At 38.7% G+C, this 72,089-nt stretch overlaps 3 long non-coding RNA genes across 3 annotated transcripts; all 3 read right to left on the reverse strand.

Annotated features, from left to right (window-relative positions):
• On the reverse strand, positions 22,826-23,240 carry LOC110265675. The gene is made up of 2 exons (XR_002351868.1): positions 23,100-23,240; positions 22,826-23,019 (listed from the first exon to the last, which is right to left on the reverse strand). It is a non-coding gene; the product is annotated as an uncharacterized LOC110265675 (long non-coding RNA).
• LOC110265677 lies at positions 23,959-25,218 on the reverse strand. Its single transcript, XR_002351870.1, has 3 exons — positions 25,158-25,218; positions 24,201-25,012; positions 23,959-24,070 (listed from the first exon to the last, which is right to left on the reverse strand). It is a non-coding gene; the product is annotated as an uncharacterized LOC110265677 (long non-coding RNA).
• LOC110265676 lies at positions 25,369-25,996 on the reverse strand. The gene is made up of 3 exons (XR_002351869.1): positions 25,796-25,996; positions 25,639-25,722; positions 25,369-25,542 (listed from the first exon to the last, which is right to left on the reverse strand). It is a non-coding gene; the product is annotated as an uncharacterized LOC110265676 (long non-coding RNA).

Genomic DNA, 72,089 nt, shown 5'->3' on the forward strand with positions numbered 1-72,089 from the left:
GTGATAACAAATGATCTTGCTGAAGTCCCACTTGTGTTTTTTGAACTTGAGCCTTTACTCCTTTCTTTGCTTCTCATGAGTCTTCTCAACCTCCTAGAAAACAAAAACACAATTTTGTCATCTAAAAAATTATCATTGGAATCTTCTTCCAAATGAATCAACATTGGATTTCAAGGTCACTCCTTTCTTTTTTGTGTCTCAGTTTATATGGGTGGTTTCATATGCAAGTAGTTTTTCTCTCAACTCATCATATGACATTTTGTTTAGATTGCTACTTTCAGAGATGTCAGTTGCGTTTGTTTCCCACTCTTTAGTGAGACTTTTAAGTATTTTTCTCACTAGCACTTCTTCGACGTGAGTCATCCCCATAGCATCCAAGCTATTGATGATGATCGAAAAACTTTCAGACATCTCATCGATGGTTTTTCCTTCCTTCATCGTGAACATCTCATATTCCTTTCTTAGCATATCAATCCTTGTTTCCTTGACTTGATCGGTGCCTTTATGAGTGACTTAGAGTTTATCCCAAATTATTTTTGCTATTTTGCACCTTGATACCTCCTGATATTCTTCAAAGTTAATTGAGCAATGCATCATGTTTATTGCCTTTGTGTTTTGCTCCACTTTCTTCTTGTCTTTATCGTTCCATTCAACTTCTTCTTTGGGAGTCACCACTCCTTCAGTGCTTGTTTTTGTTGGGACTTGTGGACCATTCATAATGATCTTCCAAATGTTATAATCAACAGACTACACAAATATCTACATTTTCTCTTTCCAGTAGGTGTAGTTTTTGTCATTGAAGAAGGGAGATTTATTGTTGGACTGACCCACAGTGAGTGTGTAAGCCATGATATTTGCACCCATGTTGTTAGCTATTGGATCTTTGATCCAAGATGTGAAGCTTGATTCCTTAAGACCTGGCTCTTGAAACCAATTGAAGGTTATCAAAGGCCTAGAGAAAGGGGGTTTAATCTATGGATTCTTTTAAACATGTACTCTTTTTTTAACCTCAAAATGGACCTAGATCAGAGTTGTTGTTGAGTTTGCAAAGTGATAATACAGGAGCCAATTTACTTTTGTCTCTATATGATTGATCAGGAACAGAGCAAGCAAATTACTTTAGAATCCTCTAAGCTACTGTGTCTTCTGTGAGATAGATTAAGCAGGAGACAATTTCATTTTGTCTCTTATCGAATGAAAAATAGAAACAGAACAGAGAAGAGAAAATGATATAGCCATATATCCTGGTTCAACTGTAACACCCTAATATTTAAATCCTTATGCTCGAGTCATAATTCAATGATAATAAGGTGGTACGACTCTCAAGGGGGATTTTTAATACATAAATATAAGTAAAATTGAAAGGAGTACTAATCGAGAAGCCTGAAAACTGTTTAAAAATAAAATCGCAAAATCGTATCGCTCACGCATCGACAACTAAAAAATAAAGCGTGAAGTCGAAGCGATATACAAATAAAGACATTAAGGAGAATAAGAGAAGGGCAGTATGTAGATATATAACATAAGTAAATAGCCACTAGCCGCGACCGCGAAGTTTAGGCCGGCTAGGGTACAGTATAACAGTAGTTGATAATAGTATCTCCTAATCTCTCCTAAAAGAAACATAAAAAACCTCTATAGGTAAGTTCAAAAGAGTTTAATACATAATATAGGTTTTTTAAAATAAAGGTGGAGAGGTTCTAAGCAAAATATAAAGTAGAGAATATAAAGATCTTCGTCGTCTCTCAGATGAACCACAGCTCACTACTGAGCACCTGAACTTGCATCTGAAAAACAAGAGATATATACGGAATGAGAACCCCCAACCCATGGATTCCCAGTACGATAAAAGTGCCAAATAAATACAATGAATTGTAATAAAAACTCTCTAAGCATCCTAAACTTCCTTTCACCAAATATTCGTCCTATGTTCTCGCTAATCCATAAATAGGTAACTGTCATAAGGGAATGCTAAATCTAATTCATATTCCCATGCTTCCCAACTTTCTAACTCTCTGACAATTCACAATCAGAATTATAAACAAAACCATTTCCAGCTATTCTGTCTCAACAATTTTATATCATTATCTCATACTCTACCTGGAGCAAGTGAAATCACTTCACTGCGTCTATCCAGGGAGCTCAAATTATCTCATTTTCTACCTGGAGCGGTGAAATCACTCCACTACGTCTACCCAGGGAACTCAAATTACCTTATTCAATAATCATCAGTTTAAATTAATCATATCATTACTCCATCTCAACAAGAACAACCCTCAGCGTCAACCGACTCTAGCATGAGTGACCTCTCAGTTGTACAAACACAAGCAATACAGACAAGAAATACATAATAAGGTACAAGTAGAACAAGTAGCACATAATCAGGTAACATAGCATATATGATATAGCAATCCAAAACAAATAGGCAAACCTAAACAATTCAAACATATGCAAATGATGTATGCCTGCCCTATGGCTGATGATATCATCTGTCGGTTATATAGCCAACCCGACACGTCCTGGTCACTAACCATGGATAGAAATACCCATGTGGAGCAAGAGGGCTTGAGCTACAACCCCTTTGCTACTACCCGCTTAACCTAGAGCCAGTGGAACAACCACTACTGCGGCTACTACCCAGGCGGGTGTTTAAAAGCTCAACCTGGAGCGAGTGGAATCACCACTACTACCGCTACTACCCAGGCGTCACAATCTCTGACCTGGAGCAAGTGGGACGAACCACAACCCTTGCTACTGCTCAGGCATCACAATCTCTATCATGGAGCAAGTGGGAGGAACCACAACCCTTGCTACTACCCAGGTATCACAAATACACATTCATCCATAATCACTCTTCATTATTGCCAATTCTCAAACAATGACGTGGAGCAAGTGGGACGAGCCACAACCCTTACTACAACCCAAGTATCACAGACATACATTCATTCAAAACTCCATAATTAAACTCATTTATCATAATTCTCCTTCCCCATCTCATACTCGGAGCAAGTGGACAACGCCACTGGCTACTACTTGAGGTCACACGTCACATTCATTTTCAAACCATCATTTCTGTACTTCCCCAATCACAAATCATTACTCCAAGTCTTTCTTCATCAACAAGTTATCACATTTTCTAGCTTCATTACTAGGCATACTATAAAAATTTAGGACTTATAGAATGAAAATAGAGGCTTAAAAGTCTGACATTCAGCTTTAAAAACTCAAAATCAATTTTTGCTGAAAACGGGGTCACGCGTGCGCGTCGCCTACGTGCACGCATGGGAAGCGGAGAAAAGCGGGTGACGCGTAAGCGTCGCCCATGCACACGCGTGGAAAGTAGAGAGGTAGGGTGATGCGTGTGCGTTAGCCACGCGTACGCGTGTGCGTTAACCACGCGTACGCGTGGATGTGTTTTGTGCTCCTCGCACAAAACCGGCACGCTACCATCACAACTCTCTGGAATTTATACCACGCACCTGCATCAATACAGTGATGTGTACGTGTTGGCCAGGCGCACGCGTGACAGAGTAAAAATCGTGAGTGACGCGTGCGCGTCGGCTATGTGTGTGCGTCGGAGTACGTTTTACCAAAAGTTTTACCAAGTTTAAAAAGCTGCAGGATTACATTTTCAAACCTCAAACTTCCGCCACACATAACTTCTGCTACAAAATTTCTTTTTCAACCATTTTTGAACCGTTGAAAAGATCGTTGAATGAACTTTCATAAAAATCCAATTTTGAAGAATTCTTAACTTCGAGGACCGAGTTAAAAACCGCCGAAGTTGGTCAAAAATCAGTTTTTTCCCAAAAACAGAAATCACCAATTATTCCAATGTTCACAAGCCAAATTCATTTCCACTCATCCAAATGACTACAACCCAACCATATTCACATAATTACACTCAACCAACACCAAACCTACCTCATCTACATAATTCAATTCAATTTCGTCACCTTCCACTCTTAAATTCCTAATTTCTTATTATTCCACATTCCTCTCATTTATTCACACACTCAATATTCAATATCCATTCAATCTCATATGATATCACACAATACATATATCACTTACCTTCCTTACCTCTTTTCGGCCTCCGGCCCAAGCTTGATGGCCTCCGGCCTAAATTCACAATTTAAATGCATATTCGACAAACCAATATTCATTATCCAATTCATCAAATTCTCAACACACCAAACATACAAATTCACACAATTCTCAATACAATCATTAATTTACATTACTTATTAACTATACATATTAGTACCAACCATTTACACAATCCAAACTTAATCCTAGGGGCATCTAGCCTAGGAATTCTCATCACACCACACGGTACTTAAATGAAACTTAAATCGTACCTCTTGGAGCCAAACTAATTGAGTCATTTCTTTGAAAGTCTCCACCAACCTTAGCTCCAAGCCTCACCAAAGCTCCTTAAGCAACACTAACCTCCCAATTGTGCACCAAAATCACCCAATACTCTAACATAATCAATTTTCACACTTATAATCAACCTAGGGTTCATGAAATTAATAAATCACAAGGATTAGAGGGTTCTTTACCTTAACCCACGAAATTGATTGATGGAACTTACCAATGGCTCATACTAGAGCACTCTTAAACAACCAAAATCATAAGATTTCCTCAAAATCCAAACCAAATTCGAATTTAAAGAGAAAAACGAAAATTGGACAGAGAAAAGTAGAATACGCACCACAAAACTTAGATAGAATTGTAGAGAATGAGAAGAGAGACACGTGACCGCAAACGGCTCGTCAATCGGAGTTCCAGATCAAAAGTTATGGTGATTTGAAGTTTGATGAAGTTAGGATTTTCTCTCTTCTTCCTCTCTTCTCCATTTCAGCGCCCCACACCCTTTCTTTAGGGCTAATGAGCTGAAATACTCATAACTAAAGTTTATATATGTTGGGTCTTGGGCCCACTTGGGCCCGGTTCACTTGGTTTAACCCGTTGGCCCAATTTTGGGCCCAAAGCTTTAAGATTAGAGTTTTAAATCGTATTTTAAATATTTCTATCTTCCCAAATTATAAATTATTTTTTCTTAAAATTATTCACTTCTAATTAATTTTCTCAGCCACAGTACTGGACAGATCGCAGCCGGTACTGCCGGTCAAATTTCCAGTGTGCATTTTTATTCAGAAACTATATTTTCTAATTCAGAAAAATTCACTGAGTCCAAATATCATATTTAAATTATCAAATTCCGATTGCTAAATTTTTTAACCCTATTCGCTCCTATTTAATTTATTATTTAATTAAGGTTAAATTACATAGTTAGTCCCTATATTTTTACTGAAATTGCAAATTGGTCCCTACACTTTAAAAGTTTGTAATTGAGTCCCTAAACAAAATTAAATTTTGTAATTAGATCCTTAATAACGTTTACCATAAAAAAATGCTCATTTACCATAATGTCCTCTTCTTCCTCTTTTTCCCTTTTTTCCTCTTCCTCTCTTCAGAATTTCTGTTCTTCTTTTTAACAATAACAATACGGCTTCAACAACAACAATTCCAGAATCGTTGAATCATGAATCATGAATCATGTCTAAACTCAATTCAACTCAACACAATTATATTTAAATTAGCAATAATCAAGGACTTCACCTCATCACAAGCAAAATCCTTCTCTATTGTATTATTATTCAAATTTGTTACTTGATAAAATATATATTATATAGTTGATCATTTTCTCTTCAATAGTAACCATTTTAGAGTTAACAGTGAGATCAATCGAGGATGGTGGCATCAGAGGCATTTGTGGAGATCCAAGTTCCACAGCAGAAGGTTTACGATGGAGTCAGGTTTCCAGCAGTGGTGGCTCCTCCTGCAGCAATGATTTGTCACTTACGGAGTCTATCAGGGGCAATAGAGAGTACCTGGATTCTCTAATTTGGGAAAGAGGTCGTGGTGTTCAGGGGATTCCCGATCCAAAACCCCTCTGACTTCAACAACATCGTAGAAGCCTTCGGCTGGGAGAAGTTCCCTTACCACAGTGGCGCCGCTCCCTACAGCAACGTTATTTGCCATGTGTTCACTGCCAATGAGTTCCCACCGAAGCCGTTCCCGAAGTAGCCTTCATAGGAGCGGGTTATGGCGTTGGCCTTGGAGTCTTTGGCGTCGGTCCAAGGAAGGTAAGACGGGAGAATTGGCCATGGCTTTGAAGAGTGATGGTGTGATTGTTGTTGCTGCTGTGATCTTAAGAGAGGAACTTGATTGTGAAGGTTGGCATTGGAGCGTGAAGAATTGGAAGAGTATGTGAGGAAGTAGAGGAAGAGAGAAATGGAGTTGAGGATGATGAAGAAGAAGAGAGTGTTGAGGAGCAACATGTTTCTTCAATTCATGATGCTCTTTCCTCTTTTTCCTCTGTTTTGGAAAATGGAGAAGTGATCGTGAGAGGGTTGGGGAGGGGGTGGGGTGGGTTAGGGATTTTTTGGTTATTTTTAAATAGTTAAATTATAGTATTAGTCCCTATACTTTTACTAAAATTACAAATTAGTCCTTACTGTTAAACACGTGCAACTCACATGTTTAAAATAGCGAATATGCTAAGGAATATTCTGTTAAATCAAACGTTGTTTGAACGACAGGGACTAAATTACAAAATTTAATTTTGTTTAGGAACCCAATTACAAACTTATAAATTGTAGGGACCAATTTGCAATTTCAGTAAAAGTATAAGGGCCAACTGTGTAATTTAACCTTTAATTAATTACGGTTTGACCGAGTTTTACATCAACCACCTTGTGAAATGTGGCCTACATCCAGTCTCCACCATAACTGTGGTGGAATTTCTATTATCGCTCTCAAAAATTACATATACTAATTTTCAAGGATTCTACCCAATCATATTAGAGACAAACCAAACTTCTACCCAAGCTTAATTTGACTAGATTCACTCCCTAGACTTTTAACCACTAAGTGCTTACCCAACTTAGCAAGAAATTCTTCTTAGGATCATGTATAGGGAACAGAAATACATACAAAAGAGTTTGAAATAATTTCTGGCTTCTCTCCAAGATTACTCTCTTTATTTTTTCTCTCAATGATTTTTACTGATATCTCACATAATGCCTTTTTTCATTGATAAGAAACAAAGAAAGATAAAACTGAACAACAAAAAATTCAATATAAAACCATGAAGGAGAAGACGGTTTAGCTCGAAAGCTATGAAGACCCAAATAGTGTGCTCACTCTCCTTGCTTCAATTTCTGACCGTTTACCTTTTTAAATAAGAGCCAAGCTTCCAAAACTTGGGCTTGGTTTAATATCTTTGACTTTATTTTCTTCCCCAAAATTCAAATCAGAGACGTAGAGAAGAGATGTGACAGCAACAATGATTAGATTTGGGTTGAATGCTTACCTAGTTGCTTCTCCTTTTTCCTTTTTCTTTGGTTTCAAAAATCTAAACCGTTGATCCATTGTTTGACCCCAAGTTGTAATTGTGACTTTTGATTTACAACAGAAATATACCACCTACATTTTCTTCTTCTTACCCAAATGGTGCATGTAGGAAGAAGGCAGTTTCAACAAGCTAGAATGGTAGCACAAAGATAGAATATTGATGAGCGGATAATTTATACGCTTTTTGGCATTGTTTTTAGTATGTTTTTAGTATGTTTTAGTTAATTTTTATTATATTTTTATTAGTTTTTAAATAAAAATCACATTTCTGGACTTTACTATGAGTTTGTGTATTTTTCTGTGATTTCAGGTATTTTCTGGCTGAAATTGAGGGACTTGAGCAAACATCTGATTCAGAGGCTGAAAAAGGACTGCAGATGCTGTTGGATTCTGACATCCCTGCACTCGAAATGAATTTTCTGGAGCTACAGAAACTAAATTGGTGCACTCTCAATTGCGTTGGAAAGTAGACATCCAGGGCTTTTCAGGAATATATAATAGTCCATACTTTGCTCGAGTTTTAATGACGCAAACTGGCGTTCAAACGCCAACTTCCTGTCCTATTCTGAAGTTAAACGCCAGAAACAGGTTACAAACCAGAGTTAAATGCTACAAACAGGCTGCAACCTGGCGTTTAACTCCAAGAGAAGTCTCTACACGTGTAAAGCTCAATGCTTAGCCCAAGCACACACCAAGTGGGCCCCAAAAGTGGATTTCTGCATCATTTACTTATCTCTGTAAACCCTAGTAACTAGTTCATTATAAATAGGACCTTTGACTATTGTAATCGACATCTGTGGAACGTTTAGTTCTTAGACATTGGAGGCTGGCCTCATGACCATGCCTAGACTCTTTTCACTTATGTATTTTCAACGGTGGAGTTTTTACACCCCATAGATTCAGGTGTGGAGCTCTGCTGTTCCTCAAGAATTAATGCAAAGTACTATTGTCTTTCTATTCAATTCAAGCTTATTCTTATTCTAAGATATTCATTTGCACCCAAGAACATGATGAATGTGATGATTATGTGACACTCATCACCATTCTCACCTATGAACGCGTGCTTGACAACCACTCCCGTTCTACATGCAATAGCTTGAGTGTTTATCTCTTAGCCTCCATTCCGAAAGATCAGAGTCTTCGTGGTATAAGCTAGAATTATTGGCAGCATTCTTGAGATCCGGAAATTCTAAACCTTGTCTGTGGTGTTCCGAGTACGATCTGGGATGGGATGACTGTGACAAGCTTCAAACTCGCGAGTGTTGGGCGTAGTGACAGACGCAAAAGGATCAATGGATCCTATTCCAACATGAGTGAGAACTGACAGATGATTAGCTGTGCGGTGACAGCGTATTTGGACCATTTTCACTGAGAGGACGGACGGTAGCCATCGACAACGGTGATCCCCAACATACAGCTTGCCATGGAAAGGAGTATGAATTATTGGATGAAGGCAGTAGGAAAGCAGATGTTCAGAAGGAACAAAGCATCTCCATACGCTTATCTGAAATTCTCACCAATGAATTACATAAGTATCTCTATCTTATTTTCTGTTATTTATATTTTAATTATAAAAATCCCATAACCATTTGAATCTGCCTGACTGAGATTTGCAAGATGACCATAGCTTGCTTCAAGCCGACAATCTCCGTGGGATCGACCCTTACTCACGTAAGGTTTATTACTTGGACGACCCAGTGCACTTGCTGGTTAGTTGTGAAAGTTATGAAGAAGAATTGAGATTATGATAGTGCGTACCAACTTTTTGCGCCATTGAGATCACAATTTCGTGCACCAAGTTTTTGGCGCCGTTGCCGGGGATTGTTCGAGTTTGGACAACTGACGGTTCATCTTGTTGCTCAAATTAGGTAATTTTATTTTATTTTTAAGCTTATTATTTTCGAAAAAAAAATTAATAAAATCATAAAACCAAAAATAATTTTGTGTTTATTGTTTGAGTCTAGTGTCAAATTTTAAGTTTGGTGTCAATTTCATGTTCTAATTTTTCACAAAAATTTTCAAAAATTCATGCATGTGTTCTTCATGATCTTCAAGTTGTTCTTGATGATATTCTTTGTTTGATCTTTGAATTTTTCATGTGTTGTGTCTTTTTCTTATTTTTCATATGTATTTTTAATTTGTTAGTGTCTAAGCATTGAAAATTCCTAAGTTTGGTGTCTTGCATGTGTATCTTTTCTTAAAATTTTTCAAAAATAAGTTCTTGGTGTTCATCTTGACATTCAAAGTGTTCTTGGTGTTCATCTTGACATTCAAAGTGGTCTTGCATGTTTTCCTTGTTTTGATTCATAATTTTTATGTTAAGTGTCATTTTGATATTTTTCTCTCTCTTCATTAAAAATTCAAAAATAAAAAATATCTTTCCCTTATTTCACTCATAAATTTTGAAAATTTGATTTGATTTAGTCATAAAGTTTTAAAATTTAATTGTTTCTTATTAGTCAAGTCAAATTTTCAATTTAAAAATTCTATCTTTTTCAAATCTTTTTCAAAAATCAAATCTTTTTCATTTTTTCTTTCATATTTTCGAAATTTTCAAAATTTATTTTCAAAATCTTTTTCTTATTTTTATTTCATATTTTCGAAATTAATGCTAACAATTAATGTGATTGATTCGAAAAAAATTTTTCAAGTTGTTACTTGCCTATTAAGAAAGGTTCAATCTTTAAATTCTAGAATCATATCTTTTAGTTTCTTGTCAAGTAATCAACTTTAATTTCAAAAATCAATTCTTTTTAAATTTCCTTTTTAAATATTTTTTCAAAATGATTTTCAATCATATCTTTTTTCAAAACTTAATTTCAAAATCTTTTCTAACTTCTTATCTTTTCAAATTTGATTTTCAAATCTTTTTCAATTAACTACTTGACTTTTTGTTTGATTTTAAAAGTTTTCTATTTCAATCATATCTTTTTTAAAACCACCTAACTACTTTTCTCTCTCTAATTTTCGAAAACTACTAACCTCTTTTTTAAAATTCCTTTTAATTAACTAATTATTTTAAATTTTAATTTTAATTTTATTCCTTTTTATAATTTTCGAATACTAACTAATAATTAAAACAAAAACAAAAAATATTTTCCTTTTATTTTAATTTAAATTTTGAATTTTTCTCTTCTCCTTCTTCTATTCTTCTCTTCTTCTACTCACATAAAGGAATCTCTATACTGTGACATAGAGGATTCCTCTTCTTTTCTGTTCTCTTCTTTTTCATATGAGTAAGAACAGGGATAAAGACATTCTTATTGAAGCTGATCCTGAACCTGAAAGGACTCTTAAGAGGAAACTAAGAGAAGCTAATGCACAACCCTCTGGAGAAGACCTGACAGAAATTTTCGAAAAAAAAGAGACATGGCCGAACCTAATAACAATGGTGGAGATGCAAGGAAGATGCTTGGTGACTTTATTGCACCCTCTTCCAACTTCTATGGAAGAAGCATCTCAATTTCTTCAATTGGAGCAAACAACTTTGAGCTTAAGCCTCAATTAGTTTCTCTAATGCAGCAAAATTGCAAGTTTCATGGAATTCCAATGGAAGATCCTCATCAGTTTTTAGCTGAATTCTTGCAAATCTATGACACTGTCAAGACCAATGGAGTTGATCCTGAGGTCTACAGGCTTATGCTTTTCCCTTTTGCTGTAAGAGAACCTGGTTGGATTCACAACCTAAGGAAAGCCTGAACTCTTGGGATAAGCTGGTCAGTGCTTTCCTGGCCAAATTCTTTCCACCTCAAAAGATGAGCAAGCTTAGAGTGGAAATCCAAACCTTCAGACAGAAGAAAGGAGAGTCCCTCTATGAAGCTTGGGAAAGATATAAGTAACTGATCAAAAGGTGTCCTACTGATATGCTTCCAGAATGGAGCATCATATGTGGTGCGCAGAAATTGTGATTACACTTTAATTATGTAAAATTCATCGCTCTTTCTTTCCCTGGTAATGGCGCCAAAAACATGATGCCAATACCATGATTCACAACTTCGCACAACTAACCAGCAAGTGCACTGGGTCGTCCAAGTAATACCTTACGTGAGTAAGGGTCGAATCCCACGGAGATTGTTGGTATGAAGCAAGCTATGGTCACCTTGTAAATCTCAGTCAGGTGGATATAAGACAATAATGGGTTTTCGAAAATAAATAATAGAATAGGGATAGAGGTACTTATGTAAATCATTGGTAGGAATTTCAGATAAGCGAATGGAGATCTTTCCATCTCCTATGACTCGGATGTGGAAGCTTTTGTCTTCCCTTTCCCCTTTCTAGAGGATTCTCTGGTCTTAGGTGCCATCAATGGTAATGGAAAAACAAAAAGCTTATGCTTTTACCACACCAAACTTAGAATATTGCTCACCCTCGAGCAATAAAAGAAAGAATAGATGAAGAAGAAGAAGAAATTGAGGAGAGGGAGAGTGGGAAGTGTTTCGGCCAAGAAGGGTGTAGAGGGGTGTGTTGTGTGAATTTGATGAAGAATGGAGGGCTTTATATAGGGAAGGGAGGGGGGTTAAGGTTCGGCCATATGGGTGGTTTGGGTGGGAAATTGGTTTTGAATTTTGAAGGTAGGTGGAGTTTATGAGGTAGGTTTATGGGGAAGAGTGGATGATGGATGTGAGTGGTGAAGAGGTGATGGGGTAGAGAGATTGAGGTGATTGGTGAAGGATTTTTGGGGAAGAGTGTTTATGGGATTGTGTGAAAGAGAGTGGTGAGAAGAAGTGAGTGGAGGTAGGTGGGGATCCTGTGGGGTCCACAGATCATGAGATGATCCTGTGGGGTCCACAGATCCTGAGGTGTCAAGGATTTGCATCCCTGCACCAATTAGGCATGTAAAATGCCTTTGTACACAACTCTGGGCGTTCAGCGCCAGGTTGGTGCCCATTTTGGGCGTTCAACGCCCATTTGTTGCCATTTCTGGCGTCCCTTGGGATTCACGTCCTCCTCTCCCTCTTTGGGTTTGGCCATTTTGCTTATGTCAATGGCCATGCACTCTCCTTTTGAATTTTCTTCTGTATTGCTTGGGAGAGTACTAGGAGGGATTTTAGTGATCCTTTTACTCAGCTGGCCCACTTGTGCTTCCAGATTTCTAATGGAAGACCTTGTTTCATTCATCAAACTTACAATGGCCTTAGATAGATCAGAGACTAAGTTTGCTAAATTAGAAGTGTTTTGTTCAGAGTTCTCTATCTGTTGCTGAGTGGATGATGGAAAGGGTTTATTATTGTTAAACCTGTTTCTTCCACCATTATTGAAGCCTTGTTGAGGCTTTTGATCCTTCCATGAGAAATTTGGATGATTTCTCCATGATGAGTTATAGGTGTTTCCATAAGGTTCACCTAAGTAATTCACCTCTGCTATTGCAGGGCTCTCAGGATCATAAGCTTCTTCTTCAGAAGATGCCTCTTGAGTACTGTTGGATGCAGCTTGCATTCCATTCAGACTATGAGAAATCATATTGACTTGCTGAGTCAATATTTTGTTCTGAGCCAATATGGCATTCAGAGTATCAACCTCAAGAACTCCCTTCTTCATAGGCGTCCCATTACCTTGTAAATCTCAGTCAGGTGGATATAAAATAGTAATGGGTTTTCGAAAATAAATAATAGAATAGGGATAGAGGAACTTATGTAAATCATTGGTAGGAATTTCAGATAAGCGAATGGAGATGTTTTTCGTTCCTCTGAACCTCTGCTTTCCTGCTATCTTCATCCAATCAGTCTTACTCCTTTCCATGGCTGGCTTTATGTGATACATCACCACTGTCAATGGCTACTTTCGGTCTTCTCTCGGGAAAATGATCCAAATGCCCTGTCACGGAACGGCTAATCGTCTGGAGGCATCACCCTTGTCAATGGTTTCATCTTATCCTCTCAGTGAAAATGGTCAACGCACCCTGTCATGGCACGGCTATTCATCTGTCGGTTCTCGATCATGCTGGAATAGGATTTACTATCCTTTTGCGTCTGTCACTACGCACAGCAATCGCGAGTTTGGAGCTCGTCACAGTCATTCAATCATTGAATCCTACTCGAAATACCACAGACAAGGTTTAGACCTTCCAGATTCTCTTGAATGCCGCCATCATTCTAGCTTACACCACGAAGATTCTGATTAAGAAAGCTAAGAGATACTCATTCAATTCTAATGTAGAACGGAAGTGGTTGTCAGGCACGCATTCATAGGGAATGATGATGATTGTCACGTTCATCACATTCAGGTTGAAGTGCGAATGAATATCTTAGAAGCGAAATAAGATGAATTGAATAGAAAATAGTAGTACTTTGCATTAATCTTTGAGGAACAGCAGAACTCCACACCTTAATCTATGGAGTGTAGAAACTCTACCGTTAAAAATACATAAGTGAAAGGTCCAGGCATGGCCGAATGGCCAGCCCCTCTGATCTAAATCACAGGATCAAAATACAATCCAGGATGTCATGTCCTATTTATAATAAACTAGCTACTAGGGTTTACATGAGTAAGTAATTGATGTATAAATCCACTTCCGGGGCCCACTTGGTGTGTGCATGGGCTGAGCTTTAACTTTTCACGTGTAGAGGCCATTTGTGGAGTTGAACGCCAGTTTTTGTGCCAGTTTGGGCGTTCAACTCTGGTTTTGGATCCTTTTCTGGCGCTGGACGCCAGATTTGGGCAGAGAGCTGGCGTTGAACGCCAGTTTTCGTCATCTAAACTTAGCCAAAGTATGGACTATTATATATTTCTGGAAAGGCCTGGATGTCTACTTTCCAACGCAATTGGAAGCACGCCATTTCGAGTTCTGTAGCTCCAGAAAATCCACTTTGAGTGCAGGGAGGTCAGAATCCAACAGCATTAGCAGTCCTTCTTCAACCTCTGAATCTGATTTTTTCTCAAGTCCCTCAATTTCAGCCATAAAATACCTGAAATCACAGAAAAACACACAAACTCATAGTAAAGTCCAGAAATGTGAATTTAACATAAAAACTAATGAAAACATCCCTAAAAGTAACTAGATCCTACTAAAAACATACTAAAAGCAATGCCAAAAAGCGTATAAATTATCCGCTCATCAATATGTATATTCTATGATGGTCTGTCTGAGTTGTCAAAAATGTCATTGGACCATTCTGCAGGAGGATCTCTTCATCTAAAAACCCCTGCAGAAGCTCAGGAACTCATTGAAATGGTTGTAAATAACCAATTCATGTACACCTCTGAAAGGAGTCCTGTGAACAATGGGATGCCTTAGAAAAAGGGAGTTCTTGAAATTTATACTCTGAATGCCATATTGGCTCAGAACAAAATATTGACTCAGCAAGTCAATATGATTTCTCAGAATCTGAATGGATTGCAGGCTGCATCCAACAGTACTAAAGAAACATCTTTTGAAGAAGAAGCTTATGATCCTAAGAACCTTGCAATGGCAAAGGTGAATTACATGGGAGAACCCTGTGGAAACACCTATAATCATTCATGGAGAAATCATTCAAATTTCTCATGGAAGGACCAACAGAAGCCTCAACAAGGCTTCAACAATAATGGTGGAAGAAATAAGTTTAGCAATAGCAAGCCTTTTCCATCATCTTCTCAGCAACAGACAGAGAATTCTGAACAGAGCCATTCTGGCCTGGCAACCATAGTCTCTGATCTATCCAAGACCACACTAAGTTTCACGAATGAAACAAGGTCCTCCATTAGAAATTTGGAGGCACAGGTGGGTCAGCTGAGTAAGAAGATTACTGAAACTCCTCCCAGTACTCTCCCAAGCAATACAGAAGAAAATCCAAAGAGAGAGTGCAATGCCATAACCATGACCAACATGGCTGAACCTGGAGAGAGTGAGGAGGATGTGAGTCCCAGTGAGAAAAGCCTCATGGGACATCCTCTGGACAGAAAGGAGTTTCCCTTTGAGGAACCAAAGGAATCTGAGGCTCATGCAGAGACCATAGAGATTCCATTGAACTTCCTTCTGCCATTCATGAGCTCTGATGAATATTCCTCCTCTGAAGAGGATGAAGACATCACTGAAGAGCAAGTTGCTAAGTATCTAGGAGCAATCATGAAGCTGAATGCCAAGTTATTTGGTAATAAGACTTGGGAGGATGAACCCCCCTTGTTCACCAATGAACTGAGTGCATTAATGAGGCAGACATTACCTCAGAAGAAACCGGATCCGGGAAAATTCTTCATACCTTGTACCATAGGCACCATGACCTTTGAGAAGGCTCTGTGTGACCTGGGATCAGGGATAAACCTCATGCCACTCTCTGTAATGGAGAAACTAGGAATCTTTGAGGTACAAGCTGTAAGAATCTCACCGGAGATGGCAGACAAATCAATGAAACAGGCTTAGGGACTAGTAGAGGACGTGTTAGTAAAGGTTGAAGGCCTTTACATCCCTACTGATTTCATAATCCTAGACACTGGGAAGGATGAGGATGAATCCATCATCCTTGGCAGACCCTTCCTAGCCACAGCAAAAGCTGTGATTGATGTTAACAGAGGAGAGCTGGTCCTTCAGTTGAATGAGGACTACCTTGTGTTTAAGACTCAAAGTTCTCCTTCTGTAACTATGGAGAGGAAGCATAAAAAGCTTCTCTCAGTACAGAGTCAAACAAAACCCGCACATTCAAACTCTAAGTTTGGTGTTGGGAGGCCACAACCAAACTCTAAGTTTGGTGTTGCGAGGCCACATCCAAACTCTAAGTTTGGTGTTGAGGGGATCCAACCCTGCTCTGATTATCTGTGAGGCTCTATGAGAGCTCACTGTCAAGCTATTGACATTAAAGAAGCGCTTATTGGGAGGAAACCCAATATTATTTAATTATCTCTATTTATTTTCCATTATTTTATGTTTTCTTTAGATTGATGATCATGTGAAGTCACAAAAACAACTGAAAAATAAAAAACAGAAGGAAAAACAGCATGAAAAATAGCACACCCTAGAGGATAAGCTTACTAGCATTTAAACGCCAGTAAGAAGCATCAGACTGGCATTTAACGCCAGAAAGAAGCATCAAGCTGGTGTTTAACGCCAGAAACAGGCACCAGATTGGCGTTTAACGCCAGAACAGAGCATCAAGTTGGCGTTTAACGCCAAGAAAGGGAGAAAAGCTGGCGTTAAACGCCAAAAACAAGCAGCAATCTGGCATTTAACGCCAGAATTGCACTCTAAGGGCGTTTTGGACGCCTAAATGGAGTAAGGATGCTAAGTCCTTGACCCCTCAGGATCTGTGGATCCCACAGGATCTCTACATACCCCTCCTCTTCTTCTCCCCTCTTCACACCTTTTCATAACACTCTTCCACAAATATCATTCACCAATCACCTCATTCTCTCTTCCTCATCACCTCTTCACCACTATTTCCCTCCCAAACCCACCCACACATGGCTGAACCACTCACCTCCCTCCATCTCCTCCATTTTCTTCTTCTTCTACTCCCTTCTTCCTTATTTTGCTCGAGAACGAGAAAACCTTTTAAGTTTGGTGTGGTAAAAGCATTGCTTTTTGTTTTTCCATAACCACTAATGGCACCTAAGGCCGGAGAAACCTCTAGAAAGAGGAAAGGGAAGGCAATTGCTTCCACCTCTGAGTTATGGGAGATGGAGAGATTCATCTCAAAAGCCCATCACTAAGAAAAGGATGGAGCAAATAAGAGAACCCACTCATGGACCTCAACAAGAGCATGAGGAAATTCCTCATCATGAAATCCCTGAGATGCCTTAAGGGATGTACTTTCCTCCACAAAACTATTGGGAGCAAATCAACACCTCCCTAGGAGAATTAAGTTCCAACATGGGAAAACTAAGGGTGGAGCACCAAGAGCACTCCATCATTCTCCATGAGATTTGAGAAGACCAAAGAGCCATGAGGGAGGAGCAACAAAGGCAAGGAAGAGACATTGAGGAGCTAAAGCACTCCATAAGATCTTCAAGAGGAAGAACTAGCCACCATCACTAAGGTGGACCCGTTCCTTAATCTCCTTGTCTATTTATTTTTTCTGTTTTCATTCTCTATGCTTTATTTTTATTTATGTTTGTGTCTTATTACATGATCATTAGTATCTAGTGTCTATGCCTTAAAGCTATGAATGTCCTATGAATCCATCACCTTTCTTAAATGAAAAATGTTCTAAAAATAAAAGAACAAGAAGTACATAGATTTCGAATTCATCCTTGAGATTAGTTTAATTATTTTGATGTGGTGGCAATACTTTTTGTTTTCTGAATGAATGCTTGAACAGTGCATATTTTTGAATTTGTTGTTTATGACTGTTAAAATTGTTGGCTCTTGAAAGAATGATGAAAAAGGAGAAATGTTATTGATAATCTAAAAAATCATAAATTGATTCTTGAAGCAAGAAAAAGCAGTGAAAAAGCAAAAGCTTGCAAAAAAAAAGAGAAAGAAAAAGAAAAAGCAAGCAGAAAAAGCCAATAGCTCTTCAAACCAAAAGACAAGAGCAAAAAGCCAGTAACCCTTTAAACCAAAAGGCAAGGGTAAAAAGGATCCAAGGCTTTGAGCATCAGTGGATAGGAGGGCCCAAAGGAATAAAATCATGGTCTAAGTGGCTAAACCAAGCTGTCCTTAACCATGTGCTTGTGGCGTGAAGGTGTCAAGTGAAAAGCTTGAGACTGAGCAGTTAAAGTCGTGATCCAAAGCAAAAAGAGTGTGCTTAAGAACCCTAGACACCTCTAATTGCGGACTCTAGCAAAGCTGAGTCACAATCTGAAAAAGGTTCACCCAGTTATGTGTCTGTGGCATTTATGTATCCGGTGGTAATACTGGAAAATAAAGTGCTTAGGGCCACGGTGAAAACTCATAAAGTAGCTGTGTTCAAGAATTAACATACTGAACTAGGAGAATCAATAACACTATCTAAATTCTGAGTTCCTATAGATGCCAATCATTCTGAACTTCAAAGGATAAAGTGAGATGCCAAAACTGTTCAGAGGCAAAAAGCTACTAGTCCCGCCCCTATATTTCTATTTGTTTTTAAATAAAAATCACATTTCTGGACTTTACTATGAGTTTTCATGTTTTTCTGTGATTTCAGGTATTTTCTGGCTGAAATTGAGGGACCTGAGCAAACATCTGATTCAGAGGCTGAAAAAGGACTGCAGATGCTGTTGGATTCTGATCTCCCTACACTCGAAATGAATTTTCTGGAGCTACAGAAACCCAATTGGCGCGCTCTCAATTGCGTTAGAAAGTAGACATCCAGGGCTTTCCCGAAATAGATAATAGTCCATACTTTGCTCGAGTTTTGATGACGCAAACTAGCGTTCAAACGCCAACTTCCTGCCCTATTCTGAAGTTAAATGCCAGAAACAGGTTACAAACCAGAGTTAAACGCCACAAACAGGCTGCAACCTGGCGTTTAACTCCAAGAGAAGTCTCTACACATGTAAAGCTGAATGCTCAGCCTAAGCACACACCAAGTGGGCCCCAGAAGTGGATTTCTGCATCATTTACTTATCTCTATAAATCCTAGTAACTAGTTCATTATAAATAGGACCATAGATTAAGGTGTGGAGCTCTGCTGTTCCTCAAGAATTAATGCAAAGTACTATTGCCTTTCTATTCAATTCAAGCTTATTCTTATTCTAAGATATTCATTCGCACCTAAGAACATGATGAATGTGATGATTATGTGACACTCATCACCATTCTCACCTATGAACGCATGCCTGACAACCACTCCCGTTTTACATGCAATAGCTTGAGTGTTTATCTCTTAGCCTCCATTCCGAAAGATCAGAGTCTTCGTGGTATAAGCTAGAATTATTGGTAGCATTCTTGAGATCCGAAAAGTCTAAACCTTGTCTGTGGTATTTCGAGTACGATCTGGGATGGGATGACTTTGACGAGCTTCAAACTCGCGAGTGTTGGGCGTAGTGACAGACGCAAAAGGATCAATGGATCCTATTCCAACATGAGTGAGAACTGACAGATGATTAGCTGTGCGGTGACAGCGTATTTGGACCATTTTCACTGAGAGGACGGACGGTAGCCATCGACAACGGTGATCCCCAACATACAGCTTGCCATGGAAAGGAGTATGAATTATTGGATGAAGGCAGTAGGAAAACAGAGGTTCAGAAGGAACAAAGCATCTCCATACGCTTATCTGAAATTCTCACCAATGAATTACATAAGTATCTCTATCTTATTTTCTGTTATTTATATTTTAATTATAAAAATCTCAACCATTTGAATCTGCCTGACTGAGATTTGCAAGATGACCATAGCTTGCTTCAAGCCGACAATCTCTGTGGGATCGACCCTTACTCACGTAAGGTTTATTACTTGGACGACCCAGTGCACTTGCTGGTTAGTTGTGCGAAGTTGTGAAGAAGAATTGAGATTATGATAGTGCGTACCAAGTTTTTGGCGCCATTGAGATCACTATTTCGTGCACCAAATATCTATGCTGATTCTAATTCTGATTCAACCTTTCATTTGATCTTTACTTTTGGCTTCAACATTTGACTTTTTCCTCTCTTTCATTTTCAATTTCAAGACTTGGTGATTAACTTTTTTCTTAATGTTTGAACCCTTCTGAACATCTCTTTTTTCTTGTAAAAGTTCTCTTTTTTCCTTAATTTAGAGTAGATCACGTGAGTTACAATCAGAAGAGAGAAGAGAGTATTTGGTTGAAATATTAGGAACATTGGACATGGGCCAACAATGAGGATGATTATTGTCTATGGACATTTGGGCCTATTATTGAACATATTAATTTTCTGCACAATAAACACATACATCAGCAACACTTTTGGACTTTTAACCCAAAATTATAATGTTAGCCATCATCAAATTATTGTTTTATTTTCTCAAACTCAACAAATGCTATATCCCTTTGTGCCTTATAGATATCTTAAAAGTCTTCTTGCAGCTCCATAGTGCTTTTGATTTGTCTTTTGCATGAATCTTGGAAAGTACACTTGTTTCATACATGATGTCTAATCTTGAGAAAGTTAGATAAAAGAAGCTTCCAATGAGACTTCTGTACTGCAAAGCATCTATATGCCTTTTCATATCTGTCTTTTTTTGTAATTTTTTGTTATGGATAAGAGGAGTTGACACTGCCTTACAATTACTCATCTTGAACCTTATTAGTAAATTTTTAGTATATTTATTTTTTGAGATGATAATTCCATCTTCATTTTGATTTACCTTATTGTCAAAAAAATAGTACATTAATCCTAAGTCAGTCATATATCTGTTTTATTTCTTCTTTGAATTCTCTAATCATTATCTAATTGTTTCTTGTGTAAATATAATATCATCTACATACAAAAAAATTATCAGAATCTTTGAATTACCTTGTATTTTGATGTAGAGTGTAGTCTCACTTTTGTTCCTCCTAAATTCATGATCAATGAAGTATTTGTCAATTCGACTGTATCATACTTACGAAGCTTGTTTAAGTCTATAAAGTACTTTCTTTATCTTTAGCACATTGTCTTCATGTACTTTTACAACAAACCTTGGTAGTTGATCAACATATACTTCTTCCTCCAATTTTCCATTTGGAAAGGCAAATTTTACATCCAATTGATAGATCTTTTTTTGCTTTTGTGCGACTAGTGCAAGAGTGCTCTTCTTGTGTCTAAGCAAGCTACTAATGCAAATGTCTCTGTATAATTTATCTGAGGAATTTGTGAATATCCTTTTGCTACTAACATTGCCTTATGCTTCTGAGTAGATCCATCATGATTGAGCTTAGTTTTTTATGCTTATTTGATTCTAATGACATCTTTATTTAAACGGCAATCTACCCGACTCTATATGTTATTTTTTTCAATCATCTTGATTTATTCTTTCATTGCTTTTTTCCATTCTTCTTACTTTTCTATTTCTTCAAAGTTTGTCGGCTTGATCTCAGCAAAATTACATATTTTGTATATATCTTATAGAGGTCTAATTTTTTTTTTTTTTGCAGGAGAATCAATGGTTACTGTTATTATTAGAGTAGTTGTGTTTGCTTCACATTTTTGTTCTTTGAGTTTTGTAGGTGGTTGTTGTAATACTTCAATGCTTTTTTTCCTCAAATTTTTCATTTTTCAGTCCCATGAAAATTTTTTGTCAAACTCTACGTTTCGACTGATTATGAGTTTCTTTGTTTGTAAGATATACATGCGATATCTCTTTTATGAAATGATTGGAAGGTGATTTACCCAGAATGGAAAGGATAATTTTTAGTTTTGATGAAAAAGTAATTTACATGAATAGTTGAAGTAAGTACAAAGTAAAATATATTTTCTTACCGACAAAAAATCAAGTAATATTTTATATTTTTAAATTAGATTTTAAAGTTAACTAAAATATTATCAATAGTACGATAAATTTATATGGTTTAGATTTTGACTAATCCTATATACAAGAAAATGAGTAATACTATACATATAAATTTTTTTTATGAATCAACTTTAATTGAGTTAAATAATAAAATTTGGAATATTGATTTTTATTATGTTAGATTAATTTAGTTGAACTTGATTAATAATAGGATTCGGATGTATAACATTATTCGAAAAGAATTAGTAGAGACAACGGTAAGTAATTAAGTTGAACGTATAGGAAGAAAACCATAGGAGTATAATAAAAAGAAAAGTATTTTATGTCAACCATAGCAATGGTTTTATTGGCAATTGTATGATACGATATTATATGATTATATGGTGTCTACACCACCTTTCAATGAAATGTTCTCACTGTGTGCACAATATTATGCCCGTGAGACAACATTTACGATCATAATATAACCTAAAGGAGCCAAAATGAGTCCCAACTTGGCACTTGTGATATTTAACAATCATTCACATGCAAGATTTCGATTATTTTTTGATTACCTACATGCCAAGTCTATAATTATATAATTTATGATCTATAATTCTAATAATCTATAATCTATAATATTCTATAATATATCACAAGTAAAAAATTGTTTAATACAGATAGATTTAGTCTTTATTATAGATAGATTTTTGGTTACCGATGAAATTATTGACGAATTTTGTCTCTCTGTAAAAGTCTCGTCGAAAATTATTTATCGACAGATTTTTTCCGTCAAAAAATTACCGACAGATTTTTACCAATTACCGACAGATTTTCTCTTGGTAAATTCTCCGCTCCATTTTCCTGAAACGTCGAACTTTCCGATGGATTTTCCGTCGGTAATTGGCAATAGATTTTTCGACAGATTTTCCGTCTGTAATTGAAACCTTGGAAAATTATCCCAAACTCTGAATACAGACGGAAAATCGGTCTGTAAATTTGCCGGTAAGGTAAAATAGAATTTTTTTTTAGATTTTTCCATTGTAAATAAACTTGTTTTCATACAAAATAAATATGGTACAGTTATAACTTGTTTTCATTAGTACAAGTTAATTGTTCTACACTCCACACTCGACAAACTGAAACCCAAAACGTGTATTTAAGTATTAAAATAGAAATTATATTGTGAGCTTTGGCTCTATTATCATCGTCCCCTAGCTTGCCTTGACTAGTTTCATTCTCGGCAAGTAGCTTATCTTAAATAGTCCCTCAACTATGTTGCCACGTACAAAGTTGAAGCATCCAAAATCTTCCTTTCTTCTCATTTCCTGCACAAATATCATTATCATCAAAGCATTAGTTTAGAAAGCAAAACTGATAGAAAGAAAGGTTTGTACTATACTAATACCTTAGGTGGATTATGATCCCAGTTCATGTGAAGTGCTTTCCTTCTGCAGCTTCTTCTTCTACTCATCATGATTAGTTCTCCAAGTGTTGGCACCTTCCTCATCATCATCTCACTACCATTAGTACACTCTCCATCATCAACATCTTTTTCTGCCTTTATTTCTACTAGTTGAGTTAAAAATAGTAAGTTCTCATCCCTTTCAAGAAAGCCTGATTTTGGTGGATACAATGGAAATAGGCATTCTGAGAAAGTGGCACCAGTTGGACTTGACCTTTCTGTTTCATAGATGCTTGTGTAACTCTCTGTCTCTGAGCAAGTTGCCCACAATGTGGTTTCAACTTCAGGTTCAACCAATGACTTTTTCTCCATTGATTCATCAATGTCAAACCTAAATGTTTCAAGCTTCATGCCAATAATAGCTTCACTACTATCATCATTAGAAACAATGTTATCCAGTGAAGAAGAAAAAAGTGAGAAATTAGGTAGTGGTGTTCTAGGTTTTTCTTCCCAAAGAAAGGGAACTGAGGCTATTAGTTTGAGTAGAGGTTCAGAACAAGGAAACTGACTGCAACATGAACACAACTCTGGCATATATTATAGGTGTAGGAAAGTGGCAGCATTAAAATAGGACATGTTGATACAATTAAAATAGTAGAATAGGACATCTCTTAAGAAACTAACATACCTGGGACAATATCACCAGAATAACCAATGTAGAGAGCCTAATTTCAACACAATTTGCCAACTTATCCAAAGAAAACCAATAATTTCACAATGTGTTGTTTGTATATTCAAGAGTTTATCAGAAATGGCAGATCGAGTCACATTTGAAGTTAGAGTGTTTGTCAAAAATAATACCTTCCAACATTAACAGCCAGATCACCTCTAATAGTTCCAGGTGCAGATTTCTGCGGATCAGTGGCTCCAATTAGTTTTCGGCCATAAGTTATGACTCCTTCTCCTTCCTAAACCTGTTTCATGAATTCAAGGGAAAATCAGACTAGTCTAAAAATAATAACATATTGTTTTGTATTCTGTGTTTGATTCCGAAGGTAAGAAAGAGGAAGAGTCAGTTATAAGTTGTAAGGTGTAAGCTGTAACCATTGCAATAACAGAGCCAGAGCTTAGGAAGTCACAGAGCTCATTGAAGAAAGATCTTTCACTGAGATCATGGTAATGCTTCTTGGAAAATTCCTTTGAAGGAACCAACACTTTGATCCAAAATTACCTAAGCGGCAATAAGCAAAGTTTCACAGTGCATGACCAAGAACTCTCTTAATACTGCTATACACTTACAAATGATTTCCCTAATATGCAATAATATCAAAATGAAATTAAAAAACTGTCCACACATTCATTTCTCACACAAACAAATCAAATATTGATAATGGCAATGGCAATAAACTGATGAAGTAAATAATTACCCAAACTAGAATTAACTGAATTAAATTGGTCACAGAAAGCTGAAATTGATGATTCCAAACTAGTATTAACTAGTTTAAGAAATTCAAATTAGCGAAAAATTGAAAGATAGAGAAATGGTAGAAGCTCGAAATTTATCACAAGGAGTTAGATTAGCAAACTGCTAAGAAGAAACAGAAACACTTAAAATGAAATCATACCTCTTCTTTTGTGGCAGGAACAGGTTGAATATGGTGGGAGGCGTAAAACATGATAAAATGGTAAAGAGTAGAGTTTTAAAACCAGATTGCTAATGGACACACACGTCAGAATGCCAATAATAAAACAATTTTGCTACTTTTTTGCAACCAATTTTGCTATGCAATGAAACCATACACTTACCATCAAACTGCTCAAAGAGATCCTTGTTGTTCTTTGCCACATCTTCCTCTACTGCAACACGAGTAGAATTGATCTCCATGTCATGTTGCTCGTTGCTATTAGAAGCATTACTATACACAAGTGATTGATATTGCATCAGTTGATCACAAGAGTATTAGTTTAAGAGCGGATTACGACTCAATGAAGAACATTTTCAATAAGCATGGGCATTATTGACAATTATTCTCAGTTTCTCACAATCAATTCACTAGATACCTGATTAGTGACACTGCTGCAGAAATATGCTTGGACTATTTCTCATTTACAGCCTCACGAGTCATCTTCATATTCTCTAAAGGTGATCCAGCGGTACTTACACTATAGATATAAAAATAAGACACTAAGAATTTTGCTAAAGGAGGACTTGATCAAGAAACCATGGACAAGCCACTGACCTTTGCTGCATGAGTAATTCCACACAGCAATGCTTTGCTGCAGAATAATCAGCAGTATCCTTGGTCTCTTTCTCTGCTTGCACACAAAAAGATTGCCATTTCCTTTTTGCATGGGACATAATTTCTCCTACTGATGACACATGTTCATCCAAGAAAGTCTTATTCTTAATGCTGCTCTGTCTAAGATCAACAAGCTTTTCATCCACCTGAATAATTCACCATCGTCCATAAGAAACTAAACTTCTAACCCAAATAAGAAATATTTACTAAGAAACATTGACTAAGTAATACTCAAATCGGACCAGATCCATTTGACGACGAATGTGATCAGAAACTAAGCTGGTCATATCCGCAATAAGCATCTCTGAATTTGATCTTGATTGCTCCTGTAAAGAATAGGTCAACCACCATAAGCCACCATAGAAATAGTGCATTAATATTAATATTTTACATCACAACCTCGAAAGACTTCTTAAAGTCAGCAATACAATTCAGTTGTGTTTGCTCAGCCTCTGATGCAAAGTCTTCATGCTTTTTTTATTCTTCAAAAAGCTTATCAACAATTCTTGAGAGCGATAAAATATATCCTTTATTTGTTCAACGCTAAGATTGAATTTCTGCATTTAGAATAAACAGACCCCTTCAAAAAGTTGTGCCTATCTTTCTTCGTACAATGAAAGTTGTAAATAATTATCAAACAAATAGGTCAAATTGAATTACAAATTACTTGAACAGAGCTGAACAAAATAGATTCAATGTTCATCCAAGCAAATGATTCAAACAAAAAGCTTCGATTGCAGAAAAAAATTCATCAAAATCAGAGTAAACCTGCAGATTCAAATAAAGTACAAAAGCAGAGTATGATAAACCCTGCAGTTAATCAGATGTTGTGCTGCAGATTTGACTTACTCAACAACCCTGTCAATCAACAATTATATCATAAAGTTACACACTAGTATCACATGAATCACATGAATCACACAAAATATTGTATTTAGGTTAAAAAAAGCTTCCGATTGCAGAAACAAATTCATCAAAATCAGAGTAAACCCATAGATTCACGAAGCACAAAAGCAGAGTATGATAAAGCTAGCTAAAACTGGCGCAGAAAAATTGAGATTTAAGGTTTATCACGAAGAACAGAATTACAAAATCAGGATATATATACCTGAAATTCGAGATAATTACGAGAAGAACTGAGAGAGCGAGTTGTTGAGATTAGATGGAAGAGGTGACAAAGGGAGCAGATGCGATGAGAGCGGCGGGGGAGAGAGCTCTGCGACGATGGTAGTAGACGCGATGAGAGCGGTGGCGGAGGGAGCTCGTGTGACGCAAGGGATGACAGAGAGAGATTGTGCGATGCAAGCGGCGGTGGCAGCAGCAGCGGCGGAAGCAGCTCGTGCAACGGAGAGAAGAAGCAGCTGTGTGATGAATCCACATGTGACGATATATTTTGGATTGATTTGAATGGATTTCATCATATAAACCCACATTTATTCATCTAAATAGCATGCTTTTGAGATTTCTTCCTAAATTCTACTTGAAAGTGAAAACATGCTCTTTTGTGCTTAATTTAGTCAATTTTATTCACTTTAATCTCATTTGGTGCCTTGATGTATTTGTTAAGTGATTTCAGATTTCCAAGGCAAGTATGGGTTTAAGAAGTGAGAAAAAGAGCATGCAAAAGAGAAGAAACCATGAAGGAAATGGAGTTTGTAAGATTCTGCATCCGTGCGTGCGCACGCAAAAGTGCGAGCTTGGCGACGCGTACGCGTAATTCACGCATATGCATGAGGATGAATTTCGCCAGGTGTCGCGTACGCGTGACCCACGTGTACGCGTGACCCGTGTCACGTGAGCTCATTAATTGCAAATCGCTGGGGCGAATTCTGGGCCTCCAAAACCCAGTCCAACTCATTTCTGAAGCTATTTCAAGCCAAAGTGAAGAGGAATGAAGGGGGGAGCAATTAGGGTTAGTTTAGCATCATGTAGGACATTTTCTAGAGAGAGAAGCTCCCCCTTCTCTCTAGAAATTAAGGTTTATTAGCTTAATTTCTTTGTAATTTCTCTTTTTAATTCTTATTTTCATCTAGCTTCTTCTACTTTTCTTTGTTCTATTGTCTTAATTTTCTTAGTTTATCTTGTTAATTTCTCATTTTGGTTACTTTGTATGTTGATGAACACTCTTGTTATTTTGATTCCCATTTAGTGCAATTTATGTTTCATGCTCTTTTATTTTTGAATTGAGTTGGTATTCTTACTTTTGTTGTTTGGTAGTTGTAGAATTTATTATCTCTTGTTATTTTACCATGCTTTCTTTTTATGCCTTCCAAGTGTTTGATAAAATGCTTGGTTGGATTTTTGCTTAATTTTTCACACTCTTGGTTGAGAAATTGGGTGATTGGGTGAACTTTAGTGGTGGATGTCGACTCCACATTGTGTGAGGATTGTTAATTGATTTGGTTTCCACTAACTCTAAGCCTTCCATTAATAGAGTTGGCTAGGCCTTGTGGATTGGGATCAATTATGCCCTTTTGACTAATTTTTGATGTTAGGATTGACTAATTGGGATTAATTCCACACAATTACCATGTTTGTGGTCCACAACTATGATAGGGATCCTTAATTCTCTAATTCTTGCCAAGAGCTCTTTTGCCATTTAATTTCTATTTTCATTGCTTTTACTTGCTTTCCATTTAATTACTTGCCATTTTAAATTCATGCCACTTATAATCAAAACCCCAAAATCCCCATAGCCAATAATAGAACATTTCATTGCAACTCCTAGGGAAAATGACCCGGGACTTAAAACTCCTGGTTATTTTGTATTGATTGTGACATCTTTAGATTAAAATTTGATTGTTGGCCAATTGTTGAGTTTGGACTATACTTGCAATGGAAGAACCTCTATTTTTAGTGTGAAAATTTCAAACCTATGCTCTAGGCGCATCATCAAATTTTTGGTGCCGTTGCCGAGGAGTTGCAATGTGTGCTTATTGTTGGCTATTGTAAATATGTTGATATGTAAATATTTTGCTTATTTTTGGTTGTTTGCTTGATTTTGTTAGTTGTTAGGAGTTTGTTTTAGTTTCTCTTAGTAGCTTTTGTTTTTGTTTCCTCTTTTCTATGAATTCTCACCCTTTTGGGTTGGAGTTTGGTTGTTATAATGTTGTAGGAAATGAGAACCTAAATGATGGAATGCATCATGAATTGTTGGATCAATTGAGTGAGGAGCTATATGCTTCTAGGCAACCCTCTTGGAAAGAACCTCATCCATGTCCTTATAGATATTATCCACCTCTTGATGCATGCCATTATCCCCCATACTACAACGAGCCAAATCCTTCAATCTTACTCACAAGCCACATCACACTATTACCAAACACCTCCACATGAGCCTACCCTTTACTCACCATACCATCAACCTTATGTGCCTCATGAAAAACGTTTTGAACCACATTTAGAACCACCACAAGTCCAACACCAATACTCCACACCACCTCAATACTCTTATCAATACCCACCACCTTCAATATATGAGACCCCTCTCCGACATGATGAACTTTCTTTTTCCCCACAACCTTCAATGGAGGAAGCTTTCCAATTCTTCCTTCAAGAACAAGAAGAATAACAAAGGAGGCAAGACAACATCATGGCTACCTTAGTCGGAGCCCTATCTAACTTGGACTCAATACACTCTTCTGACAATTCAAGCACCTCCACGAATGAAAGTGAAGAACCAACTCAAATGAAAGCATGTGGAGTGGAGGAGAGCTTGGAATCACAAGGAAAAGAAGAGGACTTGGAGCATAAGTTGCAAGAGGAGGAGGTGGAGATCAAGGAACTAGAAGAAGTGGTTGAAAGACTTGAAAAGGTGGAGATCATACAAGAAGCACTATCACCTCCTCCATTTAAGTGGGAAACATCCTTAACCTTGAGCTTCATTATTCCACTTGAATATGGTTTGATTGAAAATGATAGTCAACTTAGGAATATATGTGGATTGGAAAATAAAGGAAAATTAGGTAGTAGTAGAAAACATGATCCTAGGTTCATAGAGGTTGAATCTTTAAAATTGTGCTTTAATGGTTGTGGTAATTCCAAATCGGATGGATTATTTGGATCTTTGAGTGAGAGTTCTAGTTGCTTGTCACCCGTGTGGAATCATGTGGATCAACAAGAAGATCGGGTGCACAAGATTTAGAATCCTGGAGGCTATTGGCGAAACAAACATTGGTGGGGATTCAAGGAAGAATTCAAGCACAAGCCACCATAGCCAAGCCTCATCCAATTGTCTAACTTAAAGACAATAACTGAAAGTCCTAGGTGGGAGACACCCCACCATGGTAACACCTTCCTTACCCTCTCTTTGTACATAGTTTTGATTCATTGCATTTTGTTTCTTGTAGATAGCTTAGGTTTAGTTTAATTTTAAGCTTAATTTGATTAGATTTTAGTTTAGATCATGTGTTTTTGAGGAATAATATGTTTTGGGGTTGAAAATCTATTTTGGATGTCAAGTTTGGTGCCTTAAGGCACTAAAAATATTTTGGAAAAAACAGAGCATGTGAGTATGCACAAACCTGTGCGTATGCACACCTCCCCAAAATCTGCATTCTATGCGTACGCACAGTCATTAACACAGCCCCTATTCAGAGCGCTCGCACGCCTTGTGCGTGGGCACCCCTTTGCATTTTGCGCTCTGTGCGTATGCACGGACCTGTGTGCATAACACACACAACCCCAATTTTTGCGTTTTGTGCGCACGCACCTTCCTGTGCGTGCGCTCACCAGCTTATGCCCCTTCTGCTGGGAGCGTTCGCATGCCTTGTGCGTCCGCAACCCCCTCCTTTTGCCCCTTGTGCGTGCGCACGGTCCTGTGTGCGTACGCATACACATTGGGATAGCTGGCAATTTTGACGTTTCATTTTCTCCGAAAAAAAATTTGCCTTTCTGTGAGTGGGGGCACACCTCTATATAAGGCCCCTGCCCGTGGCATTCGCACACATAGTGCAAACGTACAATTTCTACGTTTTTTGCACATCACGCGTACGCGACACCTTCCATTTTCTCTCATTCACACATACATATCCGCCACGCGTACGTGTCGATTCCCATTTTCGCGAGCACCACGCGCACGCGTCCCCGACGCGTACGCGTGACCACCTCCCCTGTTTCACATACTTTCTTTTCTCCTCTTCTCTCTATTTCTTCTCTTATTTTCTTTTCTCCTCTATTCTTTCTTTTCTCCAACAACCATTCACCACCAACCATGCTCTCTTTTAGTTAGTTAGTTATTTAGTTATTGCATTAGTTAGTTTAATTTTCTATTTTGGTGCAAAGTGTTGGATGATTGAGTTGATTTATTGATTTTGTTGAGATATTGCTGTTGAATCATTGATATTGTTATTGCTATTTATTGTTGGATATCCTCCTTGAGGTCATACTTTGTTGCTTGGTATTGAGTTCTTCATGTATAATTTTGTGCATACCAAGTATTCATAACATTGCCTTTGAGAATGCTTTTGGATTTCTAAATTGTATGTTTTGGCCACCATATGATTTGATTTCATTATCTATCATTAGGCAAGTTGTTCTTAGTTGATGCATTTTTTTTAAATGATGTTTGTTATGATTAACTTTTATTTAAGTCATCTATTTGGTGTATTAACATTAAGAATTGTGAAATTGGATCATAAGCTTCCCTAATGTCATTTTTTGAGCTTTTTAAGCTTTGTGGACTATGCTTGTCATGTTTTCCACTTCATGTCAATTAGGTGTTGCTTCATTATCCAACTCACAATTCCTTGATTCTAGCTCGAATACTTTTATGCTTCTTTATTACTTGTTTGCTTATCTTAACCTACAAGTCTCTTTTAAAATATTTCAAGCACACTAGAATGAGTAAAGTGTATGCTTCTTTGGTGTAATTGTGACCTGGTTTTCCATGCTAGTGCGTGTGTTCTAAACTGCGTAACTTAGAATACACACACTTGTTTCCTTCATATCACAAACTTATTCACTCACTCATTTTAGTGCATATCACCTCATTCCAACAATCCTTGCATTTACTTGTATTTCCATCCTGTTTTCTATTTTCCATGGGATGAGTCACTATAAGCAACAAGGAAGCGGGAGAAAGAGCACGCAATAGCCAATTGATCCACCAGCTGAAGGTGGCAATCCGAAGTAACCATACCCCCCCCTTTTGCTTGTCTTTGAGTGCACGGAGGACCGTGCAAACCCTTAAGTGTGGGGAGGTCGTCATCGATCGACAATCTTGGGTGACATACTCTAATCCCAAACACTTTCACCTTTTATCTTTCTTAGTTGTATATATTTTAGAGCTTTAATTGCATTTTTTCTTAGTTTATTGAATCTCTTTGCATATATATAATAAGCTTAGTTAATTTAATGAAATTTTCTAAGAAAAACATTCTTGATAGGGCATTGACATCCTAATTGATTTGAGTTGATATTTGTTTGATTGAAACTTGCTTGAAATATATTGTGGAACATGTTTTTGAGCTAAGAACATATAAGCATGTAAGTTTTGAGCCTCATTGTGTGGTTACATCATATAACCACTATTTTCATTCTTGTGTGTGTTATTCTCTTTTTATGATTGTAATCTTTGATTTGTTTGATTCTTTATGTCCATTTTTTGATGTATATATGCATTTACATGATTGAGGCCATATTTTCATTAAGCTCACTTGTCCCAAATAGCCTACCCTTTTATCTTCCTTAGTTAACCAACTTTGAGCCTATTTCAATCCCCTTTTGTTCTTAATTTTAGCACAATTACTAGCTGATGAGCGGATAATTTATACGCTTTTTGGCATTATTTTTAGTATGTTTTTAGTATATTTTAATTAGTTTTTATTATATTTTTATTAGTTTTTAAATAAAAATTACTCTTCTGGACTTTACTATGAGTTTGTGTATTTTTCTGTAATTTCAGGTATTTTCTGGCTGAAATTGAGGGACCTGAGCAAAAATCTTATTCAGAGGCTGAAAAAGGACTACAGATGCTGTTGGATTCTGACCTCCCTGCACTCAAAGTGAATTTTTTGGAGCTACAGAAGCCCAACTGGCGCACTCTCAATTGCGTTGGAAAGTAGACATCCTGGGCTTTCCAGCAATATATAATAATTTATACTTTGCCCGAGATTTGATGGCCCAAACCGGCGTTCAAAGTCAGCATAGAAATTATGGCGTTTAACTCCAAAACTGGCACAAAAGCTGGAGTTAAACGCTCAAACTGGCACAAAAGCTGGCGTTTAACCCCAAGAAAAGTCTCTACACGAAAATGCTTCAATGCTCAGCCCAAGCACACACCAGGTGGGCCCGGAAGAAGATTTCTACATTAATTACTTATTTCTGTAAACCCTAGGCTAGCAGTTTTCTATAAATAGGACCTTTTGCCATTGTATTTTCATACGATCGATCTTTGATAAGTCTTATGCTATCTTAGACACGTTTGGAGGCTGGCCATTCGGCCATGCCTAGACCTTGTTCTTATGTATTTTCAACGGTGGAGTTTCTACACACCATAGATTAAGGTGTGGAGCTCTGCTGTTCTTCATGAATTAATGCAATTAGTACTATTTTTCTATCCAACTCAAGTCTATTTCTTCTCCAAGATATTCATTCTCACCCAAGAACATGATGAATGTGATGATTATGTGACGCTCATCACTATTCTCACTTATGAACGCGTGATTGACAACCACTTCCGTTCTACATGAACAAACTTGAATGTGTATCTCTTGGGTTTCTAATCTAAGATTGGAACCTTCGTGGTATAGGCTAGAATTATTGGCGGCTATTCCTGAGATCCGGAAAGTATAAACCTTGTCTGTGGTATTCCGAGTAGGATCTGGGAAGGGATGATTGTGACGAGCTTCAAACTCGCGATTGTGGGGCGTGTGACAGATACTTGGACAATCCAGTGCACTTGCTGGTTAGTTGTGCGGAATTGTGACAAAGTGTGATTCATGTTTGAGAGCTCCAAGTCTTTGGCGCCATTGTTGATGATCACAATTTCGTGCACCACTAGCCTTAAAGCGGAAAATAATAAATGTCCTTCATTTGGATCGTTGATTAGCTTAGGTTAGTGAGTGTGTGTATCATCTAAGTGTGGGTAATTTTGGAAACTTTGGTTGAGGTAAAAGTGGATGTTTGTACTTTTGTTGAAAATCTTGGGAATTGGGTATATACTCATGCATCAAATGCTTAAACCATATGCATTGACATTTTTATATATACATTTTAGTTTGAAAAAAAAAGAAAAAGAAAAAGAGAAAAAGAGAAAGCAATAAAAATGGGACAAAATGCCCCAATGTAGAAAAATAAGATAATAATGCATATGTAACATGAATTGAAAAGAATGCATGAGTGAATGTGAGAAAAGAAATGAATGGGAAGTTAGGTGTTTTTTTTGTGTGTAAATAGGTTGATATAGGATTAGATGGGATATTTGAGCTAATCAAAGATCCAATCTACAAGTCCACTTAACCATATTAATCCTACCCTAACCCTAACCCCATTACAACCCTCCGAAAACCTCATGATATTCGCATTCATTCATAAAAAAATTAGTTGATTGTTAGATGACTTGAAAATTTTTGAGAAACATGATTAAAGGAGCAATGAGTGATTAAGGCCTACACACTGAGCGACTAGAGTGTAAACACATCCGGTGAGGGGTTCAACACTCAATTCTATGATTCCATTTCTTATCTTATATTTTCTTGCAAGTTGTTGAAAGTAATTTTTTTGAAAATTTCAAATAAAATCTTTAGACATTGATTATATTGCTATATTTTCTTGTCTTGGCCCTAAGGTTTTACTTTGGATTGATTGTAATTATCTTGTTTGTTTTTTCCAAACTCAATAGGAACTATGATAAACCCCAATTTTGTGGTTTATATTGTGTAGAATTTGGGGATTTTGTCAATATTTCTCACACTTATTCATAAGAAATGCATGGTTTTGTGTTCTCTTCCTAATATTGCTTCATGATGAAAAACATACTTATTTTTCCTTAAAATTACCATATTTTAATCCTCTTCTATTGCCATTCGATGCCGTGATGTATTTATTGAGTGATTTCAGGAATTATAGGGTAGGAATGGCCTAGAAGAAAGAAAGAAAGCATGCACAAAAGGAGGGAACATGAAGATTTGAATTTTTGGGAAAATCAGCATTGGCGCGCACGCGCACTCCACGCGCACACGTGGATGAGGACGGCTGGAAGCAGCGCGCAAGGATGGACGTATCCGCGCGGATCAGAAGATTCCTATCGATGCGCACGCGTACTTGGCGCGCACGCGTGGATCACAAAGGCAATTGGCGCGCACGCGCGGGAAGCTGCACGTGACCTCATTAAAGGAAATCGTGCCTGGCAATTTCTGAGGCTCATGAGGCCCAATTTCAAGCTGTTTCTGCATGGAAAAGACCCAAGGATGCTTGGGGGAAAGGGGGGATCAATCATTTTACACTAAGACACAATTTTAGCTAGTTTTTGGTTCTTTGTTCTTCTAGAGAGAGAAACCCTTGTTCCTCTCTAGATCTAGTTTTAATTTGATCTTCCCTTATTGAATTCTGAATTGGATCTTGTTAATTACTAGTTTTGATAGTTTAATTTGAATTCCTTAGTATAATTTTGCTTAGATCTTGTGTTAGTTTTATGAATTCTTATCAATTGTCATTTTATACTCACTTCATGAATGTTGTGAATCTTGCTTTGTTGATGCTACATTGTTGATTTCTATGATTAATTGTGTTGTTTGGATGATTCTATGTTGATAATTGTTAGTGGGTACTTGTTAATTTCAATTTAATTGCAATTTAAACATGTCTTTTATTAATGCTTACCAAGTGTTTGATGAATTGTTTACCTTGATTATGGAGTAGTTCTTTTCACTTTTGGCCTAGGCTAAGGAAATTGGGTAAACTTGAGTCATTGGGTCTAATGGATTTGATGATTTGGGAGCCCTTAGTGGTCAATTTGATAACCATTGACGCTAACCTTCTATTAAGTCAATTAGTAGTAAGGTTAGAACTTATGGGTTGATGTTGACCAAACCATTTGACGTACTTCAAGTATAGAAGTAGACTTAATGAGTTTGGTTCCTCATAATTGTCAAGATATGGTTATTAGACAAGGATGGTGACCCCATTCCCATGCCTAGCCAAGAGTTGCTTTTATCATTCCTATTTGAAAACCCAAATTCTTAATTACTTGACTTAGTCTAGTTACTTGTTTAGTTTAGAATAGAATCATATTGGATGTTACTTTGTTAGTTTAGAATTGCTCATGTCTTGCTTAGTTATTTGAATTAATTTCTTGCATTTTAAGATTGCTTGCTTGCTAAGATTCCCATTTTATTTTCTTGCTCATGACTTACAACCCCGGAATTCTAACCAATGTTGAAGCACATGTTTGCCCATTCCTTGTGAGACGACCCGAGGTTTGAATACTTCGGTTATTTCTATTGGGGTTGAACTTGTGACAACCAAATTCCTCTCTAAATTTGATCCTCGAGGCTTGTTGTCGGTAGAGCTATACTTGCAACGCAACTTTATTGAAAGATTCTTTACCGAGCATCCTTGTGCGCATCAAAATTTTTGGCGCCGTTGCCGGGGAATGGTTGCAACATGTACCTTGATATTGGTTATGTGAATATGTAAATATTGTAGATAGTTTAATTGCTTTCAATACTTAGCTATAGTTTAGATTTCTTTTACATTTGTGCTATGACTCTCAAGTTTGATGACTCGGTCTCATCCGAATTCTAGCTTAGCCGATTTTGATCCCGAGATTGAAAGAACTTTGTTACATACTCGGCAAGCTAGACGGCGTTTGGATTATATGGCTAGTACTTCGGCCTCGCTTGAGGAACATACCGAATCACTAGGCGGTACTGAGAGTGACTTGGAGTCTGCTACTTTCTATTCTTCTGTTGGCACTAATAATACATCTTTACATCCTACAGGTGAGCCACACATGGCGGAGCCACGACGGATCACTTTGCATGAGCAAGGAGCTCTGGATATTATACTTCAACCGTTACAAGCAAGGTATCCTAACCTTGATCCAAACTTTGAATTGAAGAGTAGCTTGATAAATCTACTTCCTAAATATCATGGGTTGTCGGGTCAAGACCCCATCCGACATCTAAGAGATTTTCAAGTTGCTTGCTCTACGGCTCGAAGGCATGGAGCCGATGAGGTGGCTATCATGGTTTTTGCCTTCCCTTTCTCTCTTGAAGGGCAAGCAAAGACATGGTTTTATTCGTTACCGGATGAGATTGTGACTAATTGAGATTTCTTGAGGAGAGAGTTTCTAGATAAATTCTTCCCACCAAAGAAGACCGACTACATCCGGAAGGAGATTTCGGGCATAATGCAAAGAGACCAAGAGAGTTTGTATGAGTATTGGTCTCGGTTCAAGAGGCTATTGGAATCTTGTCCGCACCATGGAATGAACACTCACTTTCTCATTAGCTACTTCACCGGAGGTCTTTGTGTGGAAGATAGAAGATTGCTTACCGCCTCTAGCGATGGTTCCCTTTCGAAAAACAAGACGGAGGGAGAAGCTTGGAATTTGATAGAGGATGTTTTCGAGGCTACACAACATACAAAGGTGAAAAGTAATCCGCTCAAGGGTGTGGTAGAACCATCCCTTTCCGAATCAAGTCTAACCAAAGCACTTAGAGATATGACCACCATCCTTACCCAAATACAAAAGGATCAAAAGGAATACTACTCCATCCAAGCCATCCAAGCCCCACCTTTGGTTGCTCAACTTGAAGGCCCTCCTAGGATTTGTGGTTTGTGCTCTAACACCACACATTACACCGATAAATGCCATCAAATTCAAAAGAAACATGCTCTTGTGGTAGCCAATGTGAATTACAACAACCGTCCACCCTATCCTTCTCAAGGCCAAAACAATTACCCTCAAGATGGTAATCAACATCAAGGGTGGAGAGATGATGCACAAGGAAGCAATCAAAACCAAAGATGGAATAACTCTTCTTCTCACCACAATAACAACCAATCCTCATCCCAATACCACCATAACAACACCAACTACCAAGCCAACCAAGGCCACTCCAACCAAAACCAAAATAACTATACCAAGTACCAAGCACCACACCATAGACAACAATCCAACCAAACTCCTCCATCTTCCAGCAATCAAGTTGATGAGCTTAGAGCCGCCATGGAGAAACGGGATGAGAGCAACAAGGCTCAATTCGATACCTCGGGCGCTCAATTGGCTAACCTCACCAACATGCTTTCAAAGATGACCATGTCAAACCAATCATCAACTCCTAACAACACCACCAACCAACCCTCAAGCACTTCTAACCTTCCATCCCAACTCCAACCAAACCCAAAGGGCGGTCTCAACGTCATCACTCTACGGTCGGGGACTACATTGGAGGAGATACCTCCAAGAGTCATGGGAGACATTTATGAGGAAGAAGTGGTTGTTGGAGCTCCACATGAAGAAGAGGTGGTAGACAAAAGGCATGAGGAAGAAGGAGTAAACCTCAAGGAGCCCAAGAGGAAAGCTATAGTGGATGAGTCCATTCCTATTCCATTCCCTTCCATGGTGAAGAAGGTAAAGAAAACACCGGAATTTGATTTAAACATGCTTCAAGTATTCAAGAAGGTTGAGGTAATCATACCACTTCTTGATGCTATTCAACAAATTCTAAAGTATGCAAATTTTTTGAAAGACTTGTGTACACACAAAGATAGGATAGGAGAATTGGAGACATTATCCTTGGGTAGTTCAATTTCTTCCTTGATGGAACCTATTCCAAAAAAATATGGTGACCCTGGACCTTGTTTGGTGTCTTATTGTATTGGCGGACGCATTTTTCATGATTGTATGTGTGACTTGGGAGCTTGTGTAAGCATCATGCCACTTTCTATCTATGTGCGGTTGAATTTAGCTCCATTAAAGAAGTTGGCGGCGAGGTTTTCCTTAGCCGATAAAAGTGTGATCACGGTGATGGGAATAGCGGAAGATGTACTTGTGGCGATCAAGGATTTGGTTTTTCCGGTTGACTTTTACATCCTTGAAATGCCTCCAACAGAAAATAGAAGCTCATCCTCCGTTCTACTTGGTAGACCCTTCCTCAAGACCTCTAAATTCAAGTTAGATGCCTTCACCGACACATATTCCTTTGAGGTTGGAGACAAGACTATCAAGTTCAATTTAGAAGAAGCCATGAAACATCCTCCTGAAGAACATTCCGTGCTCCGATGTGATGTAATTGATGAAGTGGTAGCGGAAGTGCAAGAAGAAGACCACAACAAGTTGTGCTACCCTATTGTTGAGGAGGCGAATGACCAAGAGGATGAACATGAGAAAGTTGTCAAGAATGAACTCCATGAGCCTGATGAAAAGGAACCTCAGCTTGAGGTAAAGAGTGAACTGAAGCCCGTTCCATCTCATTTGAAGTATGCTTTCTTAGAGGACAACCAAAGGTTTTCGGTCATTATTGCTAGTGAGCTTTCAAGTGAAGAAGAAGAAAAGCTCCTAGATGTTCTAAGAAAGTACAAGAAAGCAATAGGATGGAGCCTAGCGGATATTGTGGGAATTGACCTCGCAAGTACATGCATAGGATATTTTTCTAATATGGAGCTAGGCCGGTTAGGTAACCGCAAAGGAGGCTCAACCCGACCATCCTCGATGTAGTAAAGAAAGAGGTCACCAGATTTTTGGATGCGGATATCATATACCCAATCTCCGACAGTGAGTGGGTGAGCCTGGTCCAAGTTGTTCCTAAGAAGTCCGGCATCACAATGGTCAAGAAGGACAACGGTGAAATGGTCACTAAAAGAGTACAAAATGCGTGGCGAGTGTGTATTGATTACAGAAGACTGAACGCTGCTACACGGAAGGACAATTACCCCTTGCCCTTCATCGATCAGATGTTAGACCGTTTGGTGGGTAAATCTCACTACTGCTTTCTTGATGAATTTACTGGCTACTTTCAGATTCATATTACTCCTGAAGATCAGGAGAAGACCACGTTTACTTGTCCGTTTGGCACCTTTGCCTATAAAAGGATGCCATTTGGACTATGCAATGCACCTGCTACCTTTCAGCGGTGCATGACGAGTGTCTTCTCCGATCTAATAGAGAATTGTCTGGAAGTCTTTATGGATGACTTCAGCGTTTATGGTACTTCATTTGATTGTTGCTTAGAGAACTTGGCCAAGGTCTTAGCTAGATGTGTTGACACTAACCTTGTCTTAAATTTTGAAAAATGTCACTTTATGGTACGACAAGGTATAGTGTTAGGACATGTAGTATCTCATGAAGGCATTTCTGTAGACCCGGCCAAGGTCGATGTTATCACCACTTTACCTCACCCCTCATCTGTGAGGGAGGTCCGCTCATTTTTGGGACATACAGAATTCTATAGGCGCTTTATCAAAGATTTCAGCAAGATTGCTTTGCCATTGTCGTGCCTACTCCAAAAAGATGTGGATTTTGAGTTTGACAGTGAATGTGTGAAAGCTTTTGAAGAGCTAAGGAGAGTTCTTACCACGGCACCTATTGTGTAAGGCCCCAACTGGACGTTGCCATTTGAGATAATGTGCGATGCGTCAAACCATGCTGTAGGTGCCGCGCTTGCACAGCACGATGGTAAACTCCCTTATGTCATTGCTTACTTTCTAAAACACTGGATGCAGCACAATCCAACTATACCACTATTGAAAAAAACTCCTAGCTATTGTTCATGCTTTAGATAAATTCAGATCTTATTTGCTAGGATCAAAGATAGTGGTATACACGGATCATGCAGCTTTAAAGTACTTATTGACAAAGAATGAGTCAAAGCCTAGACTCATACGTTGGATCTTGCTTTTGCAAGAATTCGACATTGAGATTAGGGACCGAAGTGGATCTCAAAACCTAGTTGTGGATCATTTAAGCCACATTGAAAATTTAAAATTTGATCCAATTCCGATCAATGACTCATTCCCATTGGATAGTTTGCATGCTGTGTCGGATAGCTTTCCTTGGTTTGCCCCAATGGCGAACTACTTGGTTACGAAAATCTTCCCTCCCAACTTTTCGAAAAACCAAAGGGACAAGTTGAGGAGTGATTCCAAATACTATATTTGGGATGACCCCCACTTGTGGAAGAGGGGCGTGGACCAAGTAATTCGAAGATGTGTCCTGGAGTCTGAAATCCAACCAATTCTTGAAGCTTGCCATTCGTCCGAATGTGGTGGCCACTTTGGCCCACAAAGGACTGCTAAAAAGATGTTGGATTGTGGATTCTGGTGGCCAACCTTGTTCAAGGATGCTAACCGGTTATGTGTGTCTTGCCATCAGTGTCAGAAGTCAGGAAACACATCCTAAAGGGATGAAATGCCTCAACAACCTATGTTGTTCTGTGAGATATTTGATGTATGGGGCATTGACTTTATGGGACCGTTTCCCAACTCTAGTGGGTATCTGTATGTTCTGTTAGCAGTTGACTACGTGTCAAAGTGGGTAGAGGTCATACCTACCCGCCTTGACGACGCCAATACCGTTGTTTCTTTTATTAGGAATAACATTGTATGTCGTTATAGGTCGCCACAAGCAATCGTGAGCGACCAAGGATCCCACTTTTGTAACAGGAAGGTAGAGGCATTGCTCAAGCGCTATGGAGTGTCGCATAAGGTTGCTACTGCTTATCATCCGTAAAAAAATGGACAAGCGGAAGTGTCCAACCGAGAAATTAAGAGGATTTTAGAGAAAGTGGTTAATCCACAAAGGAAGGATTGGAGCCTCCGGTTAGGAGATGCACTATGGGCGTATAGAATGGCCTACAAGACTCTGATAGAGATGAGTCCCTTCCGGATCGTCTATGGTAAGGCATGCCACCTTTCGGTGGAGATTGAGCATCGAGCCTACTGGGCGGTAAAGTAATGCAACATGGATTTAGCCAAGGCGGGTGAAGCTAGGAAGTTACAACTAGAGGAGCTTGAGTGTTTGAGGAACGAGGCATATGAGAATGCCCGGATTTACAAAGAAAAGACTAAAGCATTCCATGACCATCACATCCGGAAGAAGGACTTTCAAGAAGGTGATGAGGTCCTCCTATACAACTCAAGGCTTCGATTCATGCCTGGCAAACTCCGTTCTAGATGGGAAGGACCTTTCAAGGTGAAAGAAATAAAGCCCTATGGAGTGGTGGAGTTGTTTGATCCCAAGAGTGAAGCAACTTTTAAGGTGAATGGACATAGGGTGAAAAAGTATCATGGCTACAAGCCCCCAAAAGAGCTAGAGGTGTTCCTATTGGAGGATGCACCAAGAAGAGAGGAAGCTTAAGAAAAGGACCGTCCAACTTAAGAACGTTAAAGAAAAGTTCTTGGTGGGAGACACCCTACCGTGGTAAGATCTTTCTTGTATATACCATCTAGTTTGTAACCTTAAATTTTTGTGAATTTTATGATTTCTTGATGATTGATTGATTGCATAGGAATGCTAGTTTTATCCTTCTTGTGAATAGATAGGATGCTCATATAGTTTTCATCATTTTGGTATGGATGGATTGTTGAAGTAGGGAGAATGCTATATTTTGGATAATGCATGATATTGTGAAGTATTCTCTTTGACTACTAGCCTAAGCACCTACCAAGAATGTGTTAGAATAGGTCTTGTTATGCTGAAAAAAAAAAAAAGAGAAGAGAAAAAGGAAAAATGGGCACCGACGCGCCAGCGGACTGTGCGCGTGCGCGCCGGTGGTGCACTTCCTATTCTTGGGCCAAAAACCCGAGAGTCATGCCCACTTCATTCCAATCTCGCGCCAGGCACTCCCACGTCTGCGTACTTGTCGCCTGCGCGCACCATTGCAATTCACCCATCGACGCGTAAGCGCACTGTGCGCACGCGCGCCGATGGTGATATGTGGACTCCCTGGTACAAAAACCAGAGAGTTATGCCACACTTGTGCCACTCTTGTGCCAGAACTGACGCGTCCGCGCATTGCGCACGTCCGCACCAGTCGCGAATTCCTTCAGGCACGCATCCGCGCAAGGTGTGCGTCCGCGCGCCTGCGTTACTCACCAACCTTGTGCCAGTCTTGTGCCAGGGGCACAACTCCCCTTGCACGCATGCACCACTGACGCGCACGCGTCCCTTGCCAACAGCTCATCGACGAGCTAGCGCACTGTGCGCGTGCGCGCCGGTTGCGCGAATCAGTTTTAAAGCTTTGCGCCTTGTTCTGTTCCCCTTTTCTCATCCCCTTTCATCTTTTCTTTCTCCCTTCTTCCTTCTCCATCACTTCTCCTTTCTTCCTTCCACAACCCACCACCACCATCTCCGGCCACTCACCAGCGACAACCACCTCTTCCGGTGGCACTACATCTCTCCTATTTCTTTCTCATCTTCACAAAAGAAAATTCAACCTTGTTCTTTTACACTTCTCAATGTTCTACTTCTTCCATTTCTTTTCTTTCATTTTCTTTACATTATTTCCTCCTTTAGTTAAATTTTTTTTATTATTGCTTTACTCAGTTTCTCTTTTAGTTTCATGATGATATTTCTTACCTTTTGTTTGCCTACTTTTCCTTTTCCCTTATTTTTCCATGGATGTTGAATTTGAGTTTAATTTGCTTTAATAGATCTTTTATCATTTTTTCCCTATCTTTGCCAATATGTGATAATTGTTGTTTCATTTTGGGCTTTAAATTGATTGAGTATCTCATAATTGCTCTTTGCTTGATAATTGCACGCCAAGTGTTCTAGGAAATGCATGAATGCCATTTTGGTTTCTTTTAATAATGTACTTTCAATTGGGTGCTTCCCCTCATTTACTTGTTGTCTTCTATACGCATTGAGTCCACTTTGCTTGTTGATTAGATACTCATTGAACATGACTTGCTCTTTGTTATGGATGCTTGAGACTATACTTCTCATGCCACTTTGCATGCTTCACTTCCTCTTGCATCCCATGCCAAGTGTTATGACCCATGTCTTCATGATTAGATTATTGCAATGTTTCTCTTGCATTCTTTTGGGCACTACCTTTCACTTGCATGTTTTGGTTAAAATGGTTCTTTGGGTTTAATATTTTCTTATTTCCCTTTCCTTCTCAGGATGGCCACCAAGAAAGGCAAGGAGAAAGCTCCAAGGAAACCGGTCGCAAAAAGGGCACCCCAAAGATCAACTCCTAAGGCGCACTCTTCATTGGGAGCCAAACCCCTATCCAAGAATGCTTAGATACCCGCTCCTATTGATGAGAAAGGAAAGAGCAAACTGGTAAAAGATTCTTCAAGGTTCCCCAACCGCTTCTGTGAACTTGTGTTCCCCTCCATGGTTGTTAGGAACTATCATCCTGAGCATCTACTCACTCCGCCGGACAAGGTTGCTCCTTATATTCTACTCCGCATCGAACAGCGAGGATGGGAGTTTCTTTTGAGGAAACCAAGGGAAATATATCTCTCTTGGGTGGAAGAATTCTATACTAAATACCATCTCTCCTCTCTTCAATCGGTATACATGCGCCAGAAGCAAGTCGCGGTTTCAGAAAAGGCTATTCAGCAAGTGCTTAATGTCCTACCGGTACCAAGTGACATGGATGGCTACCAAGAAGTCTTACGTCAGCGAGAGAAGTTTGGATTTGATTGGGACTCGATCCTCCGAGTCATTGCTGAGCTAGAGACATTTTGGACACAAGGTCGACTCCGGATGAGGCCTAAGTCCATTGACACTCGCTTTCTCACTGTAGAAGCTAGAGCTTGGGCCCAGATCCTATCCCACTATGGGCTACCTAGCACCCACAAGTCGTCCTTCACGGTGGATCTTGCCTTGCTTGTTTGGTGTGTTCTCACGGAGAGGCCGGTGAACATTCCGTTTCTTGTCAAGCAAGCGATGAGTCAAGTTCACGCCCGGGGTAATTTGTCATTTTCAACATTGGTATCTGATTTAGTTGCTGCTGCGGGTGTTCCTTGGGAAGCCAAGGACAGGAAGATTATAGTTCCGGCTAAGGGCGATGTGGTCCCAAGCGGAAAATACTTACATCTTCCCATGAACAACCCAAGCCTTGACATAGCCCTTCCATCTACTATCCCTTCCACTTCATCATCACCACCACGGCAAAGATCCACACTTCAAAGGATAGAAGATCTACACCGGAAGCTTGATAGATATGAGCAGCGCAATCAATGCCGATACACTTATATCAAGAAGCTTCTGCATTGTGTTACCCCTAGCATGGAGGAACCCGAAATATTCACATTCACCTCAAACCTAAGTGATGGGAGCTCTGAAGGAGAAGATAGTGACGGTTCCGGTCCCGACCGCCCTTTGCGCATTGTTCATAGCACGGAAGACCGTGCTAATTTCTAAGTATGGGGAGGTCGTCTGACCGATCTCTATGGGTAACAATCTCTTCCTTTCAATACCCATGGATTTATCTTTCGCTTAGTAGTTAGTACATTGTTAGTACATTGCACGTGTAGTTAGTTTTGCTTGTAAATACTCCTTGCATGATAATTAATTTCTATAGAGTTGCTTGGTCAAAACAAATACTTCTTCCCCAAGAAACTGTGTTTTGGGGTACCCTACCAAATTTTGAAAAATTTTTGCAGTAAACTTGCTTTAAGAATGTATTTTGGAACATAGTGATTGAGCTAAGAACACAAGCATGTAAGTTTTGAGCCTATTGCATGGTTACATCTTCTAACCATTAGTTCCCATTCTTGTGTGCATATCTCTCTCTATGATTGTGATCCTTGCTTTGTCTGATTCTATATGTCCATTACTTTGTGTATGAATGCATTTACATGATTGAGGCCATCATTTCAATAGTTACTTTTCCCAAATGGCCTTAACCCTTTTATCTACCATTGCTAACCAATTTTGAGCCCATGATAAACCTTTTTTGTTCTTGAATAGAGCACGTCAACAACCCTAAGCAAAACACCATGAATGTCCCTAAATTTGGATCCTTGATTAGCTTAGGTAAGTTAGGATGTGTGTCATTCAATTAGGAGAGTATACTTGGGAAATTTGGGTAGATATATAGGTGTATAATTGTAGTGTAATTGAAATTCTAGGATTTGAGAACATGCTCATGTATTGAATGAATGAACTATATGCATTGAAACTTTTGTGCACAAGGCCCCAAGAAAAGGGGATCATAAAAAAAACTAACAAACAAAGCAATAAAAGGGGACAAAGAAACCCCAAGACAAAGTAACGAAAACAATGCATATGGAATGTGAATTGAAAAGAATGCATGAGTATGCAAAAAAGTGAAACTCAAGGGTAGCTAGGTAATGTATTATAGTTGTATAGGTTGTTCTATGTGTCTAGTGGGATCCTAGGTTAATCAAGGACTCAAATTTTAAGCTCACTTGGCCATATACATCCTTACCTTCACCCTAGCCCCATTACAACCCATGAATAAGACATCATGATACTTGTAAGCATGCATTAAGTAATTGTTGATTGTTAGATGAAAGACAAATCTTGGAAAGCATGATTAGGAGAGGATTGAGCGATGAACCCTATACACTTGAGCGAATAGAGCGGATACACTTCCGGTGAGGGTTCGATGCTCAATTCTTTGTTTCCAGCTTTCACAAGCATTCATCTAGCAAGTTATATGCACTCCTTAGTAATGTTCAATTTGGTAAAATTCATGGACTACATACTATTTTCACCCCATGTGTTCACATGTGTACTTGGAGGATAGATTTACCCTTGACCAAGTAGGTAGATGATTTTACATTAGTTGCATGCATTCACTTAGGTAGTTTGCATTTCATAAACCCTTTCTCACCATGATCTTTGGTCTTTTTATTCTAAGCATGAGGACATGCTTGGTTTAAGTGTGGGGAGATTTGATAAACCCCAATTTTGTTGTTTATATTGTGTAGAATTTAGGGGTTTTTATTAATATTTCTCACACTTATTCACAAGAAATACATGGTTTTGTGTTCTCTTCCTAATATTACTTCATGATAAAAAACATGCTTATTTTGCCTTAAAATTATCATATTTTAATCCTCTTCTATTGCCAATCGATGCCGCGATGTATTTGTTGAGTGATTTCAGGAATTATAGGGTAGGAATGGCCTAGAAGAAAGAAAGAAAGCATGCACAAAAGGAAGGAACATGAAGATTTGAATTTTTGGGAAAATCAGCATTGGCGCGCATGCGCACTCCACGCGCACGCGTGGATGAGGATGGCTGGAAGTGGCGCGCAAGAATGGACGCATCCGCGTGGATCAGAAAATTCCTATCAACACGCACGAACACTTGGCGCGCACGCTGATGAGCGGATAATTTATACGCTTTTTGGCATTGTTTTTAGTATGTTTTTAGTAGGATCTAGTTACTTTTAGGGATGTTTTCATTAGTTTTTATGTTAAATTAACATTTCTGGACTTTACTATGAGTTTGTGTGTTTTTCTGTGATTTCAGGTATTTTCTGGCTGAAATTGAGGGACTTGAGCAAAAATCAGATTCAGAGGTTGAAGAAGGACTGCTGATGCTGTTGGATTCTGACCTCCCTGCACTCAACATGGATTTTCTGGAGCTACAGAACTCGAAATGGAGCGCTTCTAATTGCATTGAAAAGTAGACATCCAGGGCTTTCCAGAAATGTATAATAGTCCATACTTTGCCTAAGTTTAGACGATGCAAACTGGCGTTCAACGCCAGCTCTCTGCCCAATTCTGGCGTCCAGCGCCAGAAACAAGTTGCAAAGTGGAGTTCAACGCCCAAAATGGCACAAAAGGTGGCGTTCAACTCCAAGAAGGACCTCTACACGTGAAACACTCAAGCTCAGCCCAGGCACACACCAAGTGGGCCCCGAAAGTGGATTTATGCATCAATTACTTACTTCTGTAAACCCTAGTAGCTAGTTTATTATAAATAGGACCTTTTACTATTATATTAGACATCCGGGATTGTATTTTGATCCTGTGATCACGTTTTGGGGGCTGGCCTCTCGGCCATGCCTGGACCTTTCACTTATGTATTTTCGACGGTAGAGTTTCTGCACTCCATAGATTAAGGTGTGGAGCTCTGCTGTTCCTCAAAGATTAATGCAAAGTACTACTGTTTTCTATTCAATTCATCTTATTTCGCTTCCAAGATATTCATTCGCACTTCAATCTGAATGTGATGAACGTGACAATCATCATCATTCCCTATGAACGCGTGCCTGACAACCACTTCCGTTCTACTNAAAAATTTCTCCTTTGTTTTCGAAAAAAAAATTTTTAAAATAAAAATATTTTCAAAAATATATTTTTCTTCAGAATTTTTTAAGAATGAATTCTAGTGTTTCATGAAGCATGTTGAAGCCTATCTGGCTGTAAAGCCATACCCAAACTGCTTTGGGATTGGCCTTCAACTAATCACCTCAGTGGAGCCATGCCCAATCCTTCTGGATAGGGTATGTCAGGCGTGTCATGTCTGAGTTACATACTAAAGCTTGGCTGGCTATTAAGCCATGCCTGACCCTTTGATTGGAGCTTTAGAGCATAAGATTCCTGGAATTCATATTAAAGATTTTGAAATCCTTATTTATGTTTTTCAAATAATTTTCGAAAAAAAATACAAAAAAATTAGAAAATCATAAAATTCAAAAATATTTTTTGTGTTCTTGTTTGAGTCTTGAGTCATGTTATAAGTTTGGTGTCAATTGCATGTGCATCTTGCATTTTTCGAAAATAATCATGCATTCATAGTGTTCTTCATGATCTTCAAGTTGTTCTTGGTAAGTCTCCTTGTTTGATCTTGATGTTTTCTTGTTTTGTGTTGTATGGTGTTTTTCACGTGCATTTTTGCATTCATAGAGTCTAAACATAAAAGATTTCTAAGTTTGGTGTCTTCCATGTTTTCTTTGCATCAAAAATTTTTCAAAAACAAGTCTTGATGTTCATCTTGACATTCAAAGTGTTCTTGGTGTTCATCTTGACATTCATAGTGTTCTTGCATGCATTCTCTGTTTTGATTCAAAAATAAAAGAGAAAAACATGAAAATGATGTTTTAATTTTTTTCTCTCTCATCATAAAAAATTCAAAAATCAAAAAAATATCTTTCCCTTTTTCTCTCATCAAATTCGAAAATTGGATTGACTTTTTCAAAAATTTTTAAAATCTAATTGTTTCTTATGAGTCAAATCAAATTTTCAATTTGAAAATCTTATCTTTTTCAAAATCTTTTTCAAAAATCAAATCTTTTTCAAATTTCTTAGTTATTTTCGAAAATTCCAAAAATATTTTTCAAAAATCTTTTTCTTAATTTTATCTCATAATTTTCGAAAATAACATCATCAATTAATGTTTTGATTCAAAAATTTCAAGTTTGTTACTTGCTTGTTAAGAAAGATTCAAACTTTGAGTTCTAGAATCATATCTTGTGATTTCTTGTGAATCAAGTCATTAATTGTGATTTTAAAATTCAAATCTTTTTCAAAAACTAACTTCTATCATATCTTTTCAAAAATATCTTCTTATCCCATCTTTTTCTAACTTCCTAACTTCTTATCTTTTCAAATTTGTTTCAACTAACTAACTAACTTTTTGTTTGTTTCTTATCTTTTTCAAAACCACCTAACTAACTCTCTCTCTCTAATTTTCGAAAATATCTCCCTCTTTTTCAAAATTTATTTTTAATTAAACTAATTATTTTATTTTTTATTTGAATTTTCGAAAAACTACTAACCCTTTTCAAAATTATTTTTTGAAAATTACTAACTCTTTTTCAAAAAATTATTTTCGAAAATCCTCTCCTTCTCTCATCTTATTCTATTTATTTATTCATCTACTAACATCTCTTCCTCCTCACATCACTCACCAAATTCGAACCCCCTCTTCTATTTGTGTTCGAATTTTTTCTTCTTTTTCTACTAACAATAAGGAACCTCTTTACTGTGACATAGAGGATTCCTCTTCTTTTCTTTTTCTCTTCTCTTTCTTATGAGCAGGGGTCTACTCAGCAACAGACAGAGAATTCTGAGCAGAATCCATCTAGCTTAGCAAACTTAGTCTCTGATCTATCCAAGGCCACTGTAAGTTTCATGAATGAAACAAGGTCTTCTATTAGAAATTTGGAAGCACAAGTGGGCCAGCTGAGTAAAAGAATCATTGAAATCCCTCCTAGTACTCTCCCAAGCAATACAGAAGAGAATCCAAAAGGAGAGTGTAAGGCCATTGACATAACCAAAATGGCCGAACCCAAAGAAGGAGAGGAGGACGTGAATCCCAAGGAGGGAGACCTCCTGGGACATCCAGTGATCAATAAGGAGCTTCCCTCTGAGGAACCAAAGGAATCTGAGGCACTGGAAAGGAAGATGATGAATCCATCATCCTAGGAAGACCTTTCCTAGCCACAGCAAGAGCTGTGATTGATGTGGACAGAGGAGAATTGATCCTTCAATTAAATAAGGACAACCTTGTGTTTACAACTCAAGGATCTCTCTCTGCATCCATGGAGAGGAAGCATAAAGAGCTTCTCTCAAAGCAGAGTCAAACAAAGCCCCCACAGTCAAACTCTAAGTTTGGTGCTGGGAGGCCACAACCAAACTCGAAGTTTGGTGTTGAACTCCCATATCCAAACTCTAAGTTTGGTGTTGGAGAGTCTCAACAATGCTCTGAACATCTGTGAGGCTCCATGAGAGCCTACTGTTAAGCTATTGACATTAAAGAAGCGCTTGTTGGGAGGCAACCCAATTTTTATCTAACTATATTTTTCTTAGTTATATGTCTTTATAGGTTCATGATCATGTGGAGTCACAAAATAAATATAAAAATTGAAAACGGAATCAAAAACAGCAGAAGAAAAATCACACCCTAGAGGAAGCATCTGCCTGGCGTTCAACGCCAGAACAGAGCATGGTTCTGGTGCTGAACGCCCAAAATGGGCAGTATCTGGGCGCTGAACGCCCAAAATGGGCATCATCTGGGCGCTGAATGCCAGAATTGCACCCTGGAGAGGAGCTGGCGCTGAACGCCCAGAACAAGCATGGTTCTGGCGTTCAACGCCAGAAATGGGCAACAAATGGGCGTTGAACGCCCAAAATCGGCACCAACCTGGCGCTGAACGCCCAGAGTTGTGTGCAAGGGCATTTTACATGCCTAATTTGGTGCAAGGTTGTAAATCCTTGAACACCTCAGGATCTGTGGACCCCACAGGATCATCTCAGGATCTGTGGACCCCACAGGATCCCTACCTACCTCCACTCACTTCTTCTCACCTCTCTTTCACAAAATCCCATAAACACTCTTCTCCAAAACCTTTCACCAATCACCTCAATCTCTCTTCCCCATCACCTCTTCACCACTCACATCCATCCACTCTTCCCCATAAACCTACCTCATAAACTCCACCTACCTTCAAAATTCAAAATCCATTTCCCACCCAAACCCACCCTAAATGGCCGAACCTTTACCCCCCCTCCCATCCCTATATATAACCCTCCATTCTTCCTCATTTTCACACAACACAACCCTCTCTTCTCTTCTTGGCCGAAACACAACCCCCTCTCCCTCTCCTCCATTTCTTCTTCTTCTTCATCTATTCTTGCTTCTCTTGCTCGAGGGTGAGAAAAATTCTAAGTTTGGTGTGGTAAAAGCATAAGCTTTTTGTTTTTCCATTACCATTGATGGCACCTAAGACCGGAGAACCCTCTAGAAAGCTGATGCTGTTGGATTCTGACCTCCCTGCACTCAACATGGATTTTCTGGAGCTACAGAACTTGAAATGGAGCGCTTCCAATTGCATTGGAAAGTAGACATCCAGGGCTTTCCACCAATGTATAATAGTCCATACTTTTCCCAAGTTTAGATGACGCAAACTGGCGTTCAACGCCAGCTCTCTGCCCAATTCTGGCGTCCAGCGCCAGAAACAAGTTGCAAAGTGGAGTTCAACGCCCAAAATGGCACAAAAGGTGGCGTTCAACTCCAAGAAGGACCTCTACACGTGCAACACTCAAGCTCAGCCCAAGCACACACCAAGTGGGCCCCAGAAGTAGATTTATGCATCAATTACTTACTTCTGTAAACCCTAGTAGCTAGTTTATTATAAATAGGACCTTTTACGATTATATTAGACATCCGGGATTGTATTTTGATCCTGTGATCACGTTTTGGGGGCTGGCCTCTCGGCCATGCCTGGACCTTTCACTTATGTATTTTCAACGGTAGAGTTTCTGCACTCCATAGATTAAGAGCTTCAAACTCGTGATTGCTGGGCGTTAGTGACAGACGCAAAAGGAGGGTGAATCCTATTCCAGCATGATCGAGAACCGACAGATGAATAGCCGTGTCGTGACATGGTGCGTTGACCATTTTCACTGAGAGGAGGGGATGTAGCCACTGACAACGGTGATGCCCTTGCATAAAGCCAGCCATGGAAAGGAGTAAGACTGATTGGATGAGGACAGCAGGAAAGCAGAGGTTCAGAGGAACGACAGCATCTCTATGCGCTTATCTGAAATTCTCACCAATGATTTACATAAGTATTTCTATCCCTATTTTATTAATTATTTTCGAAAACCCCATTACTATTTTATATCCGCCTGACTGAGATTTACAAGGTGACCATAGCTTGCTTCATACCAACAATCTCCGGGGGATTCGACCCTTACTCACGTAAGGTATTACTTGGATGACCCAGTGCACTTGCTGGTTAGTTGTGCGAAGTTGTGAACCATGGTATTGGCATCATGTTTTTGGCGCCATTGCCAGAAAAAGAAAGAGCAATGAATTTTACATAATCAAAGTGTAATCACAATTTCTGCGCACCACACGCGTGGATCACAAAGGCAACCGGCGCGCACGCACGCATGGCGCGCACGCGCAGGAAGCTGCACGTGACCTCATTAAAGAAAATTGTGCCTGGCAATTTTTTAGGCTCATGAGGCCCAATTTCAAGCTGTTTCTACATGGAAAAGACCCAAGGATGCTAGGGGGAAAGGGGGATCAATCATTTTACACTAAGACACAATTTTAGCTAGTTTTTGGTTCTTTGTTCTTCTAGAGAGAGAAACCATTGTTCCTCTCCAGATCTAGTTTTAATTTGATCTTCCCTTGTTGAATTCTGAATTGGATTTTGTTAATTACTAGTTTTGATAGTTTAATTTGAATTCCTTAGTATAATTTTGCTTAGATCTTGTGTTAGTTTTATGAATTCTTATCAATTGTCATTTTATACCCATTTCATGAATGTTGTGAATCTTGCTTTGTTGATGCTACATTTTTTATTTCTATGATTAATTGTGTTGTTTGGATGATTGTATGTTGATAATTGTTAGTGGGTACTTGTTAATTTCAATTTAATTGCAATTTGAACATGTCTTTTATTAATGCTTACCAAGTGTTTGATGAATTGTTTACCTTGATTATGGAGTAGTTCTTTTCACTCTTGGCCTAGGCTAAGGGAATTGGCATTCCTATTTGAAAACCCAAATTCTTAATTACTTGACTTAGTCATAGTTACTTGTTTAGTTTAGAATAGAATCATATTGGATGTTACTTTGTTAGTTTGGAATTGCTCATGTCTTGCTTAGTTATTTGAATTAATTTCTTGCATTCTAAGATTGCTTGCTTGCTAAGATTCCCATTTTATTTTCTTGCTCATGACTTACAACCCCAGAATTCTAACCAATGTTGAAGCACATGTTTGCCCATTCCTTGTGAGATGACCCGAGGTTTGAATACTTCGGTTATTTTTATTGGGTTGAACTTGTGACAACCAAATTCCTGTCTAAATTTGATCCTCGAGGCTTGTTTTCGGTAGAGCTATACTTGCAACGCAACTTTATTGAAAGATTCTTTACCGAGCATCCTTGTGCGCATCAAACTATAATATAGAAATAGATAGGGAACATTTAGTATAGTTGCATGCACGTAGGTAAACGCATTAAATAAATTATTTGCCCTTTCATTCATCTCCTTTGGTTGTGATTAGCATGAGGATATGCTATTGTTTAAGTGTGGGGGAATTGATAAATCCATATTTGACTATATATTTTGGATTGATTTGAGTGAATTTCATCATATAAACCCACATTTATTCATCTAAATAGCATGCTTTTGAGATTTCTTCCTAAATTGTGCTTGAAAGTGAAAACATGCTCTTTTGTGCTTAATTTTGTCAATTTTATTCACTTTAATCCCATTCGGTGCCTTGATGTATTTGTTAAGTGATTTCAGGTTTCCAAGGCAAGTATGGGTTGAAGAAGTGAGAAAAAGAGCATGTAAAAGAGAAGAAACCATGAAGGAAATGGAGTTTGGAAGATTCTGCATCCGTGCATGCACACAGTGATGCGTGCACATGCACAAGTGCGAGCTTGGCGACGCGTACGCATGACCCACGCATACGAGTGAGGATGAATTTCGCCAGGTGATGCGTACACGTGACCCACGCGTACACGTGACCCACGCGTACACGTGACCCGTGTCATGTGAGCTCATTAATTGCAAATCGCTGGGGGTAAATTCTGGGCCTCCAAAACCCAGTCCAACTCATTTGTGAAGCGATTTCAAGCCAAAGTGAAGAGGAATGAAGGGGGGAGCAATTAGGGTTAGTTTAGCATCATGTAGGACATTTTCTAGAGAGAGAAGCTCCCCCTTCTCTCTAGAAATTAGGGTTTGTAATTTCTCTTTAGAAAGTGATGAACACTCTTGTTATTTTGATTTCTATTTAATGCAATTTATGTTTCACGCTCTTTTATTGTTGAATTGAGTTGCTATTCTTACTTTACTTGTTTGGTAGTTGTAGAATTTATTATCTCTTGTTATTTTACCATGCTTTCTTTTTATGCCTTTCAAGTGTTTGATAAAATGCTTGGTTGGATTTTTGCTTAATTTTTTACTCTCTTGGTTGAGAAATTGGGTGATTGGGTGAAGTTGAGTAGTGGATGTCCATTCCATATTGTGTGAGGATTGTTAATTGATTTAGTTTCCACTAACTCTAAGCCTTCCATTAATAGAGTTGGCTAGGCCTTATGGATTGGGATCAATTATGCCCTTTTGACTAATTTTCGATGTTAGAATTGACTAATTGGGATTAATTCCATACAATTACTATATTTGTGGTCCACAACTAGGATAGAAATCCTTAATTCCCCAATTCTTGCCAAGAGTTCTTTTGCCATTTAATTTCTATTTTCATTGCTTTTACTTGCTTTCCATTTAATTACTTGCCATTTGAAATTCATGCCTCTTATAGTCAAAACCCCAAAATTCATAGCCAATAATAGAACATTTCATTGCAACTCCTAGGAAAAATGACACGGGACTTAAAACTCTTGGTTATTTTGTATTGATTATGACATCTTTAGATTAAAATTTGATTGTTGGCCAATTGTTGGGTTTGGACTATACTTGCAATGAAAGAAACTCTATTTTTAGTGTGAAATTCCAAATCTATGCTCTAGGCACATCATCACTATGTGACGGAGAGAGGAAGAAGCACATAAAGGTAGCAGTTGGCAGCTGTGTTTATTTGTGAATGGAGCTCGAGAGAGAGGGGGTAGATTAGGTTTAAGTTAATATTTTCTGATGGAATATTTTAAATTACAGATAGATTTTCCGTCTGTAATATTTTAATAAAACGCAGCATTTTATTCATTTAATTACAGGCAGATTTTCCGTCGGTAACCATTTTCCACGAAAAAATTAATTTTTCTGATAGAATTATCGACGGATTCTCTTTTCTGTCTGTAATTTATGCTAATTCATGTTTTTTTATTTCCGACAAAAAATTCCTCGCAAATTCTGTCTGTATTTTCGTGGGATAAAATCCGTTGGAAATATCCATCTCTAATAACTAATTTTCTAGTAGTGTATTAATAAATTATAATTAAAATAAGTCATATGACATATTGTTATTATAATTAAAATAAATTGTTTTTGTCTAAAATTAATGAATTTTTTCTCTTTTTCTTTCACTCACTTTTTTTTCTGCCTCTTTCTAAAATAAGTCATATGACATATTGTTATTATAATTAAAATAAATTGTTTTTGTCTAAAATTAATGAATTTTTTCTCTTTTTCTTTCACTCACTTTTTTTTCTGCCTCTTTCTAAAATAAGTCATATGACATATTGTTATTATAATTAAAATAAATTGTTTTTGTCTAAAATTAATGAATTTTTTCTCTTTTTCTTTCACTCACTTTTTTTTCTGCCTCTTTCTAAAATAAGTCATATGAAGTACCTTTATATTAATTAAAATAAAATATTTTCATCTAAAATTAATGAACTTCTTTTTCTCTATATCCCTATCTCTCTCTCACTCACACACGCTCTCTCTCATTCGATCACAAAGATATACCACATAACACTTTCTTATCATAATTAAAATAATTTTTTTTATTCTAAAATTAACAAGTTTTCTTTCTCGCATTCTCTATCTTGATTTCACTTCTCACTTGATTATTTATATTATATCATATATTAATAACCACCATATGAATCCATTATTAAGAGTAATTTTCTCTAAGTATGTCATTTAAGGTTTATCATGCTTTGCTAGGGTTTCCTTAGTTGAGTAATCCTTATTTCTAAAGTAATAAAGTTTTATTTCTTTTCTTCTATCATTACAAATCTAGATCTGCGATTATGGTGGAGACTGATTCTGGTACAAGGTTGTAAAGGCAACATGGCATTGTGAAAGAAGAGGAGGCGATGATTGGTTATTTAGAGAGACATCCGATTTGTAAAATCCAGTTAATTAATGATTAATTAGCCCACAAATTAAGATTTATTCTAGAAAATAAAAAATGCGATTTTTATGGTTTAATACGATAGAAAAAATTAAAACGAGAATTTCGACACTAATTTTAAAGAATTTAGCCCAAGATTGGGCCGAACGGGCCAAACCAGTTGGACCGGGCCTAAACTGGGCCGATGGCCCAACATATAAGAAGCCAAATTCAGCCTACTTCCCTTTCATTTCACTTGAAACACGTTGAGGAGCAGCAGCAAACCTCAACCCCTAACTCATCTTTCAACTCAAATTTCAATTCCACATAACTTTTGATCCGGAGCTCCGATTGATGAGCCGTTTTTGGCCATGCGTCGGGCTTGTCGAGCTCTTCAATTCTATTCAAACAAAACTGTAATTAAATTGCATTTTCCTAGCTCCATTTTTACTGCTATATTAATTTTGGGTTTAAGGTTTGAGGAACTCAATTCCTTGATTATTTTCATGTTTTAGGGGTTCACTAGACTTGATTCATTGGGAGTATTGCTCAAAGATCAGTTGGTAAAGTTAAGGAAACTCTATACCCTTGTGGTTGTCCAATTTCATGTGCCCTAGTGTTAAAATTGTTTAATTGTATGAACTAGTTGAGTTTATGTTGGATTAGAGTTGAAATTGTCAAATTGGAGCTTGATTGAAGTCTTGGAAAAGCTTGGAGTGGGCTTTTGGTGCTGGAAGATCCATTTGAAAGGTGTTGGAGCCTTGAAGGTTTGAGAAAAGTGAAAATTGGAGGTGTTCCGGGTTGAGCGGGGAATCGGCCAAGGTATGGTTTTGATTTCCTGTATCTAAAATGTAATGTGGTTGTGAAAACGTAGGCTAGTGGCCCTAGGATAAGAGTTTGAAATATTGATGTAGTTGATGGATGATATAAGTTGTGTTGTTATGTATGAATTTAGTGGATTGTGAAATGTTGATATGGTTGTTGGATGATGTGGATTAAGTTAAAATTTTGTGAATGATGATTGTTTGGTTGTGAGAGTTGCTAATTTACTGGTGAGCATGTAAGAGTATGAGTAATGTGGAATTGATATGCTTAAAGTGTTGGTAAGATAGAGGCTCTTGTTGTTGATCATGAATTGGTATGTGATAATAATGTGTATGTTCATGGTGATTGATGAAATTGAATAAATGCTTGAAAAGTTGAGCCATGGAATGTTGACTATAAATTGAAATTATTGATTTGAGATTTGGTTAAATGTGGAAAAATTGGTGGGTTGATGATTGGATGAGAGGTTAGAGATATTTGATGTTGGAATGGTTGGTTTTTAATGAATTTGGAAGTGTAGGTTTTGGAAATTGGAAGTTTATAAATTTTGGTAAAATTGAAATTTTGACGAACTTCAACGGATCATATCTCAAGCTATTGTTTTTAGAATTTGATGCTTTTTATAAAAGAAAGATAATTTCACAAGCTTCATAATGGTTTAAATTTGGTGGAAATATGAGTTTTGTGGAAGGAGATATGATCATTGAAAGTTTGGGCCTGAAATTTGAATTCTGCAAATTCTACAGAATTTGTGATTTCTGGTTTGTGTGTGCACGCATAGCCCTGTGCGCACGCACACCCTGTGGATTTTCAAACCTGTGCAGACGCACAGACCTGTGTGTACGCACATACGAGGACAGGGCTACTGATGGGAGTCTAGCATGCCCTGTGCGCACATTCAACCAATGAAGGCTTGCAAGCTGTGCGTACGCACAGCCTTGTGCGCACGCACACGTTGGGAATGACATTCGGTTGATGGCGCTAGCACATCTTGTGCACGCACTTAACAAATGTAAATTTTACTTTCTGTGCATACGCACAAGCCTGTGTGCACGCACACTTTCTGAAAATACTTCTGGGTGTGCGCATGCACACCCTTATGCGTACGCACACGACCCTATTCTTTTCTAAAGCTTTTGTTTTCAAGTCTTGCACATCTCCAACAAGCTTGTAACCTTCCGAGATGTTGTTTCACGCTTATAAACCACATTTTCATCCTTTAAATCTATAGAATGCCTAGTGAATGAGAGGAAGCTAGAGAAGAGGGTAACTTGTGGACGAAGAAAAGGGATGTTATGATGAGTTATGATTAATGATGAGGTTATAAGTTGTTGAGGAGGATGGTGGAGTGCTGTGTTATGATATAAGCCGAATGGCTGGGTATATGATATGAGCCGAATGGCTGTGTGATATGAGCTGAATGGCTGTGTGTGATGATGGTTTATGGTTGATTATGAATTATGATTTTAAGCCGGATGGCTGTGATAAATTGTAAATTATGGCTGGAAATGAAAATGGGAATGTGAATGATTGTTTTATCTTGAGTTCTCTTTCTCGAAAGTGTGACCCCAGAGAGATGGTGGAAGGTGAGGATCCCCTTCCTTGTTCCTCCTGGTATTATAAAATCGCCCCCAGCGAGATGGTGGGAGGTTAGGATCCCCTCCTTGGTTCCTCCTGGGCATATGAGAACGTACCTCCTGGGTAGATGCAAGGGTTGTGGTTTCACCACACTTTTTCCAGGTTGGTTAGTATAGAGACTCCCCGGGTGGACGCAAGGGTTATGGTTTCGTCCCACTTGTCCCGGGTTATGATGAGTTATGATATGGTCATAAGGAATGATTATGGACTGTGTATGGATGGATGTGAAATGATTATCTAAGACACAAGTTTCCCTGGATGAAAGCAGTCACTAGCCACCACGTGCTCCAGGTTAAGACTCGATACTCTGCTGACCTTATGTCGTAAGTGTGACCGGACACTATGAAAGGTCCGGATGAGCTCACCCCCGTGATAAACACCAATGTGGGTGTTGTATGATTGTGATTATGATTATGATTATGTTTATGATTGAGAATTACTCAAGTTGGGGATGCATGACAGAGGGACCGTCCAATGGTTAGCTACCAGGACTTGTCGGGTTGGCTCTATAACCGATAGATGAAACTCATCAGCCACTAGGATAGGCATGCATCATATGCATCTATATGTCTTGTTTGGATTGCCTAAGTGTTCCAAGGGTTACTTGAGACTGAAGGTTGATCTCGGATGAGATCTGCTGTGGTGGCCAGAGCTGCCATGTTCGACTTGTTGGACTTGGTGGTGCTGCTGATCCTTGATCACCGGAGGGTGGTGGTACCTGCAAGAGACTTCGATGCTTAAGTTAGCACGGGCTTTAAGTAGGTTTTTTGTGTAGAATTAGAGTATGAGTTATACATGGGTGCTCCAGTGTATTTATAGTGGTGTGGGCTGACCTTTCTAGATAAGATAAGTTAGTTATCTTATCTTATCTTTGAGTGAAGTCATCTTATCTTTTAGGGCTTAGTCGCCTTTAGAATGGGCTGCGCTCCTTCATCTGGGCCTACTTGGTCCTTCATGGTGATTTGGCTGAACTCTTTAAGGAGAGGTCGGTGGCAGTCCAACCTTAAGAGGTCGGTTGCTCTTGTCTTCAATCAACCCGGTGGCAGTCCTAACCCTTGGGAGAAGGGTCCAAGGAGGTCGAGCCCCCATTTTGCGAATGGCCAGGGTGACGTAATACTGATGAGCTCCTCTGGTGGAGCGATATGGAAGTTAGCATGCTTCTGGCATGGTGGGCATGTTTTGACAAACTCTGTTGCCTCCCTTTGTAAGGTCGGCCAGTAGAAACCAGCTCGGAGTACCTTTTTGGCATGGGCTCGTGCCCTAAGGTGATTGCCGCACATGCTACTGTGGACTTCCTCGAGAACTTCCTTTGTAGTGAAGGTCAGGACGCACTTAAGGAGAGCTGTGGAGATTTTTCTCTTATATAGGACGTCTTATATTATGGTGTAGTACTGAGCTTTTCGTACTAGCCTCTTTGCCTCTTTTTTGTCTGCTGGGAGTGTTTCTGATTTGAGATAGTTGATTATGGGTGTCATCCATCCTTGATCCTGTCCTGATATGGCTAGGATCTTTTCTTCCTCCAAGGTTGATGGATTTCAGAGAATTTCTTGGATGAGGCTTCTATTGTTGCCCACTGGTTTGGTGCTGGCTAGTTTTGAAAGTGCATCAGCTCGGGTATTCTGTTCCCGGGGTATTTGTCGGACCTTATATCCCATGAATTGTCCGAGCTGTTCTTTAGTTTTGTGAAGGTGTTTTTTCATAGTGGGATCCTTGGCTTGATAGCTCCTTTCTATTTGTGAAGTGACTACTTGGGAGTCGCTAAAAATGGTAAATCTTTGAGCTCCCACTTCCTTAGCCAGCTTCAAACTAGCCAGTAATGCTTCATATTCAGCTTGATTATTTGAGGCCGGAAACTCGAACTTTAAGGATAGCTCGATTTGGGTTCCCTGACCGCTTTCTAAAATGACGCCTACGCCGCTCTCGGCTTTGTTTGAGGAGCCATCTACATAAAGGCTCCACTTTATAGGGGTGCCCGGGGTATCAGTATACTCTGCTATGAAGTCGGCCAGGTACTGGGATTTAATTGCTGTTCGAGCTTCATTCTTGATGTCAAATTCGGACAACTCGACTGCCCATTGTAGGATTCTTCTAGCTAAGTCTATTTTCTGTAAGATCCCCTTTATAGGTTGGTTGGTCCGTACTTTGATGGTGTGAGATTGAAAGTATGGTCGTAGTCGTCGGAAAGTGAGTATGAGGGCGTAGGCAAACTTTTCTATTTTTTGGTAGTTTAGTTCAGCCCCTTGTAGAGCCTTACTGATGAAGTAGATGGGTTGTTGCCCACTTTCGTCCTCTTTGACCAACGCTGAGGCTATTTTCCGACTTCCTACGGTGAGGTATAGTATGAGCTCTTCACCTTCCCGAGGTCGACTAAGGACAGGTGGTTGCCCCAGAAATTTCTTGAAATCTTGGAAGGCTTGCTTGCATTCTGGGATCCACTCGAACTTCTTTCCCTTCCTTAATGTTGCATAAAAGGGGAGAGATCTTAAGGTTGAGTCAGCTAGGAATCTAGACAGAGCTGCTAGGCTTCCATTAAGCTGCTGGACCTCTTTGACACAGGTCGGACTTTTCATGTGAAGTATAGCCTGGCACTTATCTGGGTTTGCTTCGATTCCTCTTTGGGTGAGCATGAAGCCCAGGAATTTGCCAGCTTCTACCGCAAAGGTACACTTTGCAGGGTTAAGTCGCATGCCATGCTCTCTTATGGTGTCGAACACTTTAGCGAGGTCGGATAACAATGATTCCTCACTTTGCATTTTTACCAGCATGTCATCTACATAAACTTCCATTAGCTTTCCAATGTGATCGGCGAAGACTTTGTTCATCAGTCTTTGGTAGGTATCCCCTGCATTCTTGAGTCCGAAGGGCATAACTATATAGCAATAGTTTGCCTTTGGGGTTAGGAACGATGTCTTCTCTTAGTCGGGTTGATACATTGGGATTTGGTTGTATCCTGAGTAAGCATCCATGAAGGAGAGGTATTGATAGCCTGACGAAACGTCGACTAGTGTGTCCATGTTCGGGAGTGGGTAGGGATCTTTTGGGCAGGCTTTGTTGAGGTCGGTGTAATCGGTGCACATCCGCCACTTCCCATTTGACTTTTTGACCAGCACTACATTGGCTAGCCATAGTGGGTATTTTACCTCCCTTATGAACCCTACCTCCAGCAAGGCCTGTACTTACTCTTCTACAGCTTGGGACCTTTCTGGGCCGAGCTTCCTTCACTTTTGCTGTACTGGCCGAGACCCTGGGTATACGGCTAACTTGTGGCACATTAGTCCGGGATCGATACCAGGCATGTCGACGGCCTTCCATGCAAAAAGGTTAGAATTGTCTTTTAGGAGCTTTATTAGCAGTTCCTTTAAGTTTTCTCTCAGATTTGCTCCTATATTTTTTGTTTTGCTTGGATTGTCTCCAATTTGAACTTCTTGAGTCTCATCTTCTGGCTGAGGACGGAGTTCTTCGCGAGCTCGGATTTCCCCGAGTTCTATGGTGATCCTTTCTTTCCCTCTGGGGTCTCCTTTAAGGTTCAGAGTTTCGTTGTAAGTGGGGAACTTCATGCATAGGTGTGGAGTGGAGACCACAGCGGCAAGCTGGTTTAACGTTGTCCGACCTATTAATGCGTTGTAGGCCGAGCTCACGTCGACTACAATATAGTCTATGCTTAACGTCCTGGACTAAGTTCCTTTCCCAAAGGTTGTGTGCAGGGAGATGTATCCTAATGGTTGAATCGGGGTGTCTCCAAAGTCCGAACAAGCTATTTGGATACGCTCTGAGCTCTTTTTCTTGTAGGCCGAGCTTGTCGAAGGCGGATTTGAACAAGATGTCCGCGGAACTTCCCTGATCGATTGATGTTCTGTGGAGGTTGGCATTGGCGAGTATTATGGTTATGACCATGGGCTCATCATGCCCTGGGATGATGCCCACAGCGTCTTCTTGGGTGAAGGTGATATTGGGGAGGTCGACCGACCTGTCTCCTCCTCCCACATGGTACACCTCTTTGAGGTGTCTCTTGCGTGATGACTTAGAGATCCCACCTCCTGCGAATCCTCCATTTATCATATAAACATTTTTTTAGGAGTGTGAGGTAGGAGTTCGACTCGTCCGACCTCTTCATCCCTTCTTCTTTTTCTTGGCTCGTCTATTTTACTAGCTAGAAACCAATCTAGCCTCCCTTCTCTTGCAAGTTTTTCAATGACATTCTTTAGATCAAAGCAGTCGTTGGTAGAATGTCCAGAGATTTAGTGATATTTGCAATACTCTGTCCAATTTCCTCCTCCTCTTTTATGTTTAATCGTTCGAGGGGGCGGGATCTTTTCAGTGTTGCATATCTCTCTGTACACATCCACAAGTGACACTCTGAGTGGAGTGTAGTTATGGTACTTTCGGGGTTTTTCAGCAGGCTGATCCTCCTTTTTCTGGGCTCTTTATCCTTATCTCGAGGTGGGTAGGAGAATCTAGGTTTTGAGGTTTCTCCTAATCGAGAATTTTTCTCCATATTGATATACTTTTCTGCCCATTCTTATATCTCGTTTAGAGATGTTGGATGTTTTTTGGATATTGAGTGGCTAAAAGGTCCCTCTCTCAGGCCGTTGATGAGCCCATGATGGCTGCTTCTGTTAGGAGACTTTGTATGTCAAGACATGCTTTGTTGAACCTTTCCATGTAGCTGCGAAGGCTTTCTCGATCTCCTTGTTTAACTCCCAATAAGCTTGGAGCGTGTCTGGTCTTGTCCTTTTGGATGGAGAACCTAGCAAGGAACTTTTTGGCTAGGTCATCAAAACTTGCGATTGATCTTGAAGGCAAACTGTCGAATCACTTTATTGCTATTTTTGTCAGGGTAGTTGGGAAAGCTTTGCATCGAATTGCATCTGAGGCATCTGTGAGATACATCCTGCTTTTGAAATTGCTGAGATGATGGCTTGGATCAGAGGTACCATCATATGGCGTCTTGTCAGGAGATTTGAAGTCCTTTGGGACTTTAGTTTTCATGATCTCTTTAGTGAATGGATCTGTGATCCTTGTAGGAGTTATCTTCATGGTTGGAATGAGCAGTTTTGGTTTTGAGATCGGCCTCGGGCTTTGTGAGCTTGTCCTCTAGCTCTTGGCGACATCTCGCTTCTCTTCGGAGGTCTCTGTTGGCTTCGCGCTGGTGTTCGGCCTCTTGTTCGAGCTGTTTGAGACGTTCCTGTTGTTCTCGAAGGGCATCTAAAATTTCTGTGTTTGGAGAATGCTTGTCTCCATTTTGTTGAGGTGTATCTTTCGGTGTGATGTCTGCGTTCTTATGCGGCGTCCTGTTTTCCAAATCAGAAGTGTGGTCGTTGTCAAGGTTGTCCGCCATGATGATGGAATGACTTCTAGGTTCCCCGGCAACAGCGCCAATGTTCCGAAGGTCACCTGAAACTGAAGCTCGATCTCGGATGAGATCTGCTGTGGCAGTCGGAGCTTTCGTGTCAGACTTGTTGGACCTAGAAGTGCTGCTAATCCTTGATCACCGGAGGGTGGTGGTACTTGCAATAGACTCTGATGCTTAAGTTAGTACGGGCTTTAAGCAGGTTTTTTGTGTAGAATCAGAGTATGAGTTATACCTGAGTACTCCAGTGTATTTATAGTGGTGTGGGCTGACCTTTCTAGATAAGATAAGTTAGTTATCTTATCTTATCTTTGAGTAAAGTCATCTTATCTTTTAGGGCTTAGTCGCCTTTAGAATGGGCTGCGCTCCTTCGTCTGGGCCTACTTGGGCCTTCATGGTGATTTGGCCGAACTCTTTAAGAAAAGGTCGGTGGCAGTCCAACCTTAAGAGGTCGGTTGCTCTTGTCGTCAATCAACCCGGGTCACATAGCTCGACCCAAGGTATGAACACTAAGTGATTGCATAACTAAATACTACTTGATTACCTGCTATATTTGAACCCTATTTGTGATTTCTCTGTTTGTAATAATTATGTTTGTTGCATTTGGTTCCGCTGGTGGTTGGGAGGTTCAGAGGAGTTAGACAGGGGAGTTTAGATAGCTCTGAAGACCCTTAGCTAGTTGCCTATTTTAATTTCATGGTTTAGTTTTGTTTTAAGCTTTAATTTATCTGTTGGAAGTTCTAGGATTGCCTTCAGCTTTCCCAGGATATTATATGTTAGATATGTGGGCACTGTTACCATGCTGAGAACCTCCGGTTCTCACCCATGTGGATTTTGTGATTTTCAGATGCAGGTCAGGCGACACCTCGCTGAAGCATGCTGGAAGCTTCTGATGTTGCGAAGATCGTTATCTTTTGGGTTTATTTTTGTTATCTGTATTTGCTTAGATACTTATTATCTCCACCTATTATATATATGCTGTATTAATTCCTCTTAGAGGTGATTTTGGAGACTCAGGTTTTGTATCTCTGTACTTTGGGTTTTCTTTTGGGTTTTCCTATATATATCTATATATGTATATACACTTATTCGCTCGGGCCGGTTTATCTTCGCGAGCCGAGTCTTGAGTTTTGTTATATGTATTTTGGAACTCTTGGTATATCAAGTCGATTGCGCCACCTGCAGCACTGGTACATTTTCCAGAGAGTTCGGCAAACCCTGGGCTGACACTGTGCCTCGCGCCTAACCTAGCTCACACGTGCGCGCACCTGGCGCGTACGCGTCCTTCTGCCAAACTGCACATCGACGCGTAGGCGTGCACGACGCGTCCGCGTTGGTAAAAAAAATGGTGTTTATCGCATTCATATACTTCTATTCTTTGCATTTCAATTTTGTTTTTATAGCCTGTTTTCATTTTTTTCCTAAGTTTCTCATTTTAATAATGGTGTTGAACTTTCCTACTCAATTGTTGAGACTCTCTTGTATTATTTTGGTGCTTCGTGACTTGTAGCACTAATTGAAATGTTTGTTCTACATATGAGATTAGTACTTTAGTCCTTCCTAACTCATTATTCTTTGTTCTTGTACTTCCTTATCATTGAGTTAGGATGAGACCAAATGCTCTCATGCTTATCACTAATCTTGTTTGTGTAAATTCTTATTTGATCTTGATGCTCAATATGCTCTTCATGCTTTGACTTTACTCTTACATCAAGCTTAATGATATGCCTTAGCTTACATTGTTTTCTCACTCACATGTTGTAGCTACCATGTGGTGAGAACCTTACTCTTACTTGGCATTAGCCCCCGCCTATGTTCTATTTGCTTTGATATCTTTGTTGTAGGCTTAATTTTCTTTCTTTTTCGCTCTTTTTAGGCTGGTCACCAAGAAAGAAGGAAAAAGGAAGATCTTTGAAATGAGGCACAAACAAGTCATCAGCACAACCTTTTGAAGGAGCTCATCAGTTGTAGCAACCCGTCCACCTCGCTCTTCTTTGCATGCACCGAGGACGGTGCAATCTTCAAGTGTGGGGAGGTCGTCCGACCAATCTCCATGGGTAACAATTCCTTTCTCAACACCAATTCTTGATCTTTTTTGTTAGTTAGTTGTTGCATTGCATGATAGGCTGCATGTTAGTTAGAATTTATACATATTTTACCACTTCCCTTTTTATGTTAGGACTACTTGGTTAAGGTGATGATTTTCTTCCAAAAAATTATAAATTTTGGGCACCCTACCAATTTGAAAATTTTTTTTGTTGAACTTGCTTGAAAGAATTTATTTTGGAACGTGGTTTTTGAGCTAAGAACACAAGCTTCTGAGATTTGAGCCTAATGGTGTGGTTACATCTTATAACCACTTATTTTTCCTCCTTGTGTGCATTATTCTCTTCCTATGATTGTAATCTTTGATTTGTTTCATTCTTTATGTCCATTATTTTGTGTATTCATGCATTTATATGATTGAGGCCGTCATTTCATTTAGCTCACTTACCCAAAAAGCCTTACCTTTTATCATCCATTGTTAGCAACTTTGAGCCTACGCTTAACCCACTTGTTCTTAATTTTGCACATTACAAGCCTTAAAGCGAAAAATAAAAAATGTCCTTTATTTGGATCTTTGATTAGCTTAGGCTAGTGAGTGTGAGTATCATTCAAGTGTGGGAAAACTTGGGACAATGGTTGGAATAAAAGGGTGTTTTTATTTTGTATTTCTATATTTGGGAATTGGGTCGATACTCATGTGTTAATTAAATGTAAAACCATATGCATTGATGCTTTTGTATATACTTTATTGCAAAAAGAAAAAAAAAATGAGAAAATAAAAAGAAAGGAAAAAATATATGTAGATATCAAAAGAAAAAGGAAAAAAATAGAAAGAAAAGAAAAAGAAAAGAAAAGTAATAAAAAGGGGACAAAATTCCCCAAGTGAAGCTCAATAATAATTAATGCATATGTCTTGTGATAAAAAAAATGCATTAGGGTGTGAAAAAATGAAAAATGGGTAGTTAGGTTTGTTTAGAATTGTATAGGTTGCTATATAGATTAGGTGGGAAGTTTAAGGTAATCAAAGATTCAAATTTCAAGTCCACTTGACCAAATATGTATCCTTACCTTGACTCTAGCCCCATTACAACCTATAAAAAGACCTCATGATAAATGTGTGCACGCATTGAATAATTGTTGATTGTTAGATGAAAAACAAATCTTGGAAAGCATGATTAGGGAGAGAATTGAGAGAATCGACCCTATATACTTGAGCGACTAGAGTGCAAACACTTCCGGTGAGGGTTCGATGCTCAATTCCGTGATTCCCAGCTTTCATGAGCGTTCTTCTTGCAAGTCTATTTGAACTTCATTTTTATACTTGAATTGGTAGGATTCATGAATCGTTATAGGATCTTGGCCCTATTTGTGCATGTATGTCTTGGAGATTGATTTGTTTTTAACTAAGTAGGTAGAATCATTTTGCATTTAGTTGCATTCATATAGATAGATGAATTTAGGTTATTTGCATTGAATAAATGTCATATACCCCTTGCTTCATTCTTGGTTTAGCATGAGGACATGCTATGTTTTAAGTGTAGGGAGGTTGATAAACCCCATTTTTAGGTTTATTTTGTGTTGAATTTAGAGGGTTTTTGTCAATTTTTTTCCCATGTATCCAATGAAATAGCATGGTTTTTGTTATTCTCCTTTAATTGTGCTTAAGAGTGAAAACATGCTTTTTAGGTCTTAAAATAGCTAAATTTAATTCACCTTGATTCCATTAGATGCCTTGATATATTTGTTAAGTGATTTCAGATTTAGGAGGTAAGGATTGGATTGAGGGAATGAAGAAAAAAGCATGTAGAAATGGAGAACTCATAAAGAAATGAAGGAATCGTAAAGCTGTCAAGCCTGACTTCTTCGCACTTAATCGACCATAACTTAAGCTACAGAGATCCAAATAGCGCGGTTTCAGTTGCGTTGGAAAGCTAACATCCGGAGATTCAAAATGATATAAAATTTGCCATATTGCATTGTGTTTAGGGGCACGCACATGCACTGTACGTGTACGCGCCGATGTTGCACGTGACTCACTAAAGTGCAACTCATGGCCAGCGATTTTTGATGCATTTTGGGCCTAATCCAACTCATTTTTAATGCTATTTAACCCAAGGATTAAAGTGAAATGAACCAATTAGTGACCAATTAGTTTAGTTTAGTTTAGTTTTGGAGGGAAAATTAGTTTCTAGAGAGAGAAGCTCTCTCTTCTCTCTAGAATTAGGATTAGGTTAGATCTAGATTAGAAATTCTTAGATCTAGGTTAATTTCATGCTTTGATTCACTTTTTCTTTTGTAATTATTATTCTTCTACATCTCTTCTCTCTAGTTTAGCATTTAATTCTTGTAATTCTCTACTTTTATGTTGATACACTTTTGTTCTTCTATTTCTCTTTAATGCAATTTATGTTTTCATGTTCCTTTGTTATTCATTTGATTTGTTGTTGTTTAATTCCTTACAATTGAGTAGTGTAGATTTATTTTCCTTACAATTTTACTATGCTTTCCTTTTATGCTCTCCAAGTGTTTGATGAAATGCTTGGTTGGATTTTAGAGTAGAATTTTATGCTCTTGGCTTGGGAAGGTAACTTAGAAACTCTTGAGTTACTAATGTCCAAGTAATTGATGATTGGGAGCCATTAACTCTAGGTCTCACTAATTGAATTGGTGGAGAGCTAGGACTTATGGACTTGGATTGATATAGCTCACTTGACTTTCCTTTACTACTAGTTAGAAGATGACTTAGTGGGATTGATCCTTGCCAATTCTCATGTTGTGGTTAGTGATAGGGATAGAGATACTTGACCACCAACCCTTGCTAAGACCTTTGTAGCTATTAGTTTACTTCCTTGCCATTTATCTTTCATGTCTCTTATCAAAACCCTAAACATAACTCATAACCAATAACAAGAACACTTTATTACAATTCCTAGGGAAAATGACCTGAGGTTTAAATACTTCGGTTTATAATTTTAGGGGTTTGTACTTGTGACAAACAAAATTTTTGTATGAAAGGATTATTGTTGGTTTAGAAACTATACTTTACAACGAGAATTCATTTGTGAATTCTAAACCATCAAAAATCCATTCATCAAAATGGCACCGTTGCCGGGGGATTGCAATTGTGTCATGTTATTGGTTATTGTACATATGTGAATATTGTGAATAGTTTGCTTGTTGATTTAGTAGCTAGATTTTATCTCCTTATTTTTGTGCCTTCTATTTTTGTTTTTGCTATCATGAATTCTCACTTTGGCTATAAGATTGGTTCTAATTGTGTTGTAGGAAATGTGAACTTCAATAATGATACTCATTATGGATGGAACCAACAAAGATGGGAGGAGCCTCAAGAAATTGATCACTCCTATTGGCAACAACCTCCGGATACTTATAGGTATAATCACCATCCTAATGCATGTCAATTCAATGGCTATGGTGAATCTTTTTATGACAATCAATTACCACCATCATATGCCTATGACTCTTATCCTCAACATGAACCTCAACCATACTCACAAGCCTTTCTATACCAAGCACCCTCTTGTGACCCATCTCCATCATATAACCAATCACCCATACCATATTCTTATGACCATTATGAGCAAGAACCTTTAGAACCACCACAACCCTATCAAGATTACTACCATGAACCACCTCAATACTCACCATCTCCATACCCTTACCAAGAAGAACCACCTTCTAACTATGAATCCTCTCTCCAAAATTATGAACCCTCTTATCCACCCCAAGCCCCAATAGATGATTCTCTCACCTTGCTACTTCAAGGACAAGCGAACATGCAAAGGAACACCCTAGAGTTTGTGACTAACTTGACCAAGGTAGTGCATACTTTAGCCTACCAATGCTTGAATACTCAAGGTGCTTCTATAGCCACATGTGAAGAATCAATTGAAGATCATAGCATGAAGGAGAGATTGGAAACTCCGGTAGGAAATGAGGGATGTTATTTTGTATTGGAGCAACTAGAGGAAGCCATGATTGTTGAAGAAAAGGAAGAAGTGGTTGAAGATTTAGGAGATGTTGAAAGTCCATAGGAATGTAGCATCATGGAGCATTCTTCTAAGAAGCTTGATATTGATGTTGAGGAGGGTACGCAACCTCCAAGGCACATCATCGTTGGAGACTTGGAAGAGGTTTACCAAGAGATGGATACAATCATGGATGAATTTCTATCTACAATTGAATCATCTCCCATTGGACATGGAGTTGAAATTATAGAAGAATGTACACAACCTCCCATACCCTTGGTGAGCAATGAAGAAGAGAGTGAATCGGAAAAGAGCTACCAAAGGGAAAAGGTTGACTTTGAAGAAGCTTGCGAAGAGGTGGAGATAGTCAAGGAAGAGCACAAAGGAATGGAGCTTGCAAGATCATTGGGACCACCCCTACCTAAGTCACCATCCAACACAACATTCAAGTGGGTAAAATTCTTAGCCCTAAGCTTTACTTTCTCACTTGAATATGGTTTGATTGAAAATGATGGTCAACTTAGAGCCCTTTGTGGAGTTAAAAATAGAAGAGAGTTGTGTAGTAGTTGGAAACATCACTCTAAGTTCATGGTGGTTGCATGCTCAAAGTTGTATAGCAATGATTGGTGGAGAACTAAATTGCATGGGTCTAGGAAGTTGTTTGGAAGCTTCTTTGAGAATTCTAAGGTCGTGCCACCCGCATGGAATAATGATGATCAATTTAAGGACAGGTGTCAAAACAAAGTGTGAGATCCCGGATTGCACAAGGAAAATCAAATTTGGGAGCTCATGGTTTGTGAAGAACTCCATCAAAACTTGAAGATATTAAAATTGAAGAATGGAGCCTATTGGAGATTCAAGCATTGGTGGATGTTCAAAGATAGCTTCAAGCACAAGCCACCTTGAGAGGAGCTCCCATAAGTCCAACTTAAGGACAATAAACAAAAGTGCTAGGTGGGAGACACCCCACCATGGTAACTTCTTTTCATTTTCTCTTTTTGTACATATTGGTAATTAGTTTAATTTCATGTTTTATTGAGTTTGTTGAGTATAATTGACAGTTTAGTATGTTAAATAAGGTTTTAAGGTGTTTTGGTAGCTGTTTGGAGGTTTAGAATGCTTGGATTGGTGCAAAAATATAGAAAAATTTTGAAAAACAGAGCACCATCTACGCGTACGCGCAGCGCACGTGTACGCGTGCATTAAGCATTTTCGCCCCTCCACGCGGATGCGCCATGTACGCGTATGTGTGGATTGCAAGATTTCACCTCCCAGCCATTTTTCCGAGAGTTGCGCCTACACTGCGCCAGCACTATGCCTGAGGCACAAACCAACTCGCGCGTACGCGTACATAACGCGTACGCGCCACTCTCGAATAAGCCATCGACGCGGACGCGCCATGTACGCGTACGCGTCGCGTCCATCGCACCATCACCCACGTGCGCGCGCCATGCACGCGTACGTGTGGATGCCCTTCTTTCATTACACTTCTTTTCTTCTCCTATTTCCATTTCTTTCCTTCTCCTTTCTTCTTCCCTTCTCCTACCCTTCATCCAACACTTCCAAACACCATTGATAACTATTTATTTTTGTTATTTAATTAGTTAGTTAGTTAGTTGATTAGTTAGTTAGTTTAGTTTTCACTTCATTTTCTCTTTTCATAATAAGTGTTGGATTATTGATTTTGTTTACCATACATTGCTACTTATTACTAATTGCATGCTATCTTAGCATAATCATTTTGGATAGTCATTGTTGGATTCCTTGATTGAGGTTATATTATGCTACTTGGTTTTGAATTTTTTTTCATACTTAATCTTGAGAATACCAAGTGATGAGAATCACCTTCGAGCTTGTAACTCTTCATGAATTGCATGTTGTAGCTATCCACCATGTAATTTGAACCCTTTTCCTCGATTAGGCAATCTCTTGATATTGGATGTTGTGTATTTATCTCTAATGCATTGTGTTTCATGATTATATGCATCCATATGTTAGGGCTTGAATGCTTTCATGCTTCTTTAATGCTTTCTTTACCTTACAAGTTTACTTAAAGCATCCCAAGCGCATTAGGATGAGTGAAGTGCATGCTTCTTTTGTGACATCGCTTTTTATGCTAGTGTGTTCCAAAAGGCGCCTAAGTTAGAATTCACATACCTAATATTTCTTAATGTGACACTAATCCACTCACTCAATTCTAG

Source organism: Arachis ipaensis, chromosome B08 (genome assembly GCF_000816755.2).
Source record: "Arachis ipaensis cultivar K30076 chromosome B08, Araip1.1, whole genome shotgun sequence".
Classification (NCBI taxonomy): domain Eukaryota; kingdom Viridiplantae; phylum Streptophyta; class Magnoliopsida; order Fabales; family Fabaceae; genus Arachis; species Arachis ipaensis.